The 69495-nt window shown below is 37.6% G+C and overlaps 3 protein-coding genes across 5 annotated transcripts; 2 read left to right on the forward strand and 1 right to left on the reverse strand.

Moving 5' to 3' along the window:
• Nucleotides 1-13617: 13617 nt before the first annotated feature.
• Nucleotides 13618-15253, reverse strand: kbtbd13b (kelch repeat and BTB domain containing 13b). Its single transcript, XM_026203468.1, has one exon. The coding sequence runs from the start codon at nt 15050-15052 to the stop codon at nt 13697-13699; it is 1356 nt and encodes a 451-aa protein (XP_026059253.1). The 5' UTR covers nt 15053-15253; the 3' UTR covers nt 13618-13696.
• Nucleotides 15254-31785: 16532 nt separating this feature from the next.
• On the forward strand, nt 31786-35360 carry LOC113043477 (serine/threonine-protein kinase pim-3-like). Its single transcript, XM_026202893.1, has 6 exons — nt 31786-32199; nt 32442-32551; nt 32645-32695; nt 32770-33133; nt 34158-34334; nt 34580-35360. The coding sequence occupies exons 1-6, from the start codon at nt 32112-32114 to the stop codon at nt 34747-34749; spliced, it is 960 nt and encodes a 319-aa protein (XP_026058678.1). The 5' UTR covers nt 31786-32111; the 3' UTR covers nt 34750-35360.
• A 7634-nt stretch (nt 35361-42994) lies between these two features.
• Nucleotides 42995-57993, forward strand: LOC113043478 (bromodomain-containing protein 1-like). 3 transcript variants are annotated; one of them, XM_026202894.1, is made up of 13 exons: nt 42995-43377; nt 46858-48222; nt 48311-48467; nt 50248-50379; nt 50538-50666; nt 51359-51671; nt 51772-52026; nt 52464-52934; nt 53017-53146; nt 53235-53365; nt 54765-54874; nt 55216-55370; nt 56614-56782. In XM_026202894.1, exons 2-13 carry the CDS (start codon nt 46877-46879, stop codon nt 56780-56782), a joined length of 3498 nt encoding a protein of 1165 aa, XP_026058679.1. In that variant the 5' UTR covers nt 42995-43377; nt 46858-46876. The 3 variants fall into 3 exon arrangements, with proteins under 3 accessions (XP_026058679.1, XP_026058680.1, XP_026058681.1); XM_026202895.1 differs by lacking the exon at nt 42995-43377 and having other exon boundaries at nt 46877-48222; nt 56614-57993; XM_026202896.1 differs by lacking the exons at nt 42995-43377; nt 54765-54874 and having other exon boundaries at nt 46877-48222; nt 56614-56776.
• Nucleotides 57994-69495: the final 11502 nt, after the last annotated feature.

Genomic DNA, 69495 nt, shown 5'->3' on the forward strand with positions numbered 1-69495 from the left:
TAGCTTTATTTATGATTTCAATGTAAATGCAAGCCTATGCAAAGGCTTGGATATCTACGCCAGCAATAGCAATGAAGTCTAACCTGCTCTGACAGACTGCCCTTCAAATGGTTGCTAGCATAGCAAACATTACAAATATATGAATAACCGTTAAGCATCAAAATGGCATTAAGTAATGCCAATGAGGACTGGACTCTTTCCACATCTATGTAATTCAGAACATCATTCATGTTTCAGTATAGGATGTGAATGCCATGAATTGACCTCAGAACCTTCTGACTTCAAAGGAGGAGTTTTGACATGCAATGAGAGTGCAGACTGCCTTGTCGGTTGGTGTACACAAGGTTCGCTGTGTTGTCCATTCTGACCAGCACATGCTTGCCTCGTTAGCGCCCTTTGAGATGGTCAAGGCAAGATGCACTACTAACAACTCTAGGCAATTGATATGCCAGTGCAGACGGGGACCCGTCCATACCCCTGACACTGCATGCCCATTGTACATGGTCCCCCAGCCAGTGGTGGAGGCATCTGTGTAAACCACAGCATGCCTGAAGATCTGTTCCAGGGGCACTGCCAAGAGAAAACATAAGATCTGACCACGGGGTGAAGGTTTGGCAACAGGCCGATGTAAATTGGACCATAGTGAAGAAAGCACAGCCCAGAGATCATGCAGTGACCTTCATCGTTCATAGTGTGAGGTCAGTAGTGATACAGAGTTCTGAAAACCTCATGGGTCATGACCATCCTCGTGAAGGTCCTTCAGTCCCTTAGCCTGGTGCACCTGCAGTAACGCCGTAGCATGTAAGGTGGAGGCAGCTTCTCCACAGGATGTATAAGAGTCGCCAGACGAGTACCTACAGACCCGGGAGGGGAGGCATTGTTCACCCTTCCGGGTGGAGGTAGTACTGGGACACAACTGCTTAGCAACCGACCTATGTACCCCCTCTCTGCACCACCGTTGAGTGTGGTGAGGGAGGAGCCCACAGGCTGGATTCTTACAGTGAAAGGTGCTTTCCATGACCTGGAGAGCTTGTCATGCACTTCCGGGAAGAAAGGCACCAGGGCGGGGATTTCTGGGCGGGGGCCCAGAAAGCATAACTGTCATCTCTGGATCTGATTCAGGTGTTGCCACTGTCCCAGAGGTTGGCAGCGCAGCCGAATCTTCTGCAGAGCGCTCTCCCTCCAAAGCAGCAATCAACATCCGTTCATTGGAAGGAGTTCTGCAGGATACCACTGGTACACACTTTGAAGAGGGCCCAGTGCATTCCATTGGTTGCTCAACTGGATCGGAGGTGCTATAGGAGTGGTGGGCCCCCAAGGGTTGGTTCCCTGAGGGGTTTGCCATCACTGTAATCCTCAAACAACTTATACTACCGATGGAAATAGCCCCTGCCTGGCAGCTGCCAGGACGAGCACTATATCATGACAAAGGCAACGGAGCTCCGCCCACTGGAGGAAACAAAGCCTGGCTCGCAAAGCCTGCAATGGGAACATGACTCATCTGCGAACGCCACCTCATATTGCTTAATGCCCAGACACGTGAGGCAGCGATCGTGACTATCACTCATCGCCAGGTAATGCCGGCATCCAAAAACACACGGGAGAAAAGGCATCTGCACCCGTGTATACTTTTTTCTTTTTGAGAATTTTAGACATTTTTTTATTTCTGTGTAAGAAATAAGCTTCAATATTCCTTTAACTTGCTTTATTAGTCAAACATATATCAAACATAATTTTAAGCATTCAGGACTGCTCTTTGATAATTCAGAACCTGGTAAAACCCAAAACTTTTTTTAAGGACGGTTACAGTTGTCACACTACATTTTGATGAAGAGTTAATTCTCCCAGCACAGCACCATGATTTCTTATTAAATATGAGGGTTTGGGTTCAGCAGTTCCAGCAGCAGTGCTGTACACAGTGGGAAGGGGGTGGAATGTTTGGGTCTCAGTGTTCCACTCTGGCATGCGCCCTGGATATCCATTGTGTTCTATGTTGTGAGATTCCACAGGCATTGTGTCATAGAGTTACATTAAGGCCAGGGATTGGCTCCATTCCTATGAGTGAAAGTTTTCCACCTGAATATTGAACTCGTGCAAATCCAGAAGAGAGAAATTCTGTTGAAAAGAAAACTGGAGCTACATGAAGGCTGATGATTATGCAATGATTGGCTTGCTTCCATTACAGATGTGTCATCACAGTTACAGTAAATGAGAAACTCTCTCTGTTGTTTAGTGTTCTCTCATACAAATGTGAATGCTAAACAGTCTTATTTAGCCCATTAGCATTTGCAGACATTCACATGTGATACAGTCTTCAATGAATAGAAAGTTCAAAAGAACAGCACTTCATTGGAAATATAAATATTTGTAACGGTCTTTAATGTTACTTTTCATAAATGCAATGCATCTATAAAGGGATAGTTCACCCAAATGATACAGAAGAGAAGCAATTGTTGAATAAGGTCATTGTTTTTGATTTTAAAAAATGTCCTTAGTAAATTTCTGGGTCTTGAACGTGTCAGTTACATTGCTGTCTATGCAGGGTAAGAAAGCTCTCGGATTTCATCAAAACATTGTAATTTGTGGTCCTGAGATGAACGAAGGTCTTGCAGGTTTGGATCAACGTGAAGGTGAGTTATATAATTTTTGGGTAAACTATCATTTTAATGCATTATTGAAAAAAGGATTAAATAACTTAACCAACTTACATTTTACTGTTCTTGATAGTAATAGTATAGCAACTATATTATTTATTTAAAATTGTAATATTTCTAAATGTTAAGTTCTTCCAATACGCATAATGTACTTTTCAGGAATTATCCCAAATGTAAACATTCATACAAATGAAAACGAATGAAATAAAGCGATTCTTGTAGTAGACAGAATGATATAAACTTGAGTGCAAATTGAAATGTATGGTGTCCCCTACTTCCTATGCTTTTCATTTAAGTAAAAAAAACACATTAATCTTAAATACATCTACTTCAGAGTTTCAGAAGACACTCTGTGCTCAGATTGTATGGAGATGTGAGAATCTGTGACCAAAAGTCACAGATTTTTAATAAACACTCAAACGCTCTTGTCAAAAGTTCCAACACCAAATTATCTGAGCTATGTGGTTTAACTCTATGTGCTTCCTATGTCAGCAGTTGCCACATTCATTTTTATTCTCCTCAGAAACTGCAAAAGAAACATCTGAGACAGAGACGATACTTAAATGAAATATTAACGCCTAGCTATTAGGTCTCAAAACTAACTAATAGAGCTGTTAAGTCTCCTGAGCTTTGACTAATGAGCAACAAAATGTTCCTCTTGAAAGTGCAAATTAAAAGTGACATTATCATTAATAAGTCAAAAGTAATTAGCTAGCAGCTGATGCAGCTTGACTTTAAGCACAGACGGTGTAATTCAATAGAGCTTTGCTTGAAGCCATGAAGATCCACTTTCAGAAGCCATCGGTAAGCCATCTCCCTTTGAACATTCTGACAGTATTCTCTTGTCCATTGCCAACTTTGTTGTACATCAAACACGCCAACCACAGTATCTTAATGCAACATTAGTTTGAGCCATAAGCATTTTCAGTTACCTCAGATAGAGCCTAAAATTCTATGAGGGAAAGGCAAACAGAACTGAACACTCTGCACATTGTTGTGAAGGGTGATCGCGAACAACACCGGTCTTGTCTGACGATACTCAAGACTGTGGAGAACTTGATGGATGAGGGTTTTATTTCTAAACTCGACAAGACCTGTCAGTGTAAAACTGCTGCTTGTTCCTCTGCGGAACTCGCCAGACATTTTGGCTCCAGGGAGGTGGCTTTGCGCCGGGCTCCCTTGGAGAGCTCAAAGATTTAAGAAAACACACCATGTGAAAAGGGCATTTTAAAATGGACCCCGACACCCACCATCTAAGTGAGTGAGGTCATCGTAGTTACCTCAGAGAAACCTTTGTTTAGTGGCTGGATGTTTAGAAGAATTTCTGGAGCTCTGCCGGAGCTCTGGTCTCACTTGTCTTGTGGGAAACAAACCTCATTAAAACGCCCTACATCGTCAATTGTGCATTGTTTTGCGGCTGATCGGACATGATATAGTTGATTTTGCTGACTTTTCATAATTTATAATGCTGGCCAATATGATTAAAGTTGTTTACTTGGGAATCAATGTGTCAGATTGTCAATTAGCCGAATGTCTGCGAGCGAATGCCAGCGATAAATGATTGCCGGTGATGTGCGAGGTTGCTTATTGGTACAATAACTCTCCGCCATCTCTCCGGCTTCCCTCCCGCCCTTTCATCTGTTGCCTGTCTGGGTGAGAAAAATTCCTGGGTGATTGTTGAGGGGCCCACTGTGTTCACAAACAAAAGGCCTCCTCTCTCTCAGGGTGGCGGAGCTCTTGGTTTCCGGGATGAGGTCATTCTGTTGGAGAGTGAGCAAGACGAAGAGATGTCATTCAGGACTTGAGTCTGAGATTATGTTGGTTTCTTGGGATGAAGGGAGGATGAGCAGGGTTGGAGGGAGTTTATGTGTGTCCACATGTCCCAGCCTGGCCTGGTTAGCACAGTGTTGGGAAAGCGAATTTGAACTTGCTCCCCACTTGTCTATAATCCAATAAAATTAATAGCTAACCACATTGATGCAGTTTCGTCAAACTATGCTAAATGTTTTTTAAAAGTGTTATTTTAGTATTATTGTATTACACTTTTAACTCCTTACCCGCCAGAGCTTTTTTAAAAATTGCCAACCACCACCACCACCACCAACAACAACAACAACAACAAGTTTCAAACTTTCTTTTTTCATCAACACTTAAGTTTCTTTAAAAAAAAAAAGCAACATATTGAGCAAACAGCTGAGAGAATTGTGTTTTTTATCACAGACTACTGTACATCTGGATCATATTGATTATGATGATCAAAGCAAATATGCAGTAGATTGCTTGCACTTGCACAGTCCTTTACCACTCTCTGGTCATCATTTCATTCTACAACAGTAGGCTGTTTTGATTTACATGCTTTTTATTGTTGATGATTACATAATTTTTTAATCTGCTTACATATGAAATATATTGCTAGTTTCTGTGTCTTCCTTGCCTATGTTTTTAATCAGGAGATTCTGGTCTCATTCAGGAGATACATAATAGCATATCAATAAAAGTAGATATTTTAAGAATTTAGCTTTTTCGGTCCGTAAAAATGAACATAATTTTAGAACATCCTGCAGCATGACAGTTTATTGGGAAAAAGTGTATACTGTCATGCTATTGGAGAATAGTTGAGTTAGCAGTGTAGCTACCTTTAGTTAGCCAGAGCTTCATCTGAACGAAAAGACAAACAATATGGTATAATACTTCCTCAGCGAGCTGAACACTTCCCAGCAAACTACATATCAGTTTCAGCACAAAAATAAAACTCCTGAGACTTTTCTCACAAAGGCTTCTCATCTGACTCAACAGTGTGCTCATTAAAATACGCACCACTACTGTATTCGACCATCAGTGCGAGTGTAGCAGGTCGATATGTACCCATAAAATCTGACTCAAGGGGATTGTCATTGGATTATATGTCACTTCCTTCTAGTCTGTCCCAAAGCTCTTATCCCGTTTGATATGACAGGTTATTTAACAATAATCCTCCAGCCTTGATCTATTGCCATACCACAGCATATGTGGAGCAGGCAGCAAAGCACAAATCCTCATACGGTCTGCTATCAGTGAGTTGATGGCCTTGTCTAAGGGATACAGATCATTGTGCAGCGCTATAGATGGGTGAGTGAGTTCACTGCGCTCTGTCAGTGTCGCTCACAGCCCGGTGGTGCCAGGCTGAGTCAGAATGGCCTGTTCTCTTTCTCTGCACACTCAGAGCCAGCTGTGAAAGGCTGCCACTCAGTCCAGTGCTCCTTCACTGTATCTTTACTATGTCTAGGGATGGTAAACAAAGAACTAGTGAGTAAAAGTCATATTAGCCTAATGAACCATACTGGTGGGTTTGAGTTTGGACGTGGTCTAGTCTTGTGGTGAAATATCCAGGCTTATGACCAAATTCCGACGGTTCAGCGAGGGGTTCTCCATGAATCTCCATTGTGTCCTTGAGTGGGACTCTTAACCCCAGGGTGCTCCAGAGGGACTGACCCAGCAATAAATCAATGTCCTTCTGAAAGCCAGTCAGTCCACTCAGACCATCCATTAGACCATCCAACCATCTATCTATCTATCTATCTATCTATCTATCTATCTATCTATCTATCTATCTATCTATCTATCTATCTATCTATCTATCTATCTATCTATCTATCTATCTATCTATCTATCTATCTATCTAAGACAACATAACTGTACTTTCCTCTAGATGCATATCTCTAACTTGATGACTGAGTCATTTGTGTGTGTGAAGTAGGTGAATAAAGAGCCTCTTTTCTGGATGAACTCCACTAACCACAGTGTTGGTAATGAACACCTTATGTATGTCAAAAGACGCACTTGAATGAAGCCACTTCCTGACCCCCTCCCCCTCCTTTCCCTTTGCAGTGCATTCGGTTTAGAGCCATTCATGACAAATGGAGACCCCTGCACCCCCACCCATGTGTCCCATGACAGCTGAATGAGCAACTTTCTGGCAAAGATAGAGAGAAGAAAGCATAAAATCAGTTTGACACAGGATGTTGGAAATGGAGTCATCAAAAATCTTTACATATATATGTTTCAGAGCCAGAAAATTGACAAATAGATAGAAAATAAATAGAAAAATCCTCCATAAAACATAAATTACATTTCAAGTCAAGGTAAATAATGCTTGTGAATTTTTCTTTTCTTTTCTGTTTGTGTGTGTGTGTGTGTGTGTGTGTGTGTGTGTGTGTGTTTGTGTGTGTGTGAATAGGCTTTGTTAAAATTTTACTTTGCACATGTGATGTCATTGCTATCACTCATTAGCTCGGGGTAATAAAAAAGAGGGGGCAATCGACACTGCCGGCTCAAATACCATCAAGCTGCTTTTGACCTCTGTTTCCATGTGACTCAATCTGAGGAGTCAGAATAGGGTCAACCTAGGGTGATTTTTGGAGTAATTGTAACAGAATCTTTAATATCCATCTTACTGTGTGACCTGTTTTGCCTATGTCAGTGGCAACCGCTTTATTTAGTTTGACCCAATTCCCTTCTTTGATCCCCACTGCTGCAGAAGTTTTACTACACACAAGCTAACATCATTTAAATACTCAGCAATAGTCACTAGTTCCGATGTAAACAAACACTGAGAAAACGCATTGCATTTAATCAGTATTGTGCATCCAGACAAAACAATTTATACTAATTCTATAACTTACACAAAAGACTTTTTCTAGCTTTAACAATTGTGGAATTGGATTCATTGTTTGCTTCATGAATCTAAATATTCAGCAGCTTAAATGGTCATTGTCCTGACAAATACAAGCTAGCCTGGACCAAGTGACCTCATCAAAACAGAAATACTGACAAAACTGTCTGCTTCCCCCTGAACTTCCTGTTGTGAGGCATAGACTCTAAATCCCCCTTACCGTCCAGCACCTCTTCCTGTTTTCCACACGCCTGCTGGGAGATTGTTATTGTCATCCATCACAGCTGGGCTCTGGTTGGACACGTTCCCTGAAAACACAAACATCTAAACACATGACACTCTCCATGCATACAGTACAAAATAGGGCCTGAAACTCCTAAAAATGAGGGCATTCGTTCCTGTTGTGCAGATTTTCCATTTCGCAACCCTGTTATAAAAATTTGGGCCTGGTGAATAACATAATACTAAAAACTACATAAATAAACAATTTAATGAACCTCAAAATGAAACATACATTTTAGAACATGAAATTAAAAATAAATAAATAATACAACCAAAACCAAATAAAGTCGTGGTCACGTTTCACCTTTTCTCTGCAAAATTTTGCCAGCAAAATCTGTTAATTTTAAATAGGAATCTGCGCAATCGGGAGTTTCGCATGAGTGCGAAAAAGTTTACTATGCAGAATTTGCTTGTGTTGGAGATGGTCACGCAAATTCTTGACCTAAACAGAAAGCTGCTTGATTTTAAAGTGACTTCTGCGTGAGCTCTTGATAAATTTCAGGCACAGTTACAATATTTGTAAAGAAAAAAAAATATTAATTAGCATGGAGACCTTCTTCACCATCATCCGAATCTCCTGATTTTCCGGATTTTTTTATTTTATTATTATTTATAATATTAAAATTAATTAATAAAAAAGTTACTGCACTGAATTGAAAATTAAATATAAATAAATAAAAAATCGGTCAATATAAATTACATTTCTGTATGATACTATTCTATGATCCATTTGTACGATTCATATCTTTCGGATATGGGAATTGTGTCTTTTAAAAAAGTGCTGTATCACAGATGTTCATGTCTGGGAAAAGACAGAAATACAATGCTGATATTTCTGAACACTTCCTTCCCAATTAAGTGGCGCCCCTGACAGATCCTCAAATAAATATTTTAAATAGTCGCATCTGGTTCTCTATCCGAAGGAAGGAGGTCATTGAAGACGTAGCCCACTTGTTTTGACACGTCGCTCGTATGTGATGATGTCAGTAACATTTGACCCTGACCAATAGCCAGCATTTCCTGCAAGCCTCGAGGCATGTGTGTCTGCTCAGATCTGTCAGCATACACATCCTGTGCACACATCACCCAATGAAGTGGTAGTCATTCAGCACTAATCTACTATTGTTAACGTAAAAGCCTGGATATCATTTCCCCAAAACAAAACTGGTAAGCTCTCCTGCATGTTCAAACCATGTCATTAGAAGAAAAACAAGAAAGCTTGGCCATTTCATTATATCTTAAGTGGGACTTGAGGAGCAAAACAATAAACAAGCTATATGTGATTCGTAAATAAGCTTAGCAAACAAACCAAGAGCATGAAAAGGACTTTGTTTTCTCAGTTGGTTCATGTAAGGCCAATTTTTCTGACCCTTAAAAGGCTTAATCCCTATTTTCTTGTTTTCCACAGGCAGCAATGTTCACTGATGCAAACAATAAAGGAAATCTAGTACAGTAGTGGGCCTACATACTTTGTTGGAAGGGCTTATATTGAAATGCGACACTCATAAAAAGCAAAAGAGATGCAAAGGTTTATTAATCTGCCATTATAATCCCCTAGTTGCTGTTAAAAAAAACATGCAGAAATATGTTTGTGGACATCTGGACAGAACTGATAGTGATGCTTACACAACAAATAGTGTATAGAGAAGTTACTATGAATATATTTCATTCATCAAGGAATGAATCCTAGCAAATGCTTGGTCCAACACTAGCATCACAGTGACCATTTCCTCGCATTTGCAAGTGTGAAAAAAAACAAAAACAAACAACAGGAAACGTAAGATACGTGTAGGTCAGCGATATCTGGTTTGCAAATGAATCGTTTGAGTTGGGTCTTTAATCTCTTTGTTTGTTTGTTTTTTTGAATCTGTCAAACTTCTTCATAAAAAAATTTTACTTTGTAAATTTTGAGTCACAAATCTAGGTCTATTTCTACAATACATCATGAATTTCCACTGAGTAATGCAAGAAGATTTCCCACAAATACATAAAAAAACAGCATTTTTCTTTTGTGAACATGTTTTTCAACCACAAAACACAATAAAGTGCAATGCATAATTCAAAATGCGTAAATATCTTGAAAAACTTATATGGAAAATTCCTTCATGTTTACACAGTATTTAATGGACTTTTTAACATCATAAGAGCCTATCTAAAAAAAAACATAATTTTTTAAGTATGGTGATTTGATTCCTATCAACCTTATTTTGCAAAGCGGCAGCTGTTTACTTTGAAGGTGTGAGATTTCCAATTCATTAACTGCTCTAGATTAATAACTAGAAATGTAACAAATCCAGTAAATAGTGTAAGTAACTGTACTACAAACTGTGCTAATGATTAGAATAAAAAAATATAAATTATATAATAAATACCAAGCTCAGTCATGAAACTCTTCCATGCTGCTGGCTGGCTGTCTCGTCACCGGTTCTTCAGCAAATCTATGCTGTTTTCTATTAAGCTCAACTTTATATTCATATGAAGCTCAGTCATGTCCCTAGCCCTCCTCCTCCCCAGCACCACCTGTCTAGATCTGCTAAGGGGTTCTCTTTTATCATATAATTTTGGGGTTCAGGAGACCATGTCTTCGTACTTTGTTCTGCAGCATGTTTTCCTCTCTGTATTTCCTTTGGTTCAAAAAAAAAAAAAAATGTATTTTTACATTTATATTTACATTTATATTGCTCAATATTAAAATTTGTGTTACAAACTACTGACTGAAAACCATGTCATGACTGAAATACTAGTTTGCAAAATCAAGCAACATAACAAACTAAAAATAACTGGAAGCGAATGACACCGGAAGTCTCGCACACTTACAAATATCTGCACACGCTCTACATTTATAAAGAGGTGGATACATTGAATGTAAGATCCTACATGTGGGTGCTCATTGAAGTGAGCAGTCAGGCCAAAACACATGCTTGGCACATGTCTCTCATTTCACACAACCGATCGAGATGGAATGCTTTTTATTTGCTCATCCCCAAATGTTTGAGGTCACAAGGTGGGCGAGTGCATGTTCTTTCAGTACACGAGGCTGCCAGACCACTGCATACCAAAGCTGATCGGCTAAGGAAAAGCGTTAGTGACACAAACATGTGCATCCAGAGCTGTCATTAGGATGAAAGCAGCAATATTCCTTTAACAATTCAAACTATCATTACCGTCCTGACATGTCATTTTGAAATTATTTGAATAGATTGAGACAGTCATGCTGTCTCACCTCAGGGCTCTTCTGGTCTGGCACAAATGGTGCTATATTGAGAGACCTCATGTGCTATATGAGATATCTAGCTGCCACCTTTGGCACATAGTGGACAGATGCAGATATAGATGCATAGCCTTGAGAAAAGCCTGACCTCAGATGACTGCCTTCGGTGTTAACCTCCATTGACCATGGGAATAAATCCATGCATTGTTTAGAGAGCCATTGTGGTCTGTCAGATGTTGTTTCTCTAAAACAAAAGGGTGAACTCACAGTAAATAAGTCTCATTTGTAAGTCTGCTTTGAATCAGCAATGATCAATAGCCTAGTTTTGAATCAACCAGGGTGAGGTGAAACTAAAACAAGATTGAAGGGATTTTAAACTCTGGAGGCAAATAGTTTACATTAGCAGAGGTCCTCACAATTGAGAGCAGTTTACAAGTGGTTTCATTTTCTGATTAGACATATGTGTCATGGGAATGTTTTAGGTGATAAAGTCGGCATGAAATAAAAATTCATCCTAAACGCATGTTTTTGATCTTATTGTGAACAATTCATCAATTCTTAATCAAAATGACTTCATCTTCTGGTGACAGATTCTCCAATCATTGTTTCCACTTAAACTCCACCCCTTTCTTACAATCAACTACAAGTTTACAGAACTTCAGAATCTGCCTCCTTCTAATCACCCGCTGCGCTGAAACAAGACTCCACCCTACATTTTTCTTTGTCAGTAATCTGTTTCCCTCAGATGTGGAAGCTTGTTTCTGCCATAGATAAAAAATGGTAATTAATTGATAATTTATTTTTTTAATTATGAATTGTTTAAACACACAATTGAGAGAAAAAATGCTTGTGAAAAAATTGTGAGCTAAAATGTTGTAATTACTTTCTTTGTCTTTTACTCCTTGGTGGATCAAAATTGAGATGCAAACTCAGAATTCATAGGGGAAAAAAGTCAAACTGCATTATGTCAACAATTCTGATATAATTGTGAGAAGTAAACAGAATTAGGTCACTAGAAATTTTTTTGAGTTTTTATCTCACAATTCTGCATTTTTGTCTTCAGAAATGCTAGTTTGATTAATAGCAATTCTGAGCAAGAAAAAAAACATGTCGTAATACAGGAGAAAAGCTACTTCCATTTCATTGCGACTTTAAACTGCATGTAGATTTGAAAAAAAAGAAAAGAAAAATAGAGAGTAGCAATTCAACAAGTGATTTAGCAACTGTATTTCACACTTTTCACACAACAATTGTCCATTTTTGGCGAGTCTGGGTTATCTTTCAATTTCAATTTTGTTTTCCTCCACATGGAGCAACAGTACAAGAAAAAAGGTTTCTTAACTTTTTAAGTGCTATTTTTTACTTCAGCAACACTGAACTTTTATTTTGTAGATAATTAAAATCAGTAATATTCTAGTTTTTTATCAAACCAAGCATTTTGGCATTGTCAAATGCTCATTTTATATCTAGCCAACAAAGCCTTTTATTTTGTACATACAGTAATAGTTAGATGTCAGAATGCTACAAATCACCAACCTAATAATAAGTAAAGAGTAATAATAAGGTTCACGTTGTGACATATTGTGACCGTTGTATTTGTGACACTGCTCCAGTTCTGACATTTCATCCCATCAAGTTCCTAGCATGGTTTGGATGGGTTGCTACAGGCTGGCGAAATTGTTTCTGTCCTGAGGTGACCCACATGATGTTATTTTCAGTCTAAACATATTTAGCTCTTACCCATGGAGCTCATTCTACTTGGCAGTAGAATTTCTTGCTCATTGGCAGTTTCTTCGTCCTAATAACTGAGGACCTTTTTGTCACTGCAGTAGATAAAAAGAGTGTAGAATTTACCCAATATTGTAATGCCCTTTTTTGATAGTCACCATCCAATTTTTACTAATTATTTGCACTAAATTTTCAAAGGAAAATACTTTTGCAAACTATGGAATGGTGCTTATGCAATGTCATTTAATCCTATCATAAGCCTTGAGTCTTGAGTAACTCCACATTCTCCTATGAATTTCCTCTGATATGAAATACTACTTTAATCTGTTTTAAGGAAAGAACTTTGATCTTAAAGAGCTCAAAGTTTCACTTGACTGTTGAATGAAAGTGTCACCTTGGGTAGTTTTAAGAGCATGACATAAGCAAAATGTCACACGGATCTGACAAGCATCTGAATTCTGCCCTTTCAATCTTGGCAACAACATTCATGCTTTGAAAGAACTATCCCCTAAATGCATTTCAAGATGCAAGGTGACTTCACCAAATAACATTTCATAAACCTATCTAAACATGCCAAAATGAGATCCAGCAATAATACAAACTTGTGATATGAGATGACCACTGAAAACAAAGATATTCTAAACAAAAAAACCTGACCCGTCTTTCTTCTGTAAGACACAAAAGGAAATAATTTACTGAATATCAGGGCGGGTGATTTTAATACAATGGAAGACCATTGTGACTCATTTTAGCATTTAATAAAGCACCCAAGAGTGTAAGCAAACGTTTCCACAAAGCTAGCCATATAATTTCCAAGGTAAATTTACCATGAGTCACAATTTTCCAAGTAAAGTTAACCATGAACTTATATTGAATTCATCCAACCAGATATTCATTCAATTATCTTTTTTTGTGTTCTGCAAAAGAAAGAATGTCAGACTGTAAATAATGACAGGATTTTTGACTTGCTTTAATGACAGTACAAAATTCATCTGTAAAAAAAGTTTTCTTGGAATGGAAGAAAAGTTAATCTATTTACAATTTTTAAAAAAAAGAAGAAAAAAAAGATATCACCCAAAAACGTATGCTGTTGCATTTTTATTAAAAACCAATGTAATGTTCACTGTGAATGGCTAATTATTAGTTATTTGCTTATAAGGTTCTGTCTATTTAAGACACTGTCACTTCTTTCCTTTCCTTTGGAATCCTGAGTAGAAATGTCCACACAGATCCATTCCTGGGAAAACCCTTCATCTGCTTGCAAGGTTTCCACATGTTACCTGAGATGGCGTACTCCAGAGTCATGGTGCGGTTCAGTGTGAACACAGAGTCCCCTGTCACTACAGCAGTGAACAGTGCCCCTTTGCTGTTCCCATAGTGCCCAGCCATTGACGTCCACTGTCCAGTGGTGATGTTGTAGCAGTCCATCAAACAGCGCAGGAAATCGTCTTGGGGTCCATTGCGTATGATGTAGAGGTTGTCCCTGTGGGCCACCATGCAGTGTCCGTAGCTCTGCTGCTTCAGAAGTGTACTCACCAGAACCCACACATCATGGTTTGGGATGTATTCGTAGATTTCGTTAGTCTCCATTGGCTTCCATAGACACACAAAAATTCGGCTCATAGCTTTGGTGCATGCGACCCCAGCGACCGGTCGAGGTAAAGGTGCTGCAAAGCTCCACTGCTTTGTGGGAACATTATATTTCTCAACCGAGGACATGGTGGTTCTTCCAGACTCTCCTCCAATAGCGTAGAGGCAACCTTCTATCCCAATTAGGGTGAAGTTGTACCGTGGCTGTCTGGGACCTGGCAGCAAACTCCAGGTGTTGGTGACAACATCATAGCAAAAGCTAGCATCGACAGGTATCTTTTCAACACCGTGCACACCTCCAACAACGTAGAGTCGGTTGTCCAAAACAGTCAAACCAGCCAGAGAGGTGCTGGCTTCCATTGGCAAGGCAGTGAGGACCTTCCAATCTTCGTCATCCTCATCAAGGTAACATACTGTCCTTGTGGCGGCAAGAGGAAGCTCATCCACAGAGCATGTGGAGTGTGAACCCACTGCCACAAATGCACTAGGAGCCAGAGACTCCACATGTTTAATCAGCTCCTGAGGAAGTTTGTTCAAGTCCTCTTTCATGTCACGATACATATTGCGGATGAACTGTGCCGAACTCTCACAGAGCTCCAATAAGCCATAGGTGGCCGAGGCTTGGTACATGAGCAGGCAGTTGTCGGAGTTGAGAAGATCCTGAAGATGCCTTGCAAGAGGTTCAGCCTGGAAGAAAGCAGCACATTCAATGGCTTCCAAAATGTCCTCGCCATTCAGAATAGGTCTCTCACCATTGGCCACAGCCAGCATGATTATGAACCCTTGGGCTTTGAGGTTCCTCACGTGAATCTCTTCTTGATGGCACTCTACCATCCCCGATCTGTAAAGTGCCCTGAAGTATTCACATTCTCTTAGCAGTAGAGACTTGTTTGTTTCAAAGACACTGTCTCCAACTCTTACCTTGACAGTATCCATGTCTAGCAGCCTGCTTGATCATTGGTCCTGTGCTGTTTGTTTATCGATACTCAGTTGTTTAAAACACAAGATATTCAGTTTTAACGGTGAGCAATTGTCTAAAAAATCTCCAAAAAACTCTAACCTTACCCTGGCATTTACACTGAAATGTCCCTCGCTTGTCAGTTAACAAAACTGTCCTCCCTCCAGCTGGCACATGATGTGCCGGGCTCCGGTTTTGTTACTAAGATAGCACTGCCTATAGATAGCAGCAGTGTCTCATGACAGACATTACAGAAATGAGCAGTGGCTTGAGCGAGGAATAACATACGTATTCATGACACTTTTAAGGTCAATGATATGACTTACACTACATCTGTGATTAATTGTGCTGATTGGTTGTTTTGTTCTTGCTGGCGGCAGTGTGATTGTATCCAACAATTCAGTTAACTCAAGCTGCTAGATTCTATGAGTTTTTATATTGACTGATTTTAGAAGTGCTTGCTAAGACTAGAATGATACCTCAAACTGTGTTGCTTGCAATTGGATATTTTAAGGTATAGTTCACCCTAAAATAAATTTGCTGTTATTTTACTAATCCTCAGGCCATCCAAGATGTAGGAGACTTTTTTCTTCGGTAAAAAAGAACAGGATTTTTCACTGAAACTGTGGTCCTTGGTGATTCTTAAAATGCAAGTCAACGGCTGCCTGTTTTTAAGAATTTAAAAAAGCGTATAAAGGAACACAAAACTGTAGCTCCTTACAAATTATTGAGGTCTTATGAAGTGAAACGATCTGTCTGTGCAAGAAACTGAACATTATTTACAACTGTTATTTGCAACCATCCTTTTCAAAACATAGGATGGACATCAAAAGAAATGTAAATCTCAACATAAATCTCACTGATTTATGCTGAAGGTTAAAGTCAGTGGTGTGCCATATCAAGGGAATATAATGACATAAGTGTACATCCACACATTTTATACAAATTTTGGTAAAGTGTATAAAAATGCTGGATGTAAACAACAAGATGCACATAAAATTCCAAAATGCACAAACACTTTTTAAAGTGGACTAAGAAAAGATGAAAAGAAAACACAGTTCGTTGAGGGCTGAATGAGTTTGAAACTGTATTATCAAGCAAGTGGTTTCAATTTGCAGCTGGTTTCAACATAGATAGCTCGCCATTTAAATAAAACCACATCTGAGCCATATACAGAGTCCAAGGAAACAATTCCCATGGCTTGTGTTGACATGCCCCAAGGAAGAGAGGGTTGGATTGAGCAGCAGCTCATTATTAATTAAAGAGTCATGCACTGAAATGAGTAGCTGTGAACAGAGCTATTTTTGACAAGGTAAAAAGGGTGTTGTTTTACATGACAATTGAGGAATTTTAAACAAAGTATGTTACAGATATTTCATGAAGACCATGAAGAATCAAAACAACTTGTGGGAAATAGACATTCAATACCCCCTTTCAATTCAGCCATGTAAACTTAACAAATTTACCAAATAAATTCCTTGATGCACATCAAAGGAGTCATGTGACTTGACTTTGCCTCAGCAAGCTTTGTGACTGAAGCATTTACTCTACTACGATTGGCTACTACTGTACGGAGCCCGAGACAGTCAGCACAATTTAAGTAAATTGCAAACACTATTTAGTAATTCGTTAACTCATTTAAGAACATTCGTAAATATAGGAGTAAATTCTGAGTAATTTGCCTGTAAAAAGGACCTTCCCCAAACTGTCCTCCGGATTCACAAATGCTTCGTACTAGTCACATTTGATAATTAAACGTGTATGTTAATGTATTCCAGCCGTTAGCTCATTCACACTTAGCATTATCCCCACCGATGAATTACAGCTACATAAATTGCGTGTCCAGGAATGCAGTGGAATATTCCGGTCTACTTTCTCAGGTTTGGCTCCAGTATATTGCATAAATGCTAAAAATATTAATAGGCCATATGCCTAACAATAAATATTCAATAACGTGTCCACCAAAGCATTTTTAGCCAGCTGCAAAAATGTCTTGCCCTTTTCTAAAAATGGCCATCTGGTGGCACTTGAAAATGCTTTGGTGGCAGCGTTTTTTTTCCAGAGACGCTTTGGTTGCTGTGATTTGGAATATCCACAGCAGTAAATGATTATTAGTATCTCATTTTGACGAATATTTCTGAATATAATATGCAGTGACCAGCAATATTAACTTCTCTTTTGTTGTTCAGCTGTTGTACAAAAAGGATGATTGGTCGGTGTAGTATTTGTCCCGCCCCTCCTCCATTGATTGGACAGCTGGGTAAAAAATGACCATGATAAATGCTGTTTTACCCAAAGCTATATATATATATATATATATATATATATATATATATATATATATATATATATATATATATATATATATATATATATATAATATATATATAAATAAATATATATATAAAACAACCTTGTAAAATATTATGGCAGTGCATCAAAATTCATCGTCATCAGTTTGCCAAAAAGAACACAGATTGTTTTACACATGTCAAGGAGCAGTGTGTAAATTTACAAATTTGTTGCCTCGTTTAAAGCACATTGTGTATATGATCTATTAATTAAACATCTCTGCGTAATTTTTCTATTTGTCTTTAAAGATTTTAATTTTGTTTACTTTGCTATCGTGAGTCCATCTTGAAGACTTCATCAGAGCGGTTCAACATTAATGTTTTGTTGAGGTTTAGCTCTCTATCACAGTAGATCAGACACAGCAGAATACATCCCAACATGGGTCCACTCTCTGCTTTAATAAAAGGCAATTAACCCTCCTGCAGTGCAAGTTATGAGGTAATTGCAGGTCAGTGTTCATGCTGCGAGGCTTTCATATCTCTGTGAGAGATCAACCTGGGTTACCCAGAGATTCATTATCTACACACACCTAGACATGGGGGCTCGATGGGGTGCCCTCGTGGCGTTACTATGGAAACCATACCGTCTGACTCTACCTTGTCTGTCTTGAGCATCAAAAATTCAACCCAAGTCGGCCTAAACGCTTATAGCACTAATAGTGTCTGCGTGACTGTTGAACTTTGACACACACACACACGGGACACTGAGTATAACCACACTCACGTGTCCTAGTCCTTCACAGCTGCTTGTAATGTGAATTTGCACTTTAAATGGCCACACGTGATGAGGACAGTGGAGAGGCTTGAACTACGTGACCCTTTTTACTCATTCAACTATTGGTGATGAAAATGATTTATAGGATGAACAAGATAGGCTGCAAAAGACACGATTAGAATCAGAGTCTAAAATTAACAACACATGCTTTAACTAATGTGAGCTAAATGTATAACAAATTAGTGAAACAAAGGGCACAGATTGATTTCTAACCATAACAAGTCAAAAGGTCAGCATGTGATTATGTTCCCCATGCTGAGTCATGGTGAGCCATGTGCTGGACCATGTGATCTCTTTGTTTTGATCATGTGATGGCAAATCCAGTGGGAGCAGGGGCTAGGTAACAGGTTTGGGGCAGGAATGTGTTCACTGTTGTAACCTCATTGTGTAAGTTGGCTATTATGAAAACCTGCAGTGAGTGTACCGGAAAGATCCAGAAAATTCTAATTCAGTTGTTTATTCCCCGTTTCTATCAGTGGAGTCACATGTACAAGATTTAAAGCGGTATTTCATGAAAAATATGAACATTTTGTAATCATTTTCTCACTCATTCCAAATGAGTGATGTCATGTCTCATGTCATTCCAAATCTGTATGATTTATACTTCTGTTGGATACAAAAGAAGATATTTTGAAGAATGTGCTGCTTGCACTTACCCATGCATCTTTGAAAAGCCATTATATTCAGAAATAAAGTTATATAGGTTTGGAACAACAAGTTGATTTATAAGTTTCATTTTTGAGTGCTTTAAGTGTTGGATACAGGCTACTATTTTTAGAGCGGTGCTACTATCTAATATTAGGTTTTATCTTTCTCTTTCACTTACAGCTTGTTTTATCTAATAAATAAGAAAGCGTGCAAGGCAACCTAAATAAAGTGAGCTTGAAATATCTTCTTTGTGTGGGTTACAATAGCTGAGTAAGGCATTTCAATAAATCCTATAATTTTATCTAAGAGCAGAGGAAGTGAATGGAAGAGTAGGAGTGAACTGAGAGAAGTGCGTCTGACTTTTTCAGCGGAAGAGAAAGGGTGAAAATTTTCAATCATGCATGTTGTGCAACCGGCTTGATGTTATAAAAGCACACTGACTGAAGTCCAAAAAACTAAGATCAAAAAGCAACCAAAAACTCACCTCTATCAAAAACGAATCAATCACAATTAGAAACCACATCTACTACGGCGTAAAACAAAAGAGCGTACACATCCAAAGAAAGCACAAGCTTAGAATGCTTTAAAGAAAGTGTGTGGGAGGATATAAAGATAGAAGGTGAAACGCTCTATCAAAAGGAAAAATTGTGTGTTGTTGTTCTCTACCAAAACACATGCTGGGACCTCTGCAGGAACCAAACCACATCAAACCGTTGTGTCAGTTTGATTCCCAGCTGCATAAAGGAGTTCGTGACTTCTACAGCCCACTACAAAGAGGGTAGATTGAATGCTCTGCCAACGGTAGAGAAGATGTGTACATTTAGTCCACGATAGCAAGACCTACAAAGCACATTTGGCAGGGCATTTGAAACATGACAGAGTGTGTTTCTGGCGTTCCATTTGAGTAACACTACCACCTGTTTCTTTCGGCAAGTGACCTCTCAATGAATGTTAAGCTGCCCAAATACTCAGATCTAGTGTTTCTGAGCTCCCCCAAAGTCAATACAGTAGTCAACAGCCTCTTTACATTAGGTCTCTATGGCTAAACATTGTTTATGCAAGGTTCTTCTAAAGGTTTTCTGTCTGTTCCTTATTCTAATTTTGCTCATTTGTGAAATTACACCACTTAAATGCTCAAGAGTTAATCATTCTAGCTTTTTAATTAACAAAACAAAGCCATAATCATGGACCCTTGATGACTGTGCTAATTTCTCTATTGATTAGCAGAGGAACTAAACAGTGGGTCGCTTTTTAATTGCCATCTGCTTGACTGGCGTTTTGGAGTCACTAGCAGATGACAGTGGGAGATGCCCCCGGGGTCTTCATAATAGTGGCCAAAAATCTATGCCCGCCTCCCTCCCACCAGCAAAGAACAGTTTCTATAAATAAATCACGCAGACAAAATGGAGATTTAAAAAAAAAAGAAATAAGTTACTTACTAAATAAACAAACATTTCCATTATTTCGTCAGAACTTACCTTTAAATCAGACCCCTGAAATTTGAATAAATAAATAAAAATGTAAGTATATTGGCAGAACTTGCATGCTTAAATTCTAAAAGTTTTTTTTTTATAGTTTAAAATTTAAGAATGAATGAATGAAAAAATAAATAAATGAATGAATTGATACTAATTCAGGTATATTGCCAGAATTTACATGTGTAATTATAAAATTAGATTTTTTAATAAGTTTAAATAAATTAATGAATAAAATATAAAGTACTTTGCGAGAAATCCTATGCTTACATTAGTGGTTAGAGAGTTTGACTCCTAATCCTGGGGTTGTGGGTTTGAATCTCGGGCCGGCAATACCATGACTTAGGTGTCCTTGAGCAAGGCACAAAACCCTCAATTGCTCCCCGGGCACCGCAGCATCAATGGCTGCCCACTGCTCCGGGTGTGTGTTCACAGTGTGTGTGTGTGTGTGTGTGTTCACTGCTCTGTGTGTGTGCACTTTGGATGGGTTAAATGCAGAGCACGAATTCTGAGTATGGGTGACCATACTTGGCTGAATGTCACGTCACGTCGCTTTTATATTGCATGGACTTGCATGCATAATTACAACATTTTATTTATTTTTTCAAACTTTAATAAAATTTAATATATTGCCATTATATTACATATATTGCCAGAACCTTTTCATATCCAAAATAAATAAATACAATCTTAGTTATAATGCATTTTTACATTTAAAATAAATAAATACATACATAAATAAATACAGTCAAACAATTGGTGCAAGATTTATTTAGAATTTACAGGCAAATGTAACAATAATTACAAAAAAAAAAAAATGGCAAGCAACACACAAAGTATAAAATTCTGAAATAAAACGAGTTTTGTATTTTGTATGTAGTAAAATACTTTAATAACTTTAACATACTTTAATAACAAGCTCTTAAAATCTTACATACAATTTGTACATACAATTTAAAGGTATTTTGACAGAATATGAATGTTTAAATTTTTAAAAATGGTTTGGTACACAAATGTTCATTTACATATTTTAGTTTAGTTGATTGACTTGATAAATAATAAAAAATGTTTATATATATTTTTAAAGGGGTCATATGTTATTTAAATTTGTACTTTCTCTTTGGAGTGTTACAAGCTCTTGGTGCATAAAGAAGATCTGTAAATTTGCAAAGACTAAAGTCTCAAATCTAAACAGATATTCTTTATCAAAGTTCATGCCCTCCATGCCCTTCCTAAAACCCCTCGTTTAAACACGTCCCCACTTGTCTACGTCACAATGTGGGAAGATTTGCATAACACCGCCCAAATGTTCACCGAAGAAAAGGCATAACTTTTATTCTCACTGTTGCCAACTCCATGTCGTGAAGACGCTGTGTGTTTCATTGTGAAAGTGAAGCTACTTTGTTTGGGCTTCCAAAGGGGACACAACTAGAAACCAGTGGTAAAGTTGTATTTACAACACTGTTGTATTTAAATCAGATATTCAGATGTTTTCAGCACATTTTATGGAGGATGAGGACTGTTTCCTGTGAGAATTGCCTACAATATCGGTGTCTGTTTCTATAAAGTGGGGCAGCTACAACTTTGAAAGGACGGTCTGGTGCTTCTGACAGTCTGTACATTTACATATTTGCATATTTCAAGAATTTTCCACTGATGTGGAGGTATGTCGAAATCTGTCAGGCAGTGTAAATGTCTTGGGACGGTAATAAAACTCCTCTTTGTTTACACATCAACACTACTAGTGTCAATAAAATTGATTCCCTACAAGTCAGGCTGACAACAGTTGTTAATTGTACCACTCTGGGGGATGCAAATACACAATTCATTCATCTTTAAAGAGATTCATTCCCAATGGCATGCATTAAAAAAACAACAGCGTGTCCCAAAACACACATTCTCATATATTGTTATACTACCTCTTTTGTTTACTCTCTGTGGCCATGTTATGTGAATTATAAGACGCTGTGTGTTTCGTTGTAAAAGCGAAGCTACTTTGTTTGGCCTTCCAAAAGAAGACACAAATAGTAATCTGTTGTGTTCCACCCAAATATTAAGATGTGTGCAGTACATTTTATGGAGGATGGGGACTGTTTCCTGTGAGAATAACAATATCGGTGTCTGTGTCTATAAAGTGGGGCAGTCACAACTTGCAAGGACAGTCTGGCGCTTCTGACTCACAGTCTGTAAGTACAAAGTACATTTACATATTTAAAAGAATTTGCCATTGATGAGTCAAACGCGAGTTTTGAGCAGTGTAGAGTGGCATTTGTTGTTTCTCCGATCACAAATGCAGACATGGTTTAATGTTTACATGGCGCGATACGCAATGCAACGCAATGCACAAAAACACAGTATAAGTTGTTATGATCAGTAATTATGTCCCCACTGGATGCAACAAATGACTCGTTTATAATTGTTGTGTGTCCCAACACAGCATCACAGTATGGTAAGGCAGCGTTCACCAATCCCAGTCCTCTTATCATGTACAACATTTGTTCTATTCGTCCGTAAGTGCCCTGCGAAGTGGACGTCACCGGATATTCTGCCATGATTCCAGTTTGAAATGAGTGTATATATTCCATTAAAAGTGCATTAAGATGTGCAAGACGTGAATTTATAATTGTATTTATTTACCAAGGTATATGAATGTCACACTCGTCTGTCTGTGAAGACAAGGCAGGCAGCAGCGCATGCCAAATCCATGAAAGAATGTTGGGAAGTGAAGTAAACTTCTACAGATTTCCCCTGCATGAACATGGTGCAGGGATCATATCAATCGGAACAAAGTTCATGCACGTATCTATCTCTAAACAAGCTGTTTATATGAATCAGGTCTGTTAACTAAAAGAGACATGCAAAATATGCGGAGCAGGTGGGTGTGAGGACTGGGATTGGGAACCGCTGAGGTAAAGGGCGTAACATTTCTGTCACACGCTTCAGGCATTCAGCCAATAACAAGGCACTGGACAGCTGGCCAATCAGAGCACACCTCGCTTTTCAGAACGATGGGGCTTGTAAAAATGGGTTTCAGAAAGACTGGGCATAGAGTAATGATAATAATGTACAGCATGTGGAAAATAATGTTTTTTTTAAACTGCATAAACACATTGCATTACAGCAAATACACAAAATAATGTTATTTTTAGCAATGCCATATGACCCCTTTTTAAAAATCTACTACAAGTATCCATACGTGTAAACTCTCTCATGTTTAAAAGCACCCAAAGGATGGTTCGGTTACTTTATCATTTTTATAAATATTTTATCGACTTTACTATTATTTTACAATCTGTAATAATTACAAATGTGGAGGTGTGTCGAAATCTGTCAGGCAGTGTAAATGTCTTGGGAAAGTAATAAAACTCCTCTTTGTTTACACATCAACACTACTAGTGGCAATAGAATTGATTCCCTACAAGTCAGGCTGACAACAGTTGTTAATTGTACCACTCTGGGGGATGCAAATACACAATTCATTCATCTTTAAAGAGATTCATTCCCAATGGCATGCATTAAAAAAACAACAGCGCGCCCCAATACACACATTCTCATATATTGTTATACTACCTCTTTTGTTTACTTTCTGTGGCCATGTTATGTGCATTATAAATATTGAGCTGTCACTCTGGTGTAATGTTTGAGGGGTGGGCTGAGGATGGGGGGTAGAAGCACTCTAGATGTTACTGTCAAATTGACTGACATTTAAATTAAGGGTTAAAATAAAAGAATCAGTGACTTTTAGAGCATTTAATGTCAGATGTCAGATGCTTCAGACCATTGAGCATCAGTGTGCGAATTTTCATTGGCTGGCTTAAGCCAAGTAAACTGAGGAAAGAGTTCATTAAAAAACCATTCAGGATTCATTAAATGATGAAAGAGTCTCTATATTATGATGTCACGCAAAAAGAAAGCTGTGTTTGTTGTAAGATAAGACAATTATTCTCTTTGAAAAAACAGGAGACAATAACATGTACACTACTGTTCAAAAGTTTGGATTCTGTACAATTTTTCAAACATTATTGAAATAAGTCTCTTATGCACACCAGCAGCATTTATTTAATAATTTAAAAAAAATATTATTACAATTTAAAACATCTTTTTTCTATTTGAATATAAATTTGACAGTGTAATTTATTTGTGTGATGCAAAGCTGAATTTTCAGCATTATTAGTCTTCAGTGTCACATGATTCTTCAGAAATCAATCTAATATGATGACTTCTGTAGAAACATATTAGGAATGCAAAAGTATTATGATTCTAACTGATACCAGAGAGCTAATAATTATTATAATCATGCTATGGTCAATATGCTATGGCGCCGATATCAAAATTATATACTATTTAATCAAACTAAATGAAAAATAAAACACTAAAAACTAAAATCAAGCATTAAAACAATTTAATGTGCAGTATAAAAAATAAATGTATATTAATTTTGAGATTTACATAGATTTAACAGTGTTATTAAATTATTGTTTATATATGTTTCGATATCAAACAAAAATCAACCAATGACAATAATAAAAAAATAATAATAATAATAATTTATTTTGCTTATCGATATGGTACCGATATGGTACCAATATTGTGCAACAATAATACATGTCATAAAAAACAAAACAAAGCCGCTTATAGAGCTAAAGAAATACACATCACTCTCAAAAACAAGAGTGTAATATGTTACCTTGGCTATTTAAGGCAGGATTAAAATTGTCCTTATTGTTGGTACTAGTTAACACGGTGGCTGATTCTCTTATATTCTATAGATCAGCTCCCAGAAATGGCATGCAATGCATGTTCCTTTTCTCTGCTTCCTTTATCCTCAGATGTGATATATGAGCAGATACATCCATCCTTCTCTGGCAAGAGATAAGAGAAAGTGTGCTCAGAGTGGGACAGTGTTATAAGAGCAGACCAAGCTTTCTTTTGGGAGAGCTCGGAGTGACCTACATTCTACAGCCCCCAGTCATAACACTGCAGGATCATGTGACTACTGCCCTCAGTCAAAACAATAACATGAGGAGCAGCGGCTAAGGCTGGGGGCGGGGCTCCGGGATGCTTGCGTGCTAGCGGAGGCTTTGATCTCCTAACTCTTTGCAGGTGTTGAGAGAAGATGGCTGGGTGATAAACTCTCTCTTTACATGGCAACCACGAAAACACAACTGCTTGTTATTTTGGGGAAAAATCTAGCAAATGTCGGACAGGAAACTTTAAAACGAACAATTTTTAGTGTCAGGTTCTCATGACTCGACAGATTTCTTCATTATATTGGGTTGATGTAAGTTATATGACACTGTTAAAGCAGCAGGGACCAAGGAGATCTTAAAGGAACAGTTCACCATTTACCCACCCTAATGTCCAAGTTGTGTGGAACACAAAAGAAGACTTTCTGAAGTATGTCCACGCTGCTCTTTTACATGTAAAAAAAATATGAATCATCAAAGCTCATTTTAATCAAATGATGTGGTGTTTTTCAGGGGGAAACAGGACAAAGAACATTAAGGATTAATTTATGAAAATTAATGAATGAATGTTTTCTATATGATGATGTCACAAGGCGGAGAAAGTTGAAGGAATAAGAGAAGTCTTTGAAGGAATTCGTTATTTTTTAATTTATATTTTTAATTTATATTTATAAGTAGTCTCTTATAAGACTTTAAAAATACAATAATATTGTGAATAGTTGTTAACATTTAAAATAACTGTTTCAAATGTAAATATATTGTAAAATGTAATTTATTCCTGTGATCAAAACTGTATTTTCAGCATCATTATTCCAGTCTTAGATGTCACATCCTTTAGAAATCATTCTAATATGTCGATTTGCTGCTTAAGAAAAATTTATGATTATTATTAATGTTGAAAACAGTTCATATTTTGGTGGAAACTATTACACTTTTTTTCAGGATTCTTGAATAGAATAAAACTGAATTTTCCTAACACAATGTAAAAGTCTTAAAATTATCTTTTTTTCATTCAGTTTAATGCACCATCACTGAATTAAAAAAAGCTTATACCCCCCCCCCCCCTTTTTTTTTTTACTTCAAGGATCAAACACTCAACCAACTAACAATATAAATCAATTAACTTAAGCAGTACATTACTGGTAAAACAAATATTGGTTTAATATGATGCAAACCAAGATGACTAAAGTTTTCTCATAAAGTCTTGGTAATTATCAACCCTTTCCAAAACAGATATTTGGATTACATCGACTGAAAAGTCACAGCTCAACATGTTTCAAGGTCCAAGTGACATCATTTGCATTTTGCTTGTCTTGTGTTTGCCAACTGGCAGTGGTGTCCTTAATGAATGATGCACTCTCACTAAAAAAGTGTCAGGTTTGGTAGAAATCAGAATGTGTGCCCACAGAAAGCTGTCTGACCTTGTGCTGACCTCTGATGTGACAAAAGGAAGTATAGGCCCAGGTTGACCCTCTATAGGGTTTAATTACATTTCTGCTTTAGGTGTAATACGCTGTAATGCTGCACTCTAGCATATTGTCTATTTGTTACCCAGCGCTTCTCACCCATATGTCATCTGCTTGGACCGTTTTCCTAGAATGCTTTAATCCATGGAGATTAAAAACCCTAATTTAATGCTCAAAGCCCACCTGTTTAAAGTGCGGTTATTCTGGTCACAGTGTCTACAGAATAAATACAAATCTAAATAATATATACATAAATATTAATCATCCCTCAACAATGTAATGGCTTTGAATCATCTCCATTTGGGGGCTTTTCTTAACAAAAATTGGAACGCATTATTCCATTATGTGATTAATAATTAATTTCCATATGTTAATTAATTGAAACACATAATTAATTCCATTTTTATATAAATTGACACCTTTAGTTTCTATAAATACAAAATATATCCCATAATATACATTTCAAAATACTATAAATTATTTTTATGTATTATTATTTATTATAATCTACTTATTATATATATTTATTTGGGAGAAATAATTGTTTTTAACTAATTATGATTAATTGCAATAATTAATGGAATAAATTCATTAATTTACACAATTTAATTTATATTTACATGTGTATTTACAGGTTTTAATTGTTGTAAGGCTCAAATAAATAACAAAACTTGTTACACACTATATGTTTCAGAATTATATGGTCGAAGGAATGTGGAAGATTCATACATTTCTGAGAGGCTACATACATTTTTTTTTTTTAGAATATTTAAATAATTAATGGACTTGGTTAACTGATACATAATTAAATTGCATGTTTTAATTGATTGATAGCTCCAAATGAATAAGAAAACTTACAAATACATTTTTCAAAACTATAGAGATGGATTTGGATAAGTAAAGGATAGAGGCTACATGACATTCATTATGGTTATTTTTAAACATGACAAAGTAGTTCATGTGACATAAGAGGGTCCGTTAGAATTTGTTGAAGCATCGAAAATACATTTTGGTCCAAAAATGACAACATTTTTCTGCATTGTCTTCTCTTCCTGGTCTGTTGTGAGCGCGTTCACAACACTGCAGTTTGTGATATCCGGTTTGCGAACAAATCACTCGATTTAACCGGATCTTCTTGAACCAGTTAACCAAATCGAACTGAATCATTTGAAACAGTTTGCGTCTCCAATACACATTAATCCTTTAAAATTACATAAGCTGTTAACTTTTTTAATGTGGCTGACACTCCCTCTGAGTTCATACAAACCAATATCCCGGAGTAATTCATGTACTCAAACAGTACACTGACTGAACTACTGTGAAGAGAGAACTGAAGATGAACACCAAGCCGAGCCAGATAACGAATAAAAGATTGACTCGTTCTCGAGGCAAGAACCAGTTGCATCAGTTTTCGGATAACTAATAACTAATCAGTGATTATATTCTTCCCATCTTAAAATATGCTTTGGATATGAATGTATGTTCCATCCGGATGAAAAGGTAAGTGATTGTCTAACCCTGCCCTCCAGTTAACCTCTGAAGAGGATTCAGAACTGTGCACTATAAGCCCCTGTTGTCTGCGAAAACAGTGGGGGTCTTTGTGATCAGTCAGATTAGACATGTAAAGCTGCATAAAGCCACTTTTGCTACAGGTTATCACATTTTCATCAGGAATACATCAGACAGAGATCATTATGACAGACCAGCTGCCAACAATAGTGTTGCTGTATTTACTATGGTACAACAGACATGCCAGGATCAAGTATGAATTTAAACTCACCAACTAAATTACACACTGTGGATCCATAGAAGCTTTTTGTTCATTTGGACACGTGTGCTTTGGCCTTACATCAGGTAACTGCTGAAAGGCTTGAGGGATTTCCCACCTTATTGCTCCAGTGTGTCTCATAAAAGCTTCCCAAAGCCTTGATGTCCTTCTCAGGTATGACCTAATGAATCTGGCATGAGATGAAAGTGAGGATATGCTCTTTTTTTATGGGAAAGTAAGAAGAGAATGAATGGTGCACATTCACTGTCAGATGTAAGATGTTCAGTCATGGCTCATTACATTTTATTCTTAGCAGCCATTTGTAGCACTTTACGTAAAGTGCAGTTGGAATTTATGTTTAATTGCACATTTTGTTCATCTCGGTCTGAGATGTAGTTATTATTTTTTAGACGTTTTATGTTAAGGATAAGCATTGATTTGACTGCAGTTTGATATCAGTGTCTAATGGGTCTGGGGCGCACAGCTGGAAATGATGGAGTCTGTTTGCAGAGGCTGTCTTATCATATGAATTTTCATAACAACGTTCATCCTCTATCACAGCAGGGGATCACTGTTTACCTTGTCTCCCTGTCTTTGAGACATCCTGTCTGCGTACTTCCATCAGCCTCTTTCCAAATTACCTCCTTAGATGAGCGAAATGATCAGGATTGATCTGGACAAAGAGATAATCCCAGAAAATAATCTGCAAAGCTCCAGTCATATGCTTGATATAAGGATTTGCCCGTTTATTTTATGTAGACTATCATATAATTTTATACTCTATATTCATGGAGTACTGAATACTTTATGACGTTACAACATGCAGTTAGCCTATATGATCATTCATTATGAATCATACAACTCAAACTAGATCAAGTATACAACGGAGTCTACTTTGTGGCTTTCAATGCCCTCATCAGATGGCTGGCTATAATGTACGGCAGAACTGTATGACTTTGTGTACTTTTTATTTATTATACACAGACACAACACTTAGGGACATAATGGACACACATGGACAGTCAGACAGACAGACAGACAGTCAGAGAGACAGACAGACAGACAGAAAGACAGATAGACAGATAGACAGATAGACAGAAGACAGAGAGACATTTAGACAGAGAGACAGTCAGACAGACAGACAAAAATACATACAGACAGACAGACAGACATTCAGATGGACAGACAAAAAGACATACAGACAGAGAGACAGATGGACAGAGAGACAGACGGACAGAGAGACAGACAGACTGTCAGATGTACAGAAGACAGTCAGATAGACATTCTGACAGAGAGACAGACAGACAGTCAGTCAGACGGACAGAAAGACAGACAGATGGACAGAGGGACAGACAGGCAGACAGTCAGATGGACAGAAGACAGACAGACAGATAGACATTCTGACAGAGAGACAGACAGACAGTTAGACATACAGACAGACAGACAGACATACAAACAGTAAGACAGACAGACAGTCAGAGAGACAGACAGACAAACAGACAGACGGACAGACAGGCAGTCAGAAAGACAGACTGACAGAGAGACAGACCGACAGAGAGACAGACAGACAGACAGTCAGATGGACAGAGAGACAGACAGACAGACAGACAGACAGACAGTCAGATGGACAGAAGACAGACAGACAGACAGTCAGATGGACAGAAGACAGACAGACAGACAGACAGTCAGACAGACAGATAGACATTCTGACAGAGAGACAGACAGACAGACAGACAGTCAGATGGACAGAAGACAGACAGACAGACAGTCAGATGGACAGAAGACAGACAGACAGACAGTCAGACAGACAGATAGACATTCTGACAGAGAGACAGACAGACAGACATTCTGACAGAGAGACAGACAGACAGACAGACAGACAGACAGACGGACAGAAAGACAGACAGTCAGACATACAGACAGTCAGACAGACATACAAACAGACAGACAGACAGTCAGAAAGCCAGACTGACAGACAGACAGTCAGACAATTCTAAAAGTTTGATTTGCTGATCAAAAAACAGCTAAGCAAATTTCCTTTGAAGAATATAAAGTTTAGAAAAACAGCATTTATCTGAAATAGAATCTTTTGTTACATTATAACATTATATATGTCTTTATCATCACTTATGATCAATTTAAAGATGATCAACAACCATAATAATAATAAGTTTTATTAATATTTATTATTAATTATTTATTGTGTTTGCTAAAACAACATTATTATTCTCAGTATTCATGATTTTTGAAGGGACACTTTGTCGGTTTATATGTATATTTATCCATAAACGGGTAAATATTAAAATAAATAAAGAAACTGTGTAGGAGAGTGGTTATTTATTATATGCAAACAGTTAGAAACTATATTATCTATGTCACTTTCACTATTTGAGCAGTGTGCACGTCAAAAAATGTATTCTGATTTGTAGCTTGTGACATATAACCTGCATATCAACCCGATCACTTCATTTAGCATTCATGTAAACACTACAATCAGATTCATCAATCGTAATGAATTCAGTCCGATTGAACCAAAAATTTTGCATATAAACGTAGCCACTGATGACTCTTTTGCATGTCTCTGATTGGCCATTGCATTCATAAGCGCAACAGAATAGTTTCTGATTGGTTATCATGAAGCGTTTTAGGATGTGTCAGTCTGCGGCTCTGCGCCAGCTAGAGAACACAGAATTGAATTTACCTGCTGATGCTGAGCACTGAACGATCTAATCACACCTGTGTGATTGTATCAAATATATAAAATATATTATTCTGCTTTTTTTGTCGTTTGGAAGCTGCATTTAAAATCCACTTGGCTCAGAAATCTGAGGGGGCACGTGCCCCCTTACTTTGAATGGGCATGACGCCTCTGATCATCCTTATTATTATGCAGGCACAACCCTGCAATATTACTCCAATTAGTCACAGCACAATTATATAAACTGTGCAACGTGGTTGGTCTTGTTATATAGCCTAAGCGCAAATCTCTCAAAGGAGGTATCCATGGGCGTCTGGCACTATTCACCAACACACTATCACTACAAATTCATACGTCAGCATTTACAGTGTAATTCTAAATTTTATTGAGCAGTTTTTCTTTCTTTTCTTTTCTTTTCTTTTCTTTTCTTTTCTTTTCTTTTCTTTTCTTGAAACTCTAAATAATTTTGAGAAGTGCGTTTGTTTTTATTTTGTTAGAAGTTCGTCTATCCTTCGCGGAGGGATCTGTGCAATGCGTCCAGCGCCCAAGCAAACACGAGAATTAAGAGTTAATACGGTCGGTCTCCCCGCTCCCTCTCACAGACAGACACATCAACCGAGCAGACCCAAAAGAGCAAACGTGTGCAGTTCTCTCTCACTATGGGTGCGCGGGGACATTCGTGAATAATTACCGGAGTTTGACACCTTTGTAGAAGAGGAATTGAAATAGTTTTTCGATCGTTCGTGGGATTTTCGCGCGGAGTCCCACTCCTAAATACATTTCTGAAGGGAATCCGCTGTCCTCGGTGAAGGACGGAGAGTGCCGGTGTTTTCCAGCACAGTTACGCATCGCAAGGACTGAGGATCGTTTTGAGAAGGCGACAAAAAAAATGTTACTTTCCAAGTTTGGATCTTTTTCTCATATTTGCAACACGACCAACATCGACCACTTGCCGGTGAAAATTCAACTTCAATCAGGTAACGTTAGACGTCCTTAAATTTCATAACAACGATATACACTTTCACTTCGCATTTAATTGCGCCTTTATTTACTCCTATTTTCCACACACGACGTATCCAGCCGCTTAATCTGCACGCGCTTTTCCGTGACCTGCGTATGGAGCCATTTTGTTGCCAACCGTGCATTGTGCACCTCGGTTTAAATCGCGTTTTTATGCCAACACACTAACTCATACTGCTTTTTCTCCTTCGTTTTACAGCCAAGACCGAAAGGGAGCCGTTTGACAAGGTGTATCATGTGGGCTCGGTGCTGGGAAGCGGCGGCTTCGGGACAGTGTACGCCGGTAATCGGATCTCAGACGCGTTGCCGGTAAGCGCTGGCTTTGTTTTGGTGGCAGCACATGGCCGCGTTTGGCGCCACAGTCACGCATTCATACGCGCGTTTTTCTCTTTTTGTCTCTAGGTTGCGATAAAACACGTCGCTAAGGAGAGAGTGACCGAATGGGGTACGATTGTAAGTAAACAATCCTTTATTTATGTCTTGTTTTGTTCTTATCTTCGTTTCTAAAATGCTTGTTTATATTCCAGAACGGCTCGCTGGTTCCCCTCGAGATCGTTTTGTTGAAGAAGGTGGGGAGTACGTTTCAGGGGGTCATTAAACTCCTCGACTGGTATGAGCTAGCCGACGGCTGGCTGATTGTAATGGAGCGGCCGGAGATGGTGAAGGATTTATTCGACTTCATCACGGAGAAAGGCGCGCTGGACGAGGACACCGCCAGGCGCTTCTTCAGACAGGTGCTGGAGGCGGTGAGGCACTGCTACAGCTGCGGGGTGGTTCACCGGGATATCAAAGACGAGAACCTCCTGGTGGATCTACGCTCGGGAGACCTGAAGCTCATTGACTTCGGCTCCGGGGCCATCCTCAAGGACACCGTCTACACAGACTTTGATGGTGCGTCTTTGACTCACACCCATCCTGCTCTGTCTGCATTGGCGCACCTGCAGCTTCTAGTTAAACGAGCTGAAGTATTACTACAGAAAGTGTCAGATCCTGAGTTGGGGGGGATAATTACACTCAGTAATTAGCACTAGAGTTAAAGAAAATTAAGTGCCTGAATTCAGTGTCTCACCTCTGGTCTGGTCTTATCTGGTCTGGCTTGGTTTCAAGTGGTTTTAGGCATTTGTTTTTGGGAAATCAGCTGGAAACTGTGTTTGCAAGGCTAAAAGACCACCTGTTAAGACTATCCTGGACCAGCAAAGGTATATCATATATATTACACATTTTAATTAAATGAAAAATTAAATGCTTTTTTTTCACCTTGTTTACAACTATTTTCATGTAAGTTAATCCATCGAATCTAAAAGAGATAAGTTAGTGGATCAGCTGTTACTGCGTAGCATCTGTTTGTTGTGAAACCTGAGTTGCGGCACCACGTGATCCCATCACGGATCCCTGTTTTTGTTTGGTATCCAGGCGACTCACAGCCTTTGGGGGCCTGTCACAAACCCTAGTGAAGGGGCTTTTGTTAGGGGAAGTGAGTGAGTCATGCTGGAAGCATGTGGAGTTGCCATAGCTTGTGACTGTTTGTACCTGAAAGTCTCCCTTTTAGATCACCCTCCTGTTCCAGCTTGCTTGTATTTTTGGATCGAGCTGTTCTCTAGCTCGCTGCGAGGCTGGAGGAGGGAGGACAGTTTGTGCGAACGCCAGACCGCTGGCGCCCCCCTCGCTAGAATCAGCTGACTGGAGCGGCTCATTATACAGTGCTGCAGTGTAATCAAAATCGGCACTTTTTATGCCAAAACAAGGCGATTATGAAATGAGTGTTGTGTTATGCCAGAAATAAAAATCACAGAGTAGGTTTCAGGGCCTAAAAAAAAAAAGTGCAATCTTCATGCTCTTGGCTCGCAAGTAGGTGTTTTATAAGTCTCAAAGGTTAATTCTCACTGGATTGAAAACCAAATGTTTTATTTTGTAGGCACGAGAGTGTACAGTCCTCCCGAGTGGATACGTTACCACAGATACCACGGACGCTCGGCAACCGTTTGGTCCCTTGGTGTCCTACTGTACGACATGGTGTGCGGCGACATCCCGTTTGAGCATGATGAGGAGATTCTGAGAGGACGGCTCTTTTTCAGGAGAAGAGTCTCTCCAGGTATGAGATAAGCCAAACCAGATGCCATTTGACTCCTAATTGACTCCTAATGATTTGGCTCACCATGCCATATCATAAAAGGAAGGGGAAAATGCCATTAAATTATACATTTGAGTATTTTTGTAAACATTTATTTTTGCCTTTGAAAATTAAAAAAATGTAAATTGGTTCATGTAAACAGTCCTGACTTCAATTTTTATCCCTTTTTTGGACATAAGGTTTAACTTTTTCTTTCTGTTTATCAGTGTGTCAGCAGCTCATCAAATGGTGCCTCTGCTTGAGACCTTCTGACCGGCCCACTTTGGAGCAGATCTTCGAGCATCAGTGGATGCGCATGGAGGAAAGCCCGAAAGCAGAAAGCGGCGACATCACACTTCACGCCATCAGCACAGAATCGGGCAAAGAAGGCCTTTGACGGATGCGGGGACGGCGAGTGAATGGACTCGGAGACCTTTTTGCTCTTGTTCCCAGTCTGTTGGTTATCAGGACTTCGGTTTATGTTGCATAAATGTATTTTCTTGGTTGTTTTTCATGCTAAGGGTGAGTTGTTAACCCGTAGGGATTGCGTGAGCAGCGATGCTAGTGATCCTTTAATCTTACTGGTTGCTCTTATAGAGCTTGGACATTATTTTCCTTTTAGACTATCTTTTTAGTTTTCTGTGCCTTTTTTGGAAAGCTGCTTTTATGGGATTCAAGTCACGACAGACACCAGGTGGATATCATGGATTTTAGGGGAACTCCCCTGGATTCATGGGAACCTTCAAAGACTGTATCTAGTTATGTGGTGGGTCTCCCTTGCCCTCTAGTGGTCGAATACTTGAAGTACACACTTACTACTCTCTTAACAGTATCTCTGCTGCTCTGCCATTCATATTCACTATTTCAATGGTTTCCCCTTCTGTTGTTGTTTTCTGAATGTCTTCCACTACTTCATCTCTGTTGACATCACTTTTTAGACTTTGCTTAGCGAAGACTTGAGTGATGTGCATAATCAATGCAATATCCATGGACTCACTTATCTTTCCTTATTTCTTTTTTTGAGGTGATTTTTTTTTTTTTTTTAAATACAAGTATTTGCATTGTATTTATGTACATTTTCTTCCATGTATCTTATTTATTCATGCAATACAAACATTCCACATTCAGTGGCTATTTATTTATTTATTCATTCATTTTATACCATCTGCAAAAATTAAATTAGAATTGTTAAATGTAATGAGTTCTTGGGCTTATCTTTAGTTTAACCTAAAGGATCATAGACACGCTAAAGTTATCTAATATTGATACAAATATACAATTGAGATGTTTAGTGATGCCATCTGATGTAGTGTAAAATTTAGAATCAGTTTTTTCTCCATGTGAAGTGGAAGGTAAAATGTGTTTTAGTCCTTCCACTGTGACAGTGTGGATTTTTTTTTTTTTTTTTTTTTTTTTGAACTGGTCAAACATTTATTTTTTTATATTGGACACAATAAATTCCTTTTCATATGTAAATTGTGGTGTCTGTTTGCATTTAAATGTCATCCTTATGAGTTCATGTGCTATTATACACAACATTTGAGGATGCTGCCCCCTACAGGTAGTGGAACTCTGGACTGATTGGTAGAAACATGACCGATAGCTTAGAACATTAAGTACAAAATTAAGTCCAAATATTCTTAACTTTCCATTATTCACCTTAGTCCATTCCCAAAATCAGATTTTGAACACGAGGAAGTAGCTACAGATCTGACTCACCCCTTACATGAATTGCCCAAATATCCTGCTGAGAAGTTAACATTACTCACATTAGTCAACGTGGTATGCAAATGTGATGACACACTGGCGTTAAAGCATTATTGTCTGAGAGCTGTAAGACTTGATGATTCATTATGTAATGCATGATTCAGATGTAGAATCACCTGCGATTATTCAGTTCTACCTGTCAAATATACTAATATAATGGCTCTTATATTACAGTAATGTGGAACTAGAATAACAAAATAATTTTCCACGCCTAACCTGATTTTACCAAGTGAGACATGTTCCTGGGACAACATCGTTGTTGACCCTGGAACAACATTGTGATTAACCAATCAGATTTGAAGAACCAGTTTATAGATTTTGTGAAGTTTATGCTTAAAATCAGTGTTTGGTGCTTGTTCATCAGTGTCATTCATCTATCATTTCCTCTGATTTTAGGGATTACTCATGGTTAAGGTTAGGTTTAGGTGTAGGGATATGGTTAACAATATGTTTTTGGAGTAAAATGTTGTTCCAGGGTCAACAAAATATGTTGACCTAGGAACACATCGGACTTGGCAAAATCAGGACGTGCATTTTCCACAAAGCAATTATCTCTTCTATGGAAAGATCAAGAATCAGGTTATTTCTTCATTCTTCACAATATGAGCTGCTGGACTGATAAGAAGACTGGACTTGTGTCAATGGAACGGTTTACTCAAAATAAACTAATTTACCACAGCCTGGTGTTTACATTAACATATGAGTCCATAATCATAATAATAAACTTGATAATGAGATGACAGCTGATCAAGCGCTTTACACTAGTTGCGTAACGAATTCCAGGTCAAAAGTTCCAACAATTTTTTGATCAGTGACTTTCCCGTGATTTGTAACGCACAGCCATGGAACGTTCCCGGAACTTTGGCTAACATTCTGATTCTCTCAGAGTTATGAACAAACTTTCTTGCAGTAACGTTAATTGAACATTCACTCAAAATTATCAGGCCTTTATTAATATTATAGCGCAAAACCATGATTTATACATTGTTTATAGAACATTTTTCTGAAAGATTTTAGTTGGATGTTGGTGTAGCAATATTTTTAAATGTTACTTATTAGTTTCAGATGGTTGAAAGAATGTTCAAAAGTGGCATTCCCATATGTTTCTTAAAATATAAAATATAATGATTCCTTGTCTGTTCACGTTACCAAGATTTGTTTTTTATTTGTATTTTATTTTTCCATTTAATTGATTTCATAACTTAATTTTGTAACTCGTAAGCTGGGTAAAACATTTCAAATAAATAAATACTGAAATACAGACAGAAACATTTATTCCTATTTTATTTAATCACTGATTGTAGAAGAGACTGTAGATGGTTCGCACTCTGAAAGACTAGGCAAAGTCTTTAACAAAAAGAATCAATCCTTTATTTAGAGCAAGAGCAGACGTTTCAGCCATCCAGCTATTCTCAATGCTCATAATGAATCAACCACAGCCACATGCAGTCAATTAATACTGATAGATAATCAGGAAACAAGTAACAGGTGCAAAGGGAGGGGCTTCAGCCCAGACCCAGAGAACAAGTAAAAACACAGTTCTTTTAATAGGAAAGTTAACAATATTTATCTCTAAAAAAGAATAAAGACATTTACAGAAAACATGAATAGTTGATCTCTTCATTCATCCCTTTCGGGAAAAGGCTGTGGAGTTCAAAAATCCAAAAAGATTCTCTCTGTAGCAGTTTTTTTATCTACATCACCACCTCTTCTTTTAGGCAAAACTCTTTCAATGCCCAGAAATTTCTGGTCAGAAATGGCATGCTTAGCTAGTTGAAAATGTTGGGAAACAGGCGAAGTTGCATCACATCTCCTGATTGCACTCAAGTGTTCCAAAATTCTGGTTCGTAAAGCCCTGATAGTTTTGCCTACATACAATAATGGGCAAGGGCAGATCAAAATGTACACTACGCGAGTATATTTACATGTAATCAATTGCTTGATTTTATATATCTTACGTGTGTGCGGATGTGTGAAAGATTGGAGTTTAAGGTAATGTATACAGGAAGTGCAGCTTTTGCATGGAAAATTACCCTGGGCATTAGAAAGAGTAGCCTACCAGAAGGAGACGTGGCAGTATCAGCATGGACCAGCCTATCTCTAAGGTTTGAGCTTCTAGAAAAGACACAGAGGTAAATTTTGAAAAAGTCCATTCAGTTGATAGTCACTTTTAATTATATGCCAATGAGAATTAACAAGGTTTCTAATTTCTCTGCTCAAAGGACTATGGGTCAGTTTTAAAATGCAGCGGTTCTCATTTTGTTTGGAGACCAAATTAGACGAATGTGTACCAGAGGCACGTACTTTGTTTAGTGCTGTATCAAGGCAATTGTTGGGATATCCCCTAGAATTAAAATCTCTATATAGAAGTCTTGCTTTTGCCTCTTGCTTTTAGCAGATACGATGCAATCTGGTGAACTGACTGAAAGGCAGACCACGTTTCAGGGATGTTGGATGAGCACTTGTGGCATGAAGTAAGCTATTTTTCTCTGTGTCTTTCCTATATAAAGAAGAAACAATATGTCCATCAATAACAGAAATACAGGTGTCTAAAAAGTTCACACTAGTAGCACTCGCTGTATAGGTGTACTTAATAGAATATCTTAAGCAATTCATGTATAAGACAAACAGTTCAAATTCAGATAATGAACCATGAAAAAAAAAAAAAAAAAAATTCACAAAACAGTCGTCAATATATCTCTTGAACAATATTATCTTCTCCAAAAAAGGATTGTTATTGAACACATACTGTTCTTCCAAAAAACCAAGATAAAGATTGGCATAGTCAGGGGCCATAGTGGCACCCATACCTGTGCCACTAATCTGAAGGTAATATTGATGTTCGAACAAGAAATAGTTTTTAGCGAGCACTAAATCAGACATATCTACAATGAATTTAGTAGGTAAACCATCATCATTAGTCAAACCATCAGTATGAGGAATGTTTGTATATAAAGAGGTTACATCCATAGTCGCAAGCAAAACATCCTGACCTAGATGACTAATTTGAGACTGACATTTAAGAAAGTCAGATGTGTCTTTGAGATAGCTAGGGAGCAAAGTAACCAAAGGTCTGAGAATGAGGTTCAGTAAGACTATTATTACCTGCAACAATTGGACGACCTGGTGGATTAGATAGATTTTTATGAACCTTAGGCAAAATATAGAAGGCTGGTCTAGTTGGGGTACGATTGAACAAATTGAAATTCTCGTTCAGAGATAAGAGAAGAGGAGTGAGCTTGCTGTAGGAATAGTTCTATTTCCTTTTGAAATCTACTGGTAGGATCAGTGGGCAAAGCTCTATAATAAGACAGGTCGTGTAATGGTCTTAGAACCTCCTGATCGTGCAGGGTTTTAGGCATAATAACTAGACCACCTCCCTTATCAGCTGGCTTTACCACAATATTTTTCTCTTTGCAAAGTTTGTCAAGAGCCTGTCTTTCAGAAAGTGTCAAATTATTCATGCCATTGTGAGGATGAGGATTGCTAAAAAGCTGCTCAACATCACGTTCAACAAGTCTTCAGAAAGTATCCAATGAGGGGTTAAAGATGGGAGGGCAAAAAGTACTTGTAGGTTTAAATTTACCTCGCTCCTGTTTGTTGTAGATCTGAGAAGAGGTAGTTGTAGTGTCCTTGTAATAGGTTTTCAGTCTCAGATTGCGAAAAAATTTAAACAGTTCTATTTTGGTGACAAAGGAATCAGCAGGTTTACTAGGGACAAAACTCAAACCCTTATTTAAAAGGCTTACTTCATCTGGGTGTAGGGTGTTGCCTGTAAGGTTGAAGATTAAGTTGTCTTTTTCCGGCTCTGCTTCCTCACCATTGATGTGGATTTGCTGTCTGGTCTTACTGCCTCGTCGACCTCGGCGCGTCTTCTTAGGCGTGGACGTGTGGCACTTTGGAGGCTGTCGGTGTCGCTGGACTGTCCTCCTAAAAAAAAAAAAAAAAAAAAAATCACTCTCAACACTAGACGCTGAGGTCAGTGAGGCACCATCTTCAAAACGAACTTTACGAATTGGCCTGGTAGTTTTGGTCTGATTAAGCCAAGTGTAGACTTGGTTATCCCTGTAATCCATTGTGTCTCTACGAATTTTTTTTATCTTGATTTATTGTAGATCTTGTTTGAATTTTGCCAAAGACTTCTCAAGAAGCTCGGTATGTTGTTTGAACACGGTCTCATCATGGGAATCAATGATGGAGTTTTGAATCTCATCGATGTCTTGTTTGGTCTTAAGTAACTCTTTTTGTGTGAACTCTATAACCAGGAGAGTAAGGTCTAGAGACGCCTTGTTCATGATCTCACACCATCTATTGCAAAAGGCTGGGTCTTCACGACCAATAGTTGGAGCCTTCTGGATATGAAGGCCTCTAGGTATGCGGCTAGCTCTCCAGTATTCACTCAATGTGGAACCATGAAGGTCATGAAGGTTTCATAGAGAATTCAATGTCCTCTGGTTGTAGAGCATTAGTTTCATCTCTTGGGAACAAAATGCCTTCAAGACTGAAGGTAAAAGTGGTAGCTTTGCAGTCAGTCAGTTGGTTGATCTCTTTGAAGGATGACATCTTCACCAAAAAAAGTAAAGGTGGAGCAGCAAATAATAGAAAGGAATATTGTTGCGCTCAGATGAAAGCTAGTTGTAAGTCCAGGTGCGTGAAAACCAGTAAAATGTAGAATAGACTGTAGATGGTTCGCACTCTGAAAGACTAGACAAAGTCTTTAACAAAAAGAATCAATCATTTATTTAGAGCAAGAGCAGACGTTTCAGCCGTCCAGCTATTCTCAATGCTCATAATGAATCAACCACAGCCACATGCAGTCAATTAATACCCGATAGATAATCAGGAAACAAGTAACAGGTGCAGGTTTAAGTTATGAAATTGATTTCATAACTTAATTTCGTAACTCGTAAGCTGGGTAAAACATTTCAAATAAATAAATACTGAAATACAGACAGAAACATTTATTCCTATTTTATTTAATCACTGATTCACTGAAATTTATTAGATGGATGTCCACATACTTTTGGCCATATAGTAGCCTATATTTGAGGGCTGAGCATAAGAAAAAAAGATAGAAAATATGAATAATATTAAAATATATATTTATCAACAAATATATTTAAAATTCCATTACTTTCACAGGCATGGAAAAACCTTTTTTTTTTTTTTTTGCAAAACAATTATAAGGCAGCAGTTGTTGCCCCAAATGTATATTTCAAGCATGTTTGTTTGTAACATGTACACTCAAAACTGATTGAGTGAATTCACATTTTAAACAGTTTATTGTACAGGTAGCTAATCTCTGCTCTAAACTAATGTGCTGCTACACTGCACGCACACAACACACGCTTGCACATACGGTACAGATCAGGCACACAGAAACAATCAGGAATGCAGAAAATTGTCAACACTGCAATGTGATTTAACTTCTTAAAAATGTAAAAGTTACAGCATATTCTTCATATTCGCTGCACAGACAAGTGAGTTAAGAAGTAATCCAAGATTAAACTATTGTTCTAGTATTGTGTATTTATTTAGATTTAATATAAGTGCCAAACAGAATTTTGTGATATTTCAAAACACTGAAATATATGGGATGGAGTGATTATGGAATGGTTGGAGTGCGGAGGAGAAATTGTTGCTGCTCCACATACACTGGTTCCTGGAACTGCTAAACACCCCATTTACTGCTGTGATAGTGTGGATGTTTTCAAATAACTTCAATTAACAAAATAATAATAATAATATTATATATATCTTTAGTTTTAGAAAATAACACTTTTGAAAATATATTGTATTTCCTTTTTTTCTCTCACATAATTGACGTGATGATTTTGGTCGGTAAATAACACATTTATACATGCAAATGGAAGAAATGTAAACCCTCCTTTACTATATTTCATGATTTTGTGAGAATGATTCCAAGTTAACTTTTAAGTACTTAATAGAAAATGAAGTAGAAAGATTGTAAACATGCTTCTCATTTTCAAAATATTTACTATTTTAGTGCTGTCCTGATTTATACATTTGTTAGTCCATTATATTTCAGATCTCGCTATTTTTTCAGTGTGCCAGCTTTCTTGAGCAGCAATCAGTATTTCCAAAGGATCGTGTGACACTGAAAGCTTTAGTATGAGAGGAAAACACATTTTAATATATCCCAAAATAAAGTTTTTTCAAATTGTATATTTACTGTTTTCTGTAATTTATATGTATATATATATACACACAGTACAGACCAAAAGTTTGGACACACCTTCTCATTCAAAGAGTTTTCTTTATTTTCATGACTATGAAAATTGTAGAGTCACACTGAAGGCATCAAGGGCTATTTGACCAAGAAGGAGAGTGATGGGGTGCTGCGCCAGATGACCTGTTATAATCAGTTGTTCAGTATCTGAGCGCGAGGGCTACATAAACGGATGTCGCGTTCTCTGCCGGGATTTGACAAGTTGACAAACGGATATGGCAAGTGCGCTTTGATGCATCCAGCGTACGTTAGAGACGGCGTTAGGATATGGCAGACCATTTTATTTTGCAAGTGTCAGCTCACAAATCTTTGGTGTAAACTCGCCTTAACCAAACGCCCCTCTTTCCAAAATATTGCTTCCAGCGCCCCCCGATGCTCTCCGAATGTCCCCGTTGAGAAACACTAACCTAGAGGTTCCGCGTGGCGCTCTTTCGGTACAGACCCTTTAATGTCAGATTATACAGGTTTTTTGTATTTCCTATCTAATCTGCGGTCTAGGGTGAAACAAAAAAAAATACATTACTGAACATCTTAGATAACACAATACGCAGCATCCATTACGCATTTTGTCTAAAAACAAGCGACCACTTCCTTATTTTGCCGCGGAACATAGTGACGTTGGACGCCGTGCGTGATGACGCAGTGCGTAAGGCGATGGAGAGCTGCAGCCGCATTGTTGTGGGGGGAAGAGAGGCGAGCTAGCCTGCTAGCATAGTGCCTATACGGCCGTCCCAGTAGCGAGCAAAAACAGGCACGTTAGTATGGTCGAGTTGCTGATATCTTAAGTGTGTGACCCCGGCTTTTAAATGCTTGCATTTGGATCCGGCAGACCGTTACGGATACCTCATATTACCCTTGGAATACAACGGAGAAGCGGCTGGTGGACGGTAGCGCCTGTAGCGCGGCTCGTGCACGGATTAAACCTACTGCTGTTCAGTAGGCCACAGCACTGCTGCTTTTAGCTCGGCCGCTCTGCCCTTAAAGCTTCTTTGAACGTCGACGGCGAAGGTGAGAACGAACCGCAGTGTCTCTTGGGGTTAACTTATATATTTGCAGCTTTAAAGGGCGTTTGCATTCGTTTCACAGCGCGTGTTTTGTTTTGTTTGACGCCATGTTTGCAGAAACGTCGCTTGGTCTTCCCAAACAGCATTAGCTCACTAGCAGAGCCGCCAGCAGGCCTTCGCATCCAGTGTGTGTCCTTGCTGCTCACTTTGCGTGTGTTTTCTCTTCTCCAGTCCAGTGTGTTTGGCCTGGTCCTGCCCTGCCCCCTCAAACAAACAAAAGCCTGGATGTGAACCATGGCTGTTATCTGTTAAACGCCAATTGCTTAGTTAAAAAAAAAAAAAAATGGGTTAGTGTGTCAGATTGTTGAGCTTAAAAGGTCGGTTAGGGGTTTAAATAAAAATAATAATACAAAACAACTCAAATTGCCAAGCACGTTCTATATTGTTGTTATTTATTTATTTTTTAAAATCTTAGTCAAGTAATTATGTCAGATGGCTAAACTGCACATATTGTCAAAAATACAAACGCATGCGCTTTTTTCTGTTTCCATGCCAACTTGGGTTTAGGTTGCTATGGATACCAGATGGGATGTGTGCTTGCAGTGCCTGCTCACACCAAGCACTAAGAACTAGAAAGTTTTAAAAATCGTTCTTTATGAAATCCACCACGCAAATGTAATGATAAAAGGAATGATGTTGTTGGAATCACTTGCAGAAGGTTTTACTCAGCTGATGGACGGTTAAAAACATCGACCGCCAATGAGAATCCAAACCACTTTCAGAGTATTTAAAGTGGCAGGAAAGACCCTCCCCCTTAGTTACGGTTGCAATGTTCGACAAGCTATGCTGCTCAAAATAGTAAACAACATCATCTCACAAAGTGTAATATACACCATGGTCTATCTGGGCATTTGTCTGACACCCATTTCAGGTCTTGGAGTCTCTACTAATGAGCTGATGATCTGAATCAGATCTTAATGTTTGATTAAGGAGACATGGAGAACCTGCAGTGTTGGGAGGTGTATCGAAAGATGATGATCATGTATTTAGACTTTGAGAGTGAAGAGTTGTTGTCATGGTACAGAGCCCTTCCCTTCGATATCACGGTACCTCCCGGGATCCTCACCCTCTCCGCCATGTTGGCAGGATTCCGACGGCAAAACATGATTGTTTACAGAAAAAATTGTCGCAGTCTGGATTCCTGCAATTAAATATAACCAAAACCGGTTATATTTATTATCGATAATATTTTTGTACATTTTTTATATCAATAATAAAATGAATAATAAATAAAACTCACCCACTCTGTTTTGTAATATTCTTTAATGTAAGTAGTCCGATATGAAAAGGTGTAGGGGTGTACGATATTTATCGGGCGATGATTAACGTGCATCTCGTCAGTAAAGCCGGTTCTCTAATCAGCTGTAGATTCCATCAGGTGCATGATTTCACATAGAGCAGCTGTTACTACACAGAGCCGTTGTTAACTGACAAGCTGCGCAGCTCCACATGCATTATCAGCTTGGATATATGCAGCTTGTCAGTATATCTTGTGCACCCCTAAAAGGTTGCATTTATTTCTATTAAAGGAACGTCTACTTGGAGATGGCAAGTCAGTGTCGGCATTTGGCAACATCATCTTTGCACCCATCACTGACTCAGAAAGCACAAGTTGATTCATAAATTATTCAAATGTCGTCTTTTCCCCCCCGACACATTCATAATCACTTTGCCGAGGCTTTGATTGCTTTGTGCGCGGGCTATGCTAGGGCTAGACTATATGCACTGCCTATATTTTCAAGGATGGTTAATATATTATTATATTAATCAATGTAATGTAACGTGCGACTAGTTTACTAGAAAAATCTTTATTCACAGGAAACCTCCATTTTTAAAGTAACATGCTATATTGACATCGTGAAAATGTGACGGCTGCAAATCATGTCGGTATTGCATGAGTAAGGTGTCAACTGTTTGCGTTTTTTTTTTTTTCATTATCATCTTAATTATTAAATACAATGGGCTACAACATGTATATAATTGTTTCCAGGAAAAAAATCGGTGGGGGTGCTGAAGCACCTGCTAGTGCCGCCCATGCCAATTAATGTAGGCCTATTACTTTCTTTTTATTAGAGCTATTACTCTTACTAGGTTACTTTTAATATTAAGTTAGTATTACAATTAATTTGCCCCACAATTTCATAGCTCATCATCGCATAACTGACACACTGTGATGATAATGATCTAAGCTTACTCCGCACTGAAAATCTTTTTAAAAAGGTATTTTAAAATGGGTATATTTTAGGCAAAAATTCATATCTCTGTATTTTTTTGCTGATTTGCGATTATACGGTATGTATTCTCTGTATTTTCATTTTTGTATTTAAAAATCTGTATTTAATATGTATTTCACTTATCGCGCAATGTTGTCCAACAAAACAAAACATATTAAAGGTCGTGAAAACAAATGAAGTGAAATAACCATGCAAGTCGTTATCTTATGTGCAAAAAAGGGTTATAATCACATATCATTCTAACATTGTTACATTGCAATCTAACGAAAATAAGGCTTTTAAAGTTCAAATCACTAAACTAAACATGAACAAAAGCACAGGAGTTGTGTTAGGCTATTTTAATTACCCGATTACAGTCACTTTACTGTCAGTGCTCTCAAAAAAATAGACTTGTAGGTTTAAAATTCTACATGTCACTTTTATTATCAATCTACAAATATTTGAGCAAAATGTTTATTTTGACAGTATTTTTAGTATGCGTGCTTCGGCTGTACCCCCTCACAAAGTGCATTTCAGAACAGCGCTTGAATTAAATGTTTAACAGTTCTAAAGCAATTGCAAATAATGTACTTTTGTGACAGCGAATTAGTGCAGTGTCCTGTAAGAATAAATCTATCACTGAGTTAACACTGATGTGGATGTAAGTTTTGTTGTACATTATCTTGAGACGGAGATGCCAGAACTGCAGCTGACAGAATGCACTGTAGCATCTTACTACGATATTTCCTTAAAAGCAGATCGTGGAGACATCACGATAAATCACAAAACATCATCATATCACACACCCCTATTTCAAAACGCAAATATTTACAAAGTTTTACTGGCAAGGCTTTGAAGCAAGCTGAAATAACGTACTTTTGTGATTGTGAGTAAGTCTCTTGAGTGTAAATCGAATCAACATTTGATATGAATGTGAGTTTCAGCTGGAGACATAATACAGTGCATTGCTTGAGGTAGATGTTGTGTTTTATTAGTAAATGTTCCATCATATTACTAGTGTTGCCTCCTCTGTTCACTATTACTCTACTGCATATATTGCATCTGACACTGGTGTCACTTAGTTTTGTGACGTGAGCCCACACATTCAAAAGTCTCACACTTCAATCCAAAAATAAAAAATAAAGCTGTGGGGGATACAAATTGTGGCTTTGAAACAGTTGAAAGTTGACTGTGCATTTCTTTTACTTCAGTTCCTTTGTGGCATTCAAAATGAGGAAGAAGGTTCGACATAATCGTCTTGCCACCCCGCAGAGGCCTCCTTCGCCCATCAAACCCTCCCGTAACCGTGAGACCTTGACGTACGCCGAGGCTCAACGTATCGTCGAGCTGGACATCGACGGCCGCGTGCACAGGCTCAGCATTTACGACAAACTGGATGTCATCGACAGCGACGACCCTTTAGCTCAGGAGATCAGCGAGTGCACCAGCAACAAGGAGAACACGGAGAAGCCTCAGCAGGTCCTTGTGCGCTCAGTGCGGCTCAAAAACAACCAGCAGAAGAAGAGCGCCACGTTGAAGACTGTGCAGGGTTCGCCAGCTCAGGGTAGGCTACCGGAGCCAAAGATTCGAACGGTTGAGTACAACCTCCCGGCAGTGCCACGGAGGCCGTCAGCGTACTACACCTATGTGGAGAAGACGCTGGATGAGCTCGATGAAGAGGTGGAATACGACATGGACGAGGAAGACTATGCATGGCTTGAGCTGATCAATGAGAAGAGGAAGACCGACGGCTATAGCCAGGTCTCTCAGAACGTCTTCGAGTTTCTCATGGACCGCTTCGAGAAGGAGTCTTTCTTGGAGAGCCAGGGCCAAGGAGACCCCCAGTCGCTTATTGACGAGGACGCTGTGTGCTGCATCTGCATGGATGGCGAGTGCCAGAACAGTAACGCGATTTTGTTCTGCGACATGTGCAATCTCGCCGTGCATCAGGAGTGCTACGGCGTACCCCACATCCCGGAGGGCCGCTGGCTTTGCCGCCACTGCTTAAATTCTCCCTCGCAGCTCGCCGAATGCATATTCTGTCCGAATAAAGGTGGAGCACTTAAGAGAACAGATGACGATCGCTGGGGACATGTGGTCTGCGCCATTTGGGTCCCCGAAGTCGGTTTTACCAATACGGTTTTCATTGAACCCATCGACGGTGTGGCGAACATTCCTCCAGCTCGCTGGAAACTCACCTGTTACCTGTGCAAGAAGAAGGGAGTGGGTGCTTGCATTCAGTGCAGCAAAGCCCACTGTTACACAGCTTTCCATGTGAGTTGTGCTCAGAAAGCCGGCCTCTACATGAAGGTGGAGCCCATCAAAGAGGTCAATGAATCTGGAGCTACTACCTTCTCTGTGAAGAAAACGGCGTACTGTTGCTCTCATACACCTAACGGTTGTGTGAGGAGACCCCTCACTATATACGAGGACTCCAAACCCAAGAACGGTTTATGTCATAAGGCTGCTCACAGGGATAGAGCAAGAGGATGCCAGAAGAAGAAGAACAAAAAGCCCGAATCGGAGCCAGTTGCAGTGGTTCCGACGGTTTCTGGGCCTAGTATTACACCTAAAAGGTAGTATAAATGTTTTTCTGCAAAGATGTTTTTAATCTTTATTGTATTGAATGGTTTTGACACTCTGTGATTCCCTCTGTTCTTACAGTTTCAACACAATCCTCAATCAAGTTTCTCTCCAGAAGAAGAGGATGTTTGTGGAACGGGTTCTAAGTTACTGGATGCTCAAGAGGCAGTCAAGGAATGGTGTCCCACTGATAAGGCGCCTGCAGACTGCCATACAGACGCAAAAAGAACCAGAACAGGTAATGTAATCACTAAATGCAATGCAACAGGGCTGTCAGTCTCATATGCATATGACAGCCCAAGTCATATGCATATGTATTTACTTTTACAGTGGGTACGGAGAGTGTTCAGACCCCCTTAAATTTTTTAATTTTGTTATATTGCAGCCATTTGCTTAAATCATTTAGGTTCATTTTTTTCCTCATTAAAGTACACTTAGCGCCCCATATTGACACAATTGTTGACATTTTTGCACATTTATTAAAAAAGAAAAACTGAAATATCACATGGTCCTAAGTATTCAGACCCTTTGCTCACTATTTAGTAGAAGCGCCCTTTTGATCTAATACAGCCATGAGTCTTTTTGGGAAAGATGCAACAAGTTTTTCACCCCTGGATTTGGGGATCCTCTGCCATTCCGCCTTGCAGATCCTCTCCAGTTCTGTAAGGTTGGATGGTAAACGTTGGTGGACAGCCATTTTCAGGTCTCTCCAGAGATGTTCAATTAGGTTTAAGTCAGGGTTCTGGCTGGGCCACAGCCAGAGTTGTTGTGAAGCCACTCCTTCGTTATTATTTGTTATATCCTGAGCACTCTGGAGAAGGTTTTCGTCAGGGATATCCCTGTACTTGGCTGCATTCATCTTTCCCTCGATTGCAACCAGTCGTCCTGCAGCTGAAGAACACCCCCTCAGAATGATGCTGCCACCACCATGCTTCACTGTTGGGACTGTATTGGACAGGTGATGAGCAGTGTCTGGTTTTCTCCACACATACCGCTTAGAATTAAGGCCAAAAAGTTCTATCTTGGTCCCATTAGACCAGAAAATCCCTCGGGTGTTTTTTAACTAACTCCATGGGGGCTTTCATGTGTCTTGCACTGAGGAGAGGCTTCCGTCAGGCCACTCTGCCATAAAGCCCCAACTGGTGGAGGGCTGCAGTGATGGTTGACTTTCTACAACTTTCTCCCACTTCCTGACTGCATCTCTGGAGCTTAGCCACAGTGATCTTTGGGTTCTTCTTTACCTCTCTCACCAAGGCTCTTCTCCCCTGATAGCTCAGTTTGGCTGGACGGTCAGATCTAGGAAGGGTTCTGGTCATCCCAAACGTCTCCTATTTAAGGATTATGGAGGCCACAGTGCTCTTAGGAACATTAAGTGCAGCAGAAATGTTTTTGTAACCTTGGCCAGATCTGTGCCTTGTCTCTGAGCTCCTCAGGCAGTTGCTTTGACCTCATGATTCTCATTTGCTCTGACATGCACTGTGAGCTGTAAGTCTTATATAGACAGGTGTGTGGCTTTCCTAATCAAGTCCAATCAGTATAATCAAACACAGCTGGACTCAGATGAAGGTGTGGAACCATCTCAAGGATGATCAGAAGAAATGGACACCACCTGAGTTAAAATATATGAGTGTCACAGCAAAGGGTCTGAATACTTAGGACCATGTGATTATTTCAGTTTTTTATTTTTTAATAAATCATGCAAAAATGTCAACAATTCTTTTGTTTTTCTGTCAATATGGGGTGCTGTGTGTACACTGAAAAAAAAAAAAAGAATTTAAATGATTTTAGCAAATTGCTGCAATATAACGGTGAACAATTTAAGGGGGTCTGAATACTTTCCGTACCCACTGTATGCATTTAGCAGACGCTTTTTTCCAAAGCGACTTACAGTGCATTCAGTCTACATATTTTTACCAGTAGCCTATGTGTGTTCCCTGGGAATTGAACCCACAACCTTTTGCGCTGCTAACGCAATGAGCCACAGGAATTTTGAGTGAGGATTTGTTTTTGAATGACAGGCGCCGCGTGTTGAGGACCATCAAGCTCTGACAGAGCAGTTAAAGGACTGGCATCGTTTACGGCATGACCTGGAGCGCGCTCGCTTGCTGCTGGAGCTCATCCGCAAGAGGGAGAAGCTAAAGAGAGAGGAGGTACGGTGGTCATGTGGCATCAGGTGGAAGAGAAAGACCTGACTTTTTATGTGTAACTTACTATCAACTTGGTATCATAGTACTGGTACTTTTGTCATATGTAGCTACATGAAAAGTATGTTTTGCTTAAGTTAATGTAATCCTTCCCTCTCATGCAGATGAAGTTGCAGCAGTCGGTTTTGGAGATGCAGCTCACTCCGTTCCCTGTCCTGCTGCGAGCAGTGATGGATCAGCTGCAGGAAAAAGACCAGGCTAAAATCTTTGCCCAGCCTGTCAGCATCACAGAGGTACGTCCGTCTCATTTCTGTGTGCTGTTAGTCATGCTGACCTGATCAAAATGTATTTATTTTTTACAAAAAGGATTTTTCAGATTGGGGAAAAAATTATAAAAAAATAAATAATTATCATAAACCTAATTTGACATCATTAAGGTTTTTTGCTCACTAGTTTTTAGAAATTGTTTCATAAAAAAACTAATCTCCTGTAATTTTCTTCTTTTCGTGGTTGTACTATGAAAAGGATTGTCTGAAAAATTGCTTTGGAAAAGTTTTTTTTTTGTTTCACACAATGTTATTCAAACTTGTTAGGTTATTAAAATATTGTATTATATGGAAGGTATGGTATTATATGAAAATGTTGAATTAGAAAATTTACATGGAAGTTAATTTTTTTTCTTTTTAAATATATTTTCAATTTATAATGTATATGTAATAAACTCATATTTTAGTGATTTATTTTAGCTATAGTGCAATAGTAATATAAAAGCCAATTATTTGATTTTGAAACCTTGTTTGTTTGTTTTTTTTAAATATATAAATAGGTTGCTGTACATAAATATGATACTTTATATTTTTGGAAAGGTGTTACCCATAACATTGTCATCATTTGTCTTTGGCATCAGTGTTTAAAAATCACACTTTTTAAGTGTACATGTAATTCCTAGTTTTATTCCATGCTTGATTTTCTCTCTTATGTTTAGGTTCCTGATTATCTAGACCACATCAAGCAGCCTATGGACTTCTCCACGATGAGAAAGCGCATCGACACCCATGGGTATAAGAACCTGGATGAGTTTGAGGATGACTTCAACCTCATTATCAACAACTGCATGAAGTACAACGCCAAGGACACCTTTTTCTACCGCAATGCTGTGCGTCTGCGAGATCACGGTGGAGCGATCCTCAGGAAGACCAGACGGGACGCCGAACGGATAGGCTTTGACTTCACCAGTGGAATGCACCTCACTGAGCCTCCTAAGATAGAGCCACCTCCAGCATTGACCTGGGATGATGGTAAGGACAAATCTTTTAGGTTTTAGACTACTTTAAATTGGAAATCACAACTTTAGGTTTGTTGGTGAACATTATGGATTTTATTCTGCGTTTGTTCCAGTTGACCGACTGTTAAACCCAGCCAATCGCGAGCACATGTCTAGGGAGGAACAATTGAATAAGCTGTTAGAGATGCTGGATTTAACCACTGCCATGAAGTCATGCCCTTCCCGGAGCAAACGGCTCAAGCTGCTCAAAAAGACCATTAGTGATGTGCGAATGGAAATGGGTCACAAAACGGAGCCCCCTTCATTGGAGCAGAATAATCCTGAGGAAAAAGCGCCTCTTATTCTACCACATGCCACTGAGGAAGAAGGTGCAGTTCTTTTAAATCACATTCACATAGCAGCTGAAACCGCTTAATTTTACACATAATTTTAGCAATACTAACTATGAGGTCCACAATTTCTGAGACCTCTTATTATTAGTGTCACTATTACATGTAATGTTTTGTTTTAAATAAATTATTAAAATACATCCATTTACATTTTTTTTAAAATAAGTATTTAATTTCCTCAGTATAAAGTATGGAATTTATATTAACAGCATAATAACTTTGAACATTCTTTAAAATAATTAGTAAAGATTTTTTTTAAATAATATTTTAATGCATAAACAATAATATACATAAAAAAAAAAAAAGTTATACTCATTTTCAGTATAAAGACATATTATAATTCTTCTCTTCATTAATAGCTGGTCAAAGCTGTTTAAAAAATGGGTTTGTGTTAAATATCTGATCTATCATTACAGGTGACAAGTCATTACCTCCAAAACTTGAGCCTTCAGACTCTGTGCCACTCCTGAAAAACTCAGACAGTCCCTGTGAACCTCCGACACTGAAACCCATAGAGCCCAACCCTGAAAAGTGCCCGAAAAAGGTCAAATTTGACGGGGAGACATTCTCTACCTCACTTCTAAATGGTCTCTCCTCTGACGTTATGCCCTCTGAAAATAATGTCATGGTCGCTACCTCCACTCTTACCGAACCAGCGAATATGGTCAACCGGCGGACGGCTGTGCTGTTTCGAAAGTCAAAGAGTCCGCAGAAGCCGTCAAACATGAGTCAGTCCTCAATTGATTGCCCTCAGCTGGGCACTAAGACGTTCCTGTCCGTGGTCATCCCTCGCCTCGAAACCCTGCTCCAGCGCAGGAAGAGGACGCGCAGTGCTAGCGGAGACAGTCAGGACGAGGATGAGTGTCCGATTAAACGCTTGGATACTGGTAAACAGCTTTCTCTTTTGATTCCAAGAAACAGTTTCCTTTCCTCCCTAGGCATATTATAGACATTGTTTTGTACTTACAGGCTTGTCTAATGGCTTTTCTGAGCCAAAGAAAGGGCTAAATGTGAATCGGCCGTCAGAGCCTCGGCGCCGCTGTGCTTCAGAGTCCAGCATTTCCTCCAGCGGAAGCGGGAGCGTACAGGAAAACACAAGGTGAGAACAAGTACATTAAATGAAATCCATTTAGTATACAGTATATTTCAGGCTTGTAGTTATGGTGAATTAAATTCCTGTCTTACAGTGATGTCAGTCACACAAAGAGCGGGAAAGGGAAGCTGGCGATGACGAGACGAAACACGACGGACGATAAAAAAGAACTGGTCAATTGTGTGGAACCAGGGAACATTTCCAAAGCCAACAAGCTGGCAGCAGGTGAGTGTCCAGCTTTATGCAGCCGTGAGCGGGTATGTTGGATTTTACACCCGCCCCATCCTTCAGTTCAGAGAAATGGGTCAGACCCGTTCTGGCAGCTGCATTGGTGTCCCGTCAGCTCTGTGGAAGCTCACTGTCCTTCCTTCTGCTTGCTTTGCCACTAACCTGCTCTTCATGGCTTTGTCTAACACAAAGACCGCTGCGTACTGCTATAGTGTCTGCATGTGTGAAACCCTCCTGTTTTAATAATCATCACGGCTTATCCTGTCTTTCTGGGTAGTTGCTGCTTATGTTTGCTCTTTAACATTGCACTTAAAGAGACAGTTCATCTGAAAAAAACAATTGTCATCATTTATTCAGCCTCATGTCATTCCAAATTATTATTTTTTTTACCCTAATAAGGGTAAATCAATAATTTGTGCCTTTCTTGCCCATTCAAAGAAGCTGTATAGTGATAAGAACTCACAATAACTATTATAATCCGATTAGCATCCAAACTATTGCACAGTAACTTCCTATTTCAAATTTGCTGTCTGCCACTTTAAATGGTTAAATTATTTATCAGACTGCATGATTAATTCACAATAACATATATATATATATAATATAAAAATTTTTTTTGCAATAGCTATATTTCTTATTTAATCTACTTAATCAGATTTAGCCAATATTGCCATTTTTTATTTTATAGCAGAGGAGATTTTTTAGTGAGCAGAGACTTAAATGTTGGAAAGTTTTTTACCCAGATTTATTCAGAGGAATAAATTATATAAATTCAGAGGAAACTCATATGGGCTACTTTTATGCCATTTTTGGAGCTTGACACTCCCTGTTGTTGCATAGAAAAATTTATGAAGAATCAGTGTAGCCTTCGCGTTTAAGAAAAGCACATGGTTACTTTTGAACTATATGAGGGTGAGTAAATGATAGAATTAGATTTTTTTGATGAACTAACCCTTTAAAAGTAAATTCATCCATAACAGTATTTTCTCAACGATTTCCTCGATCGCTTAACATTAATATGCTGAGTGAAATCTTTTGGCCTGCCACGCTTTTTCCCAGAAATACAAAGCTTACATCTGCATTCTGACTCGCAAGCATGTCAGAGTCTGAGTGGGCTCAATAGTCACATGACATGTTTGACCTTTCCAGACCAAACCAAAACCATTTCCAGCACATATCTTAATTTTGTTTTAGTAGAAATAAATAAGTGTATTCTTTGGAAGTTGCCATTAGAGGCGTAATAGTGTCTGGTGAATGGCTCGGCATGCTTCCGTTAAAGAAATGACCCACTGCTGCCGATTTCTGATTGGCTAAATACTGCCGTGGCTCTTGAGGTGTTCTGCACCATTTTTTACGGTGAACCCCTCATAACTTTCCATTATTCCTACTTTCATAGAGATTGACAGCAGCAATATTTGGATGCCTGCTAACACTACATCACTAAATCTGGAGCCCCTTAAACTAGTTTGGGCCAAACTTAGTGGATATCCTTCCTATCCTGCCTTGGTGAGTGTGCATGTGTGCATGCAGTCAGAGACTGGTTCTCCTTCACTTCCTCTTCATTATTTCATGCATCAGCCTCCACAGTGGCCAACAGTCAACCATAACATTATTGCCAGATGATAGAACCAGGATGTGTATGTGCATACATCTGTTTTATGTGTGTGCGTGAGCGAGCGTGAACAGAAGTGTGCATGCGTTCCTGTGTTTTGTGGCAACCATTCCCATTTCTAACAGTTTATACATTAGCAGTCGCAGGCACACTCTTGAGTTACCAGGTTACAGGCCTTTCGAGATGTGCGTTGGAAGGTTAGTATTGTTTTGATGGCCTCTCTGCCCACATGTAGATCATAGATCCACAGATGTCTCGGGCGGGTTGCCATCTCAACGACGAGTACATTCCCACCCCTCCACGGGACGTGCTCAGGGTCGGAGAGCTGATGCAGTTCAGGTCCAAGGAGAAACTCTTCCTCGTCCGCTTCTTCGACAGCAAACGCAACTGGTGAGTCTTGCATTCAGAGAAACAATCAAATATTTCCACAATTACAGCAAAATATAGTATATGTATTCACATATATTCAGTTTTGTTGAGTGTGATCACAGAATGAGTAAACATGTTGATCGTCGCAATAGTGACTGGTGGGATAAGTGAACTTAGGTATACAATATAAATCCAGCTGCAGTTGTTAGTGAAAATAACAATAAAATGTGAATAAATTACAAAAATGTCAAAATATAGCACTAAATTAAAAGTTCAAATGTTACATTTAGCACGTTTATTCAAAGCATAAGAAAACATGACTGTGGAAAAAATACAAAATATTTAAAATAATGTTTATTAACCAATTATAATGAAATTGCTTAACTATAAAAAAAAATAATTAAAATAAAATAAAAAACCTGTGTCATGTAGGCTATGCATGGGATGGGGAACAAAAACCCAAATTAAATTAAAAAGTTGAATTTACATTAATTTTACATGGCTTTCTAAACATGCAGCTTTCTTGTGCGAGACGCGAGACCAACGCATGTCCCTCTAGAAAATGTGCGAAAAGAGTTGTGTGAACGGCTTGGTTTCAGTTTTGATGTAAACAACATCTCCACATTGATGTTCTCTCTTTTTTTCTAGTGGCTTCAACTGAATAGGCTAACATAAACCTTATAATGCAATGACACTTACATCGTCATCGCATCTCGTGCGCCACTGATAAAGGTCAAGTGTACTTCGGCCGTCCACATTATGTCATTTTCGTCGTCCCAAAATTGTGCGGACGCGGCTGTGTACGAGACTGAAAGGAACATGGAATGTGAAGTATATCCGGGGCTTTTAAGGCAGCCTCCTTAATGCACAACTAAAATTCGAATGCAACATTTTTGCATTCGAATGTGGATTTTTATTTTAAATTCGACAAATTTTCGTAATTATATAAAAAAAAACAGCTTTAGTTCATTGACAGTGTAATTAAAAAAATATTTAATAATACATAAAAATATTGTATATTGAGTTAAGAATCTTTAGACATTTGCACTGGAAAACAAGACTAAAATCACTCTTTTGCTGTGTTATCAAATTATATTCAAATCCATTTTTATATTCTAGTGTGTGAGAGCAGAGCCTTGAGCTTTCTTTTTTTTTTTTTAGCTCTTTCTTTACATTTAAAATAATGGAGATTATTAGGAATTACTTTTTGCTTAGGAGTTTGACTTTTTTTATGCCATTTTAAAATAACTTTGTGCTTCATCAGGCAATGGCTTCCTAAATCCAAGATGGTACCGTTCGGAATCGACAAGACCTTAGACCGAAGAAAAATGTTGGAAGGCAGATCGTCAGGCATCCGTAAAGCTGTGCAAAGCGCCTTCAACCGTGCCATGAACCACTTGAGCCTTGTCCAGGACTTAGGCGCTGGAGATTAACGGAGATCTATGTTGGAGGGTTTCATCGAGCCCCACGTTTACCCAACGCTACGCTCCCGTATCAGAATGGCCCTTCCTCCCAATTCTGTTAGGAGCCGGCGAGCTTCTCAACGGACGAATGTGAGAGCGCCCTCACTCTCCTCTAATGTGCTGCAAGACTGCTGTGAACTCACACACTGCCATCTACTTTCCTTTACACTTCCATCACCATCCACGATACGCCTCGTGTTTAACTCTGGCTGTATATAACATCATCCTAAATTATCCAACACTAATTTATTATTTCTTTGGTTTGTACCGCACAAGACCTCCTGGAAGATTTATACTTCAAGGTAATTTCTCAACTGCACTGAGGTGCGAACCCATCTGGTGCTACATCACGTGCGAAGCCTTGATCTTTCCAAGCGAGAGACTTTTGGAAAGGGCTGTCGCACCTACTGTATCAAACGTTTGTTTTTCTTCTGTTTTTTTAACGGTTAAGTTATTGTAATGTCAATGCAAGCTTCTCCTCCTTGGCATTAACATGTTATCTACTTTTTTATATAAAAAATATTCTTATGGGACACAAGTAAGTGATGTTTGTAAATATTTATATAAAGCTAAGAAATTATATACATGTAATATGGGTTAAAAAAAAAATTGGAGAAGAGGAAACAACAGTAGCGATGAAAGCCAGAAGTGCATCACTCATGCAAAACCAAATATTTTGCTGCCCAGTTTTTCTTCTTTATTTTGGAATGTTTATCTCTTTTTTTCATATTGGTTTGTGTGAATGTTTCAGGCAGATAATATGAAAAAAAAAATCCCCCAAATTGTTGCTTTTTTATTTTACTGTGCTTTCAGGAAGCGAATTGTAGGTCTGAATAAAGATGTGCCTGTACAAATGTGTTGTATTAGGACAAAGAAAAGTATGCAAAACTTTATATTCAGAGTAGGCATATTTTGGTGGAAGCTGTGTTTGCCTATTTTTGCTTTGTGTGTGGGTGTTTTAATCATAGCCGTCTGTTGTGATTGTTTAACTGTCTCTCTCTCTCCAGTATGGATTCTGGGTAGCATTCTGGGTTAAAACACTTTTTGTATGAATGTCTTGTATTGACCGGTACTCTTGTTTCTTTTCTCTGGGAGGATCACATTATAGCCAATGATAGTGAGTGCTGGCCAGATCCAGTATTTTTTAAGTACACTGAAAATAAACACAAAAAAAATTACAATTGGTTGTGTTTGTCTTTTTAAAGGTCTTTTTTTTTTTATATGTTCTCTTTTAAACTTTAATGTTCTTTTACAAATGGTCTGCTTTTAACTGCTAAGTGGATTGGACTAAAAATAATTTTTTTTTTAAATGGTTATGTTTTAAACTGCAGTGTTATTTTGTTGATGTTGAATTAGTTTAGATTTTTTTTATCATAACAAATGTACAGTATTTTGAAATATTCATTGTTTTTTATTTGCTATTTGTTATTTTATTACTTAAAAATGAATTTAGCACATGAAAATGTAATTTTGAATGAAAGTGTAAGATGGAATTTTAATTGTAATTAACATTATACCTTGTGGGCAGCACAGTGACCGATAACAAAAACAAAAAGTATTCTAGTAGCTTTGGAAAGTTATGGTTGAACCCCTGATGTCACATGGACTACTTTCCCGATGTCCTTGCTAAGTTTCCGTGCCTTGACCATGGAAGTGTCCTTGCTAGGGTCAGAAAGCTCTCAGATTTCATCAATAAGATCTTAATTTTTGTTTAGAAGATGAACGAAAGTCTCAAGGGTTTGGAATAACATGAGGGTGAAAAATTTATGACAGAATTTTCTTTTTTTGCGTAAACTATCCCTTTAACATGACACATAAATGTGTGTGGTATCCATTCTAGTATTTCCTCTGATGCAAACAAAATAGGAAATATTTTAAACCTTAAACAGTCAATGTGCACCACAGGATACACTCTTTAGTCTCTTGCAGGAGTCACGTGGAAGAATTCTTCATCCAATACTATAATCATTATCATAGTTGAGGTTGTTTGGAGTATGGGATCGCATGACTTGGTTCCAGTTTTCTGTTTTTGTTTTCTCAGTTTGACCTAAAGCCAACATTTCCACCCATGTGGCTGCACATGTAGAAAATGTAGAATCTATAAAACTTTTTTTTTTTTATGTGTGGTTGAACAGCGTAATCAATGATCAGTTTTGTTCATAATCCTCAGCTGTAATGGCTTTAAGAAAAAGCTTGTGTTAAATATATTTTACAAGCGGTCTCATAACTGAATTTGCTCTCAATGTATGCGGCGGGTCACTAGATGGCGCTGTTGAACCGAGCACAGGGCTGATGATGATGACCCCGCGGTGGAGCTCCGACACAACGTGATTGTAAAAGATCTCTCTTCCAAAGTTTAATAATCTTCCAGCAAGGTCAGCACTGTCGGTTGTAAAGCAGATTAAATAGGCCTTTTATTCCGGATCAGCAGTACCTGTTCCAGAGATGTCTGGCTTGTCATCCAACAAGCACTGCTGTGCGATTTCTCTTTCTGTTTGTCTCTTCTTCATCTCTTCCTCTCGTCCTGTGTCTCTGTTTATCACAGTTTGCATTCTCCACTGGTGTGCTTTCATCTGCAAACATACCAAATAGCGAAAAGGTGCCTCTATCTCCTCAGTCAGCCTTTATAATGGATGTGATTAGATATGCTGAAACAATCATCCGTCTATCTGGTCCTGTCCAAGATCATATACTTTCCTTTATATTTTTAATATAATATGAATTTGACTGGCTGACTGTATAACTATGCTTGTTACACGGTCACTTGACGAATACATAAATAAAGGGGCATTAAAGATTAATTTGAGATTCATTTATTATATTACATGGAAGCAATGAGATCACATGCATCATGTGAATGATATGAAAGCGATATGCAGGAAATTGGTTGCCAGGGACAACGGTCAGCATTCAAATAATAATGTAAATTATTTATTATTAAATTATCTAGGTTATTTAAGGATATTTATTGAATGTTCTGTAGAAAATTATCTTATTTAAAATAGTATCAGGATATTATGTTATATTATAACATATTATATTAATTCATATAGCAAGATATTGCGCTGATGTATATGCACTATTATGCAAACAGTAAACTAAAAGTGTTCGTGTGCCGCAGGTTACTGCTCGTCAATCAGTTGGCGCGGCGTGAAGTCCATATATGGAAAGGCGGAAGCTGTTTAACTGAAGCGTTCTCGCGACTTTGGGGTGTGCGAAATATTTATGATTTGTATGTGTCAACAACGGCTTAATAAACCAAACAACCTAAAAGGATTGGGAATATCACCTACAGAAAAATAATAATAGTAATAATTGTTAATCGCTAAACTAAGCTGAAAGATTTGGCACGCTTGAAAGACGCCGAAGTTGGGGAGTTAACAGGTTAATATTACTGCGGTAAAGCCAGCCGCGGTTTGAAAGTACACGGTCAAGCCAGCCGCACTTTTTTTTTTGTTTGTGCGTCTAATCGTGCACTGACGGTACGGGTGCAGGGAGCGGTCAAAATAGATGTAAAGAAGCTGTCGTAACGGCGTTTCCTTTATACTTTTTCTGATATTTTCAATAGTTCACGGGTGCCCACCCCCTCCCAAAAAAAATAAATGAAATAAAATCTGCATAAAACGTCATTTAACCCATAAAAAGAACTTAAAGGGACATCAGAATATTTATGTATTGCTATTTCATGTCATGATATAAATAATGCATTTTTTTAAATGACTTGAACATTGAATTAATGTTTCTCAATACATTATTTTTGTACATTAACATTTTTATTTTACATTAATATACATAATTTATCAATGTATGTATATATATATATATATATATATATATATATATATATATATATATATATATATATATATATATATATATATATATATATGTATGTGTGTGTGTGTATAATATATATATATATATATATATATATATTATATATATATATATATATATATATATATATATATATATATATGTATGTGTGTGTGTGTATAATATATATATATATATATATATATTATATATATATATATATATATATATATATTTTATATATATATATATATATATATATATATTTTATATATATATATATATATATATATATATATATATATATATATATATATATATATATGTGTGTGTGTGTGTGTGTGTGTGTGTGTATAATATATATATATTATATATATATATATATTATATATTTTATATATATATATATATATATATATATATTATATATATTATATATATATTTTATATATACATTTTATAAATATATATTTTAAATATACATTTTATATATATATATAATATATATATATATATAATATATATATATATATATATATATATATATATATATATATATATATATATACAGTATTGTTCAAAATAATAGCAGTACAATGTGACTAACCAGAATAATCAAGGTTTTTAGTATATTTTTTATTGCTACGTGGCAAACAAGTTACCAGTAGGTTCAGGAGATTCTCAGAAAACAAACAAGACCCAGCATTCATGATATGCACGCTCTTAAGGCTGTGCAATTGGGCAATTAGTTGAAAGGGGTGTGTTCAAAAAAATAGCAGTGTCTACCTTTGACTGTACAAACTCAAAACTATTTTGTACAAACATTTTTTTTTCTGGGATTTAGCAATCCTGTGAATCACTAAACTAATATTTAGTTGTATGACCACAGTTTTTTAAAACTGCTTGACATCTGTGTGGCATGGAGTCAACCAACTTGTGGCACCTCTCAGCTGTTATTCCACTCCATGATTCTTTAACAACATTCCACAATTCATTCACATTTCTTGGTTTTGCTTCAGAAACAGCATTTTTGATATCACCCCACAAGTTCTCAATTGGATTAAGGTCTGGAGATTCGGCTGGCCACTCCATAACATTAATTTTGTTGGTTTGGAACCAAGACTTTGCCCGTTTACTAGTGTGTTTTGGGTCATTGTCTTGTTGAAACAACCATTTCAAGGGCATGTCCTCTTCAGCATAGGGCAACATGACCTCTTCAAGTATTTTAACATATGCAAACTGATCCATGATCCCTGGTATGCGATAAATAGGCCCAACACCATAGTAGGAGAAACATGCCCATATCATGATGCTTGCACCTCCATGCTTCACTGTCTTCACTGTGTACTGTGGCTTGAATTCAGAGTTTGGGGGTCGTCTCACAAACTGCCTGTGGCCCTTGGACCCAAAAAGAACAATTTTACTCTCATCAGTCCACAAAATGTTCCTCCATTTCTCTTTAGGCCAGTTGATGTGTTCTTTGGCAAATTGTAACCTCTTCTGCACATGCCTTTTTTTTAACAGAGGGACTTTGCGGGGGATTCTTGAAAATAGATTAGCTTCACACAGACGTCTTCTAACTGTCACAGTACTTACAGGTAACTCCAGACTGTCTTTGATCATCCTGGAGGTGATCATTGGCTGAGCCTTTGCCATTCTGGTTATTCTTCTATCCATTTTGATGGTTGTCTTCCGTTTTCTTCCACGTCTCTCTGGTTTTGCTCTCCATTTTAAGGCATTGGAGATCATTTTAGCTGAACAGCCTATCATTTTTTGCACCTCTTTATAGGTTTTCCCCTCTCTAATCAACTTTTTAATCAAAGTACGCTGTTCTTCTGAACAATGTCTTGAACGACCCATTTTCCTCAGCTTTCAAATGCATGTTCAACAAGTGTTGGCTTCATCCTTAAATAGGGGCCACCTGATTCACACCTGTTTCTTCACAAAATTGATGACCTCAGTGATTGAATGCCACACTGCTATTTTTTTGAACACACCCCTTTCAACTAATTCAACTAATTGCCCAATTGCACAGCCTTAAGAGCGTGCATATCATGAATGCTGGGTCTCATTTGTTTTCTGACAATCTACTGAACCTACTGGTAACTTGTTTGCCACGTAGCAATAAAAAAATATACGAAAAACCTTGATTATTCTGGTTAGTCACATTGTACTGCTATTATTTTGAACAATACTGTATATATCAACATTGATACAATATGTAATGCGTATGTGTGTGTTGTTTGTGTGTGTATACCTTTCAACTAATAGTGATCCTGACTATTGCTGTATTTTTTTTCAAGTTAAAACTATTATACAATTTTTGTACAATTTAAAGGCAAATCACTCCAAAAGTCAATGTGCATTTTCACTCTTTTATCATAAAAAGCACTTACTCATAAAATGCTTTCCTTAAAAGGTTTGCTCCTTTTTCCAATTGATAACTTTTAACAGTGACCCAGAATATTACTGAATTAATTTTTAAGTTATTTTACTGTATAGCGTTGGAGAAAATTAATGGCAAAATAACTCCAGAAAAGTGCATTTTAGCACCTGCACCGTTACCCATCTTCACACACTCATAAAAATCTTTGCTTCATGGGTTTGCTCTTTCTTTCAGTGGATTCCTATTCACAGTCACTCTTACCATTGATATATTAATTTTCAAATATTTCTACTGTATAGTTTTGGAGAAAACTAAAGCCAAAATCAACCTCAAGCATCTAAGTGCATAAGCACATTACATAATTTCCTATTTTCAAACACTCATAAAAATCTTTGCTTTATAGGTTTGCTCGTTCTTTCAGTTTATTTCTGTTTACAGTCAATCTGACCATTACTGTATTACGTTTCAAATATTTCTACTGTATAGTTTTGGAGAAAACCAAAGCCAAAATCAACCCCAAGCATCTAAGTGCATAAGCACTTTACATCATTTCCTATATTCAAGCACTCATAAAAATCTTTGCTTTATAGGTTTGCTCATTCTTTCAGTTTATTTCTGTTTACAGTCAATCTGTCCATTACTGTATTAAGTTTCAAATATTTCTACTGTATAGTTTTGGAGAAAACTAAAGCCAAAATCAACCCCAAGCATCTAAGTGCATAAGCACTTTACATCATGTGCTATTTTCAAGCACTCATAAAAATCTTTGCTTTATAGGTTTGCTCACTCTTTCAGTTTATTTGTGTTTACAGTCAATCTGACCATTACTGTATTAGGTTCCAAATATTTCTACTGTATAGTTTTGGAGAAAACTAAAGCCAAATTCAACCCCAAGCATCTAAGTGCATAAGCACTTTGCATCATGTCCCATTTTCAACCACTCGTAAAAATCTTTGCTTTATAGGTTTGCTCGTTCTTTCTGTTTATTTCTGTTTACAGTCAATCTGACCATTACTGTATTACGTTTCAAATATTTCTACTGTATAGTTTTGGAGAAAACCAAAGCCAAAATCAACCCCAAGCATCTAAGTGCATAAGCACTTTACATCATTTCCTATATTCAAGCACTCATAAAAATCTTTGCTTTATAGGTTTGCTCATTCTTTCAGTTTATTTCTGTTTACAGTCAATCTGTCCATTACTGTATTAAGTTTCAAATATTTCTACTGTATAGTTTTGGAGAAAACTAAAGCCAAAATCAACCCCAAGCATCTAAGTGCATAAGCACTTTACATCATGTGCTATTTTCAAGCACTCATAAAAATCTTTGCTTTATAGGTTTGCTCACTCTTTCAGTTTATTTGTGTTTACAGTCAATCTGACCATTACTGTATTAGGTTCCAAATATTTCTACTGTATAGTTTTGGAGAAAACTAAAGCCAAATTCAACCCCAAGCATCTAAGTGCATAAGCACTTTGCATCATGTCCCATTTTCAACCACTCGTAAAAATCTTTGCTTTATAGGTTTGCTCGTTCTTTCTGTTTATTTCTGTTTACAGTCAATCTGACCATTACTGTATCAAGTTTCAAATATTTCTACTGTATAGTTTTGGAGAAAACTAAAGCCAAAATCAACCTCAAGCATCTAAGTGCATAAGCACTTTGCATCATGTGCCATTTTCAAGCACTCATAAAAATCTTTGCTTTATAGGTTTGCTCGTTCTTTCAGTTTATTTCTGTTTACAGTCAATCTGTCCATTACTGTATTAAGTTTCAAATATTTCTACTGTATAGTTTTGGAGAAAACTGAAGCCAAATTCAACCCCAAGCATCTAAGTGCATAAACACTTTGCATCATGTCCCATGTTTAAGCACTCATAAAAATCTTTGTTTTATAGGTTTGCTCGTTCTTTCAGTTTATTTCTGTTTACAGTCAATCTGACCATTACTCTATCAAGTTGCAAATATTTCTACTGTATAGTTTTGGAGATAACTGAAGCCAAAATCAACCCCAAGCATCTAAGTGCATAAGCACTTATCCAGTTTTCAAGCACTAATAAATATCTTTGCTTTATAGGTTTGCTCGTTCTTTCTGTTTATTTCTGTTAACAGACAATCTGACCATTACTGTATTAAGTTTCAAATATTTCTACTGTATAGTTTTGGAGAAAACTGAAGCCAAAATCAACCCCAAGCATCTAAGTGCATAAGCACTTTACATCATGTGCCATTTTCAAGCACTCATAAAAATCTTTGCTTTATAGGTTTGCTCACTCTTTCAGTTTATTTCTGTTTACAGTCAATCTGACCATTACTGTATTAAGTTTCAAATATTTCTACTGTATAGTTTTGGAGAAAACTGAAGCCAAAATCAACCCCAAGCATCTAAGTGCATACGCACTTTACATAATTTCCTATTTTCAAACACTCATAAAAATCTTTGCTTTATAGGTTTGCTCGTTCTTTCAGTTTATTTCTGTTTACAGTCAATCTGTCCATTACTGTATTAAGTTTCAAATATTTCTACTGTATAGTTTTGGAGAAAACTGAAGCCAAAATCAACCCCAAGCATCTAAGTGCATAAGCACTTTATATCATGTGCCATTTTCAAGCACTCATAAAAATCTTTGCTTTATAGGTTTGCTCACTCTTTCAGTTTATTTCTGTTTACAGTCAATCTGACCATTACTGTATTACGTTTCAAATATTTCTACTGTATAGTTTTGGAGAAAACTGAAGCCAAAATCAACCCCAAGCATCTAAGTGCATTAACACTTTACACCATGTGTCATTTTCAAGCACTTATAAAAATCTTTGCTTTATAGGTTTGCTCACTCTTTCAGTTTATTTCTGTTTACAGTCAATCTGACCATTACTGTATTAAGTTTCAAATATTTCTACTGTATAGTTTTGGAGAAAACTGAAGCCAAAATCAACCCCAAGCATCTAAGTGCATACGCACTTTACATAATTTCCTATTTTCAAACACTCATAAAAATCTTTCTTTTATAGGTTTGCTCACTCTTTCAGTTTATTTCTGTTTACAGTCAATCTGACCATTACTGTATTAAGTTTCAAATATTTCTACTGTATAGTTTTGGAGAAAACTGAAGCCAAAATCAACCCCAAGCATCTAAGTGCATAAGCACTTGACATCATGTGCCATTTTCAAGCACTCATAAAAATCTTTCTTTTATAGGTTTGCTCACTCTTTCAGTTTATTTCTGTTTACAGTCAATCTGACCATTACTGTATTAAGTTTCAAATATTTCTACTGTATAGTTTTGGAGAAAACTAAAACCAAATTCACCCCAAGCATCTAAGTACATAAACACTTATCCAGTTTTCAAGCACTAATAAATATCTTTGCTTTATAGGTTTGCTTAGGCCAGTGGAAGACCAATTTTTGGTTACATACCCTGTTGTCCAACAACAGTCAAATTCTAGCAGCTGTGGCTTGTTTGCAATAGCATTTGCTTTTGTATTATGCTGTAACCTGAGGCCAGAAAACTGCCAGTTCCATGAGGGTAGATTGAGAGCAGAACTTGTATCTTCTTTCCAGAAGGGACGAATGCTTTTCAAAACAGAGCCAAGACTTAACAAGGCAAAACCCACACAAACACTTGTGAATGTGTACTGCTTATGCAGGACTGCACACTGCAATGAAGTCATGGTTGAATGTACTTCATGCAAGAGGTGGTATCATCCGAACTGTGCACAGATACCCCAAAATGCAATTACTGGGGATGATGACTGGCACTGCCCCAATTGTACTGGCAAAATCTAAGCCAATGTGGGAAGTAAAATGTGTGTATGGGAAGTATGGTTCATTACTATTTACATTACTATTTACTATATACATTGCTTTACATGTTTAAATTGTTATTGTTTCAGTAGTATTTAAATTGTTTTCAATTAATTTTAATATAGCCATGTAAAGTTAAGTTTTGCAAATGTCAAGTGTGAAGTAATTTTATTAGTACTTTAAGTATTTTACAATTTTCATTATATGCACAGTCTCAGGGATACATCTTTTTATTTATGTTTGTGAATGTCTTTTTTTTCTGTTTAAACAGTTTGTGAAGTCAGTTGCACTTGTTAGTGTAGTTAATTTTTTTATGTTAAATAAATTAAAATGGCTTCAATACACAAATTGTTTTTTTTTATAAATATATATATCCTACAGTATCTCACTAGATATATGAAAGATATAAAGCAAACTACACTTTCTAACAAAAATTTGAAATGAATCACTTGGTCTTAAAACTTCATTTTCAGAAATAAACGTACAATTTCTTGTGATAAACAGGATGAATGAAACTATGAATGTTGTTTATTAGAAATGCTCTAAGGTGTTAAGGTAAAAAAGAAGATCTCTACTGTAGTTGTATTATGAATTTAAGTTGAAAGGAAACATGAAAACAATCAGTCAACTGTCTGTAAATGGCTTAGTCCAGACTTAAAGCTTTTTATGTTTTTCAAAATTGTGCATGATTTAATTATTTAGAAAACTGTAAAAGCAATCAATTGACAGAATAAGAAAACCTATGAAGGAACTAATTTTATGAGTGTTTGAAAATGGGACATGGTGTGAAAGTGCTTATGTACTTAGATGCTTGGGGTGAGTTTGGCTTTAGTTTTCTCCAAAACTATACAGTAGAAACATATGAAAATTAAAACATTAACGGTCAGAGTGACTGTGAATAGGAATAAACTAAAAGAAAGAGCAAACCTATAAAGCAAAGATTTTAATTAGTGCTTGAAAATTGGATATGGTGTAAAAGTGCTTATGCGCTTAGATGCTTGGGGTGACTTTGTTTTTAGTTTTCTCCAAAACTATAAAGTAGAATTATTTAAAAAATAATACAGTAATGATCATATTGACTGTAAACAGAAATAAACTGAAAGAACGAGCAAACCTATAAAGCAAAGATTTTTATGAGTGCTTGAAAATGGCACATGATGCAAAGTGCTTATGCACTTAGATGCTTGGGGTGATTTTGGCTTTAGTTTTCTCCAAAACTATACAGTAGAAATATTTGAAACTTGATACAGTAATGGTCAGATTGACTGTAAACAGAAATAAACTGAAAGAACGAGCAAACCTATAAAGCAAAGGTTTTTATGAGTGCTTGAAAATGGGACATGATGTAAAGTGCTTATGCACTTCGATGCTTGGGGTTGATTTTGTCTTTAGTTTTCTCCAAAACTATACAGTAGAATTATTTAAAAATGAATACAGTAATGGTCAGATTGACTGTAAACAGAAATAAACTGAAAAAACAAGCAAACCTATAAAGCAAAGATTTTTATGAGTGCTTAAACATGGGACATGATGTAAAGTGCTTATGCACTTAGATGCTTGGGGTGATTTTGGCTTTAGTTTTCTCCAAAACTATACAGTAGAAATATTTGAAACTTGATACAGTAATGGTCAGATTGACTGTAAACAGAAATAAACTGAAAGAACGAGCAAACCTATAAAGCAAAGGTTTTTATGAGTGCTTGAAAATGGGACATGATGTAAAGTGCTTATGCACTTCGATGCTTGGGGTTGATTTTGTCTTTAGTTTTCTCCAAAACTATACAGTAGAATTATTTAAAAATGATTACAGTAATGGTCAGATTGACTGTAAACAGAAATAAACTGAAACAACAAGCAAACCTATAAAGCAAAGATTTTTATGAGTGCTTAAACATGGGACATGATGTAAAGTGCTTATGCACTTAGATGCTTGAGGTTGATTTTGGCATTAGTTTTCTCCAAAACTATACAGTAGAAATATTTGAAACTTGATACAGTAATGGTCAGATTGACTGTTAACAGAAATAAACAGAAAGAACGAGCAAACCTATAAAGCAAAGGTTTTTATGAGTGCTTGAAAATGGGACATGATGTAAAGTGCTTATGCACTTCGATGCTTGGGGTTGATTTTGTCTTTAGTTTTCTCCAAAACTATACAGTAGAATTATTTAAAAATGAATACAGTAATGGTCAGATTGACTGTAAACAGAAATAAACTGAAACAACAAGCAAACCTATAAAGCAAAGATTTTTATGAGTGCTTAAACATGGGACATGATGTAAAGTGCTTATGCACTTAGATGCTTGAGGTTGATTTTGGCATTAGTTTTCTCCAAAACTATACAGTAGAAATATTTGAAACTTGATACAGTAATGGTCAGATTGACTGTTAACAGAAATAAACAGAAAGAACGAGCAAACCTATAAAGCAAAGATTTTTATGAGTGCTTGAAAATGGGACATGATGTAAAGTGCTTATGCACTTATATGCTTGGAGTTGATTTTGGCTTTAGTTTTCTCCAAAACTATAAAGTAGAAATATTTGAAACTTAATACAGTAATGGTCAGATTGACTGTAAACAGAAATAAACTGAAAGAGTGAGCAAACCTATAAAGCAAAGATTTTTATGAGTGCTTGAAAATGGCACATGATGTAAAGTGCTTATGCACTTAGA

Source organism: Carassius auratus, chromosome 25 (genome assembly GCF_003368295.1).
Source record: "Carassius auratus strain Wakin chromosome 25, ASM336829v1, whole genome shotgun sequence".
Taxonomy (NCBI): domain Eukaryota; kingdom Metazoa; phylum Chordata; class Actinopteri; order Cypriniformes; family Cyprinidae; genus Carassius; species Carassius auratus.

Bases quoted from the DNA above. Each gene is read 5' to 3' on its own strand.
- LOC113043477 (XM_026202893.1), top strand. From the start codon at position 32,112: ATGTTACTTTCCAAGTTTGGATCTTTTTCTCATATTTGCAACACGACC. The intron at 32,552-32,644 runs GTAAGCGCTGGC...TTTTGTCTCTAG, and splicing joins GGATCTCAGACGCGTTGCCG to GTTGCGATAAAACACGTCGC. The intron at 33,134-34,157 runs GTGCGTCTTTGA...TTTATTTTGTAG, and splicing joins CGTCTACACAGACTTTGATG to GCACGAGAGTGTACAGTCCT.
- kbtbd13b (XM_026203468.1), bottom strand. From the start codon at position 15,052: ATGGATACTGTCAAGGTAAGAGTTGGAGACAGTGTCTTTGAAACAAAC.
- LOC113043478 (XM_026202894.1), top strand. From the start codon at position 46,877: ATGAGGAAGAAGGTTCGACATAATCGTCTTGCCACCCCGCAGAGGCCT. The intron at 48,468-50,247 runs GTAATGTAATCA...TTTGAATGACAG, and splicing joins CGCAAAAAGAACCAGAACAG to GCGCCGCGTGTTGAGGACCA. The intron at 51,672-51,771 runs GTAAGGACAAAT...CGTTTGTTCCAG, and splicing joins AGCATTGACCTGGGATGATG to TTGACCGACTGTTAAACCCA.